At 41.6% G+C, this 72,089-nt stretch overlaps 2 protein-coding genes across 2 annotated transcripts; one reads left to right on the forward strand and one right to left on the reverse strand.

The window, feature by feature from the left end:
• Positions 1-457: 457 nt before the first annotated feature.
• Positions 458-15,270, reverse strand: MCMBP (minichromosome maintenance complex binding protein). The gene is made up of 14 exons (XM_075424129.1): positions 15,196-15,270; positions 14,858-14,899; positions 14,333-14,415; positions 12,780-12,898; positions 11,020-11,171; positions 10,172-10,272; positions 8,176-8,345; positions 7,167-7,290; positions 5,931-6,048; positions 4,932-5,097; positions 2,119-2,252; positions 1,305-1,469; positions 840-928; positions 458-584 (listed from the first exon to the last, which is right to left on the reverse strand). Exons 1-14 carry the CDS (start codon positions 15,268-15,270, stop codon positions 458-460), a joined length of 1,665 nt encoding a protein of 554 aa, XP_075280244.1.
• A 2,630-nt stretch (positions 15,271-17,900) lies between these two features.
• Positions 17,901-47,530, forward strand: SEC23IP (SEC23 interacting protein). Its single transcript, XM_075423841.1, is given in 22 exon segments — positions 17,901-17,962; positions 17,964-18,079; positions 18,082-18,179; positions 18,182-18,350; positions 22,169-22,698; positions 24,112-24,307; positions 24,803-24,996; positions 25,339-25,428; positions 26,726-26,846; positions 27,168-27,257; positions 27,888-28,029; positions 29,441-29,649; positions 30,337-30,455; positions 31,363-31,533; positions 31,911-32,006; positions 32,179-32,385; positions 33,019-33,174; positions 33,942-34,044; positions 34,132-34,317; positions 35,235-35,397; positions 38,430-38,530; positions 41,838-47,530. Coding segments are annotated over 21 exon segments (3,300 nt in total). The 3' UTR covers positions 38,512-38,530; positions 41,838-47,530.
• Positions 47,531-72,089: the final 24,559 nt, after the last annotated feature.

Raw genomic sequence — 72,089 nt, forward strand, 5'->3', positions numbered from 1 at the left:
GTCACTATCATGGTGCTGCTACGAGTGCAACGTGCTGTACAGTTCTAGATCCTAAGACAACGTTTCTTTCAGCTGAAACCTCTGATCCTCAGAATTCAGCCATTCCAGAATTGTATCACAAACTTCTTCCAGAACAGAGCCTGCCACTGCTGTGTGTGAAGGGCTCTGGGTTGAATTTTATTATTAAAGGAAATAAGTTTACACAATGTCAGTAGTAAAGTTTAATATCAAACAATTTGCTCATGTTACCAATTTTTCAATTACAAAACAGGCTTCAAAAAAATCTCATAAAATATGTTTAACTGGCTGAACAGATTTAAGTGTGTTCAGAGCGCAAGGGTAAATATCCATAACTTTTTGGTATAAATTATCTACAAAACCTGGTATAAACAATATTCCAATCTTAGTATGGGTGCCACCTAGGATTAGACAAATCTTCATAGCGCCATCCACAGTGTTAAAGTTCATTCCCATTAACGCATTTTTGCTGCTGAAGTCGGACTTTCCGTAATGCCTCCAGCTGCTTTGCCCGCAGCCACCTCTCTCTTGACAGCGTTGTCTGCCCCGCGCTGAGAGACAGGAACCTGGAGGGGCAGAAACAGCAATTTGGTAAGAGCTGGTTCACCTGTCAGGGTTGACAACCTAACCCAGTACAAACCCAGTTTTCCTCCAGTATCCTGTGAAGGAGCAAGCGGGGAGGAAAGACTTGGCCTGACTACGGATCTGTGAGGAGAGGCCCAAAGGAAGAGGCGATTCCTTCTTTCCGCAGTCAGCCTGCGGACTACGAGCGCTGCCTCCGGTTACCGCCTGCCAGGAAGCCTCGCGGGAGCGCTGCCCACCTTGCTACGAGCAGAGTTCTGTGCAGATCATCAGCTGTTATGCTCTCGGGGTCGTTCTTCCGCATTTCAACAAAGTCTTCTTCTACTGCCTGTGAAGGGTACAGCACATCATTAAGCAGCAAAAAAGAATCCTCGCTACGCGAAAAACTTTTAAGGAGCTAAACACCATAACGACCCTTCGATTACAGGAGCAGCATTTCAACTCCTTACTGCCAGGAAGCGAGCCGGAGCGAAAATAGGTGAGGTCTCATCTTTGAGAAGTTTTCGAAAGCAGGGAACTGAAATACTCAAAGAGTAGAAGTCCTCGAAGGCACATTCAGGACAAGAAAATGCTTCTGTCTGGTTTTTAGAAAACTTCAAGGAGAATCGCTGGCAGAGAAAGCAACGGGAAAGCACAGTAACATGCTGTTCAGGTGCTTCCTATCTGACTGCACAGTTGAAACATACTAGTGAAGTCTTCCATACCTTGGTCACTTCATCAGATATGCTGTAGTCCAACAGCCTCAATAAACTTAGGTAAATTCGGAATTTGTTCAACACAGAAGGGAGCACTGCCGTTAGGAGGCTGTTCATGTACTCTTCCATGTTGGGTGGAATTATCTGTGGTTGTAAGTGGACTTGGCAATCTGACTGAAAAATAAAATTACATATTATCTCTTTCCATATCCTATTTTTTTCCAATCCAAGGCTAAAGCAACAGAAGTCACTATTTCCCAGAATTAAGGTAGGACAATTCACTCTTTAAACATATAATGGTTCCCTTTTTGAAAAGCAGCGTGAAGGCCTTACTCCAGTGGGAACCGGTTCCACTTAGGGGTGAGAGAGCAAACGCTCAGTTCCCAAAGCTGGAGTGCGAGAGATCAGGTATGGGTAAGCTTACGCTACTCCATTTTTCTAGGGTCAATGCCAGATCGGTTGCTCTTCGTTCACGTGCCCGTCACCTCAGCAACTACTGTAGTAGAACAAGGCTTGGCGAGTAGCAGCGTAGCTGCAGGCTTTGCCCATTACTGGGATCTCTGCTAATAACTCCAGTCACTGCCTGGCCATCGCTGGACTGCCCAGCCAAGGAGGAGGGAAGGTCGATCCCTTGGTTCTCCTCCGACCAGGTCTTTGGCCCGGCTGCAGCCGTGAGCGAGAAGGCAGGAACTAATGCTGGTGTCAGACCCAGCCCTGGTCACAAGGCAGTTCTCCTGTCTCCGCTTGTCCCTGGAACGGGATGCGCTAAGGAAGCAGCTACCAGCTGTAGTTATTCCCCAAATTCAGGAAGACCTTGGCATACCGGTAGGAGTGATCGGCCCTCTGAAGTGATAAGAACGTTAATATTGCATGGGAATTCCATCTGGTGGTAATTGAAGTCATAATCCACCTTCTGCCAAGTGATCAGATTTCCCAGTGCTGTCACATTATGTACACCTGGAAAAGCAAGAACAAATTCTCTCACCACTGGACTTAAACAGATGTCAGACCTGATTTTTTTTCTTTCCACTCTGTTTTTAATGAGCAGCTTCTAGAAAAATTCTCGCGAGCATCCTGTTTCTTCCTGTGTCTGTGGTGTCTCCCAGATAGAGACAACCATTTCTTAAGACCAAAATTAAGAATTCTTGAAGGCTGTCAAGCCTAAATTTTATCTGGCCTAGTATCTGTGTTCACAGCTAATGTTTTCAGGGGTGCTACAAAGCCAGCTAACTATTTACAGAGAAAAAAAAAAAAAATCTCAAAAGAGGACAAACCACTACCAATTATCTGACAGAAAGTGTAATTTAACAGGAGGGGGAAGGTCTTGCTGGATCCAGACCATGTCAGATAGACCAGCAAGACCAGAACAGCTGAAAACCATACCCATTATCTTTTTGCCAAATTTTTATAGAAGTCACTTGCCTTACCTGGAACTAAGTTATTTAAAATCTAGGAAGTTCAGATTGACAAATTAACTGGTTAACTCTTGGAATTCTCCCTTTGTAACACTGACACGTACCTGACAATGTGAATTTCTCTTCAGCAGCGTTACTGCATCATGACACATCTACTGTTATGGTTTGGCCTTTAATGAATTAGTATTAATTTACTGCACAGTAAATAAAGGCAAAGTTAGTAAAGAAAGGTAAACAGAATATTGATGTTTACTTCTGGGACATTTTCCCTTTTGAAATCTCTAAGCTGTAACTTCCAAGAGTTCCAAACCAACTGAAGATACTTATTCTTCTCTAGGATTAAATTTTGTTCCCAACATTGTTACAAGAAATTTGTAATTCTTACTTCTTTACTCTAAATTCAGTAGAGAACAACGTCACACTAGCAGAAATGAACTAAAATTAACAAGCTTTTTTTATCTGAAATTTTTAATACTTAAAATATTACTATTTATTAAATGCTGAGGGTTTTTTTAAGGACAAACATTTTAGAACACCTATAAACCAGCACAGCAAATGGGAGTTTTTTTCATGTTTTGACTTTTTTTTCTGAAACAGAATGCAAAAATTTCCACTAGCTTTACTATTTTCTTTAGTGAAATGTTGTAACTTCCCTAAAGCAGAGTAACAAAAAAACCCCTGAAGACTCAAAACCAAGTGAATGATTTAAATGAAAAACTTTTAATAGCAGTAAAAAAACCAAAAGTTTCTAAACAGAATCAACCTGAAGCCTGAACGTCACGAGTTCTACCAGACTAAGTGCGTGCATGGGACAGAGGTCTGACACTCCTTGGGAAGGCCCAGCAGGCTCACAGCATCACACAGCATAACAGGCTTGTCAAGACAGCATTTTGACTTTAAAATAAAGTCACTTCCAGTGATATCCTGTTCCTCTTTCCTTGAAATCACCACAGATACCCATACTGTGCATTCTCCAGTTATGGAATTTGTAATTTGCAACTCACCTCTTATGTAGGTTATAATTAAATTAATTGTCTAAAGCTCTGTAGAAAGCACACTACACAGCGCTACATCAGCTTACAAGACAGAATCATCATTCTGCTGCACATAGTAACAGCTACTTTTTTCATCTCTAGTTTTCAGTTGGGTTTTCAGGTATGGTTTCCATATATACAGTAAAAATACAAAGCATAAGGGAGCAGCATATGCCTCCCCCCACTTCTTCACTCATTGTCACGGGAAACTGAAAGGCCAGTCTAATGAATCGGAGGAGTTTTGGTCTTAAAACCTTTTCCACCAAGTGTCAGACATTCTCCAGAGTTCTCCACAATGCCAACAAAGCCATACTAAACAAGGAACGACCTTGTTTCGTTATTGGTCATTTGTGGTCTGGGTTAGAGATTATAGAATCATAGAATGCTTTGGGTTGGAAGGGACCTTAAACATCATCTGGTTCCAACTCCCCTACCATGGGCAGGGACATCTTCCACCAGACCAGGGTGCTCAGAGCCCCATCCAGCCTGGCCTTGAACACTGCCAGGGAGGGAGCAGCCACAGCTTCTCTGGGCAACCTGTGCCAGTGTTTCACCACCCTCATGGTGAAGAATTTCTTCCTAATATCTAATCTAAATCTGCCCTCTTTTAGTTTAGAGCCATTCCCCCCTGTCCTATCACTACACACCCTTGTGAAAAGCCCCTCTCCATCCTTCCTGTCGGCCCCTTCAGGCACTGGAAGGCTGCTCTAAGGTCACCCCGGAGCCTTCTCTTCTCCAGCCTGAACAGCCCCAACTCCCTCAGCCTGTCCTCATAGCAGAGGCGCCCCAGCCCTCTGATCATCTTCGTGGCCCTCCTGTGGACCCGCTCCAACACATCCATGTCCTTCTCATGTTGGGGGCTCCAGAGCTGGACGCAGGACTCCAGGTCAATATAAGCATTTCTGAGTAAAATACCAGCAACTTCCAGAAAGTAAAATAGGGAACCCCCCCCAAGAGCTCAAGCTGTAAGCTGTCTGAGAAGGCTGCAGACTAGGAGGAAGCTAGCTCAAGCAATGGAATAGGATATGGAAACCACAGTTTTGTAATAGGAAGTTACCACCGGGACACAATTAGCATCACTGTCTTAAAATACATCAACTTTAAACCTTCCAGATGAGATTTTCTTTTTTTTTTTTGTTTGTTTGTCTTTTGTTGTTGTTGTTTATTTTTAAACAAAGAATGTCTACCTGTTGTGTCAAGCTGTCCTTGCTCAAGCTGAGTCTCATCTACTACAAGGGAAGTGTTGCTGGCAAGCTGCAGTACGCCACTGACCAAGCGATTAGCTGCGTAGTCTTTGTGTGGGATAAATCGGGAATGGTTCATGTTTTCGATGGTCATTTGTAGGCGATAGGACTGCAACAAGAAAAGAAACTAATCAGCACATGTCCTCTCCTCCAGCTTCCCTGGTAAACACTGCTTCCTTCAGCAAGAGCTGTAACTGGTGAACCTCCACAGTAAGTCAAACAGAACTTGTTGCTACAACATAGAACACACTTTATCCCAAATGTCCAAATGCTAAATACTTAAAATTTCCCAAAGGAAAAGAATGCTGTTAAGAACTCATATGAGTTTTGTAATAGGATCATCACCCAGGATGAGCAAAACAACAAATGATTTATTGCAGCAATACAGAATCACACAGAATCACAGAATCACAGAATGGTAGGGGTTGGAAGGGACCTCTGTGGGTCATCTAGTCCAACCCCCTGCCGAAGCAGGGTCACCTACAGTAGGCTGTAGAGGACCTTGTCCAGGCGGGTCTTGAATATCTCCAGAGAAGGAGACTCCACAGCCTCCCTGGGCAGGATTATTACCCCAGATTGAATTCCTGCGAATTTTCTGCAGAACAGTATCCACAAATTTGGGGATAAACAGTGATGACAAGATAATTAAATGACCTAAATGCCTAAACATATCAACCCAGAAAGACAAAGTGTGCAGCATCTGTCTGTCAGTTTAATACCCATGAGGATATGCTTTTATTCCATATTAATCCTACATGACTAGGTAAATAGGGACTTCAACTAACAGGCAAGCCATACCTCCATTTTTATCTGCCCTCTACATGGATAGCAGGAGCCTTCGCTTAAGAAGCCTGCCTTTAACTAAAATGTTATTTGGTTGGAACAATTAGTCCAACATCTACCATCAGAAATATTAAAGCTCTATAAGGTCGTTATTCTTACTGCTGGAACAAGCTGCTGGATAATGCGGTATATGTGCTCTGTGAAGATGCTATTTCTTGGACATCCACTCAAGTTGACTGTGAATTTTCCCAGAGGAAGCACATCTCGTCTTGCGTAACTAAACCAAAAATAAGACAGGTTAGGCACGCGTCTGATTAATGTGGCGAAGACAGGTATCAATCAGTCTGAATGTTGTGCAGTAGCTCTGATAGCTAGCAGGATTTCAGTGCTAACATATGTAAATAACAGCCACCTTTTCTTCCTTCTCCAGTGCCCAAGGAGCTAAGTTAGGCTGAAGGCTGCAGAGGAAGGCTGTGGTACATTTATAGTGCTGGAGATCCTGCAATGTGCCTTCCAGACATTCTGTTCTTCTTGTGCTTTATTGTTACTCAGTAAACTTACTCCTTCATTCTTTTCCTTTCTCGTTGCCCAATCTCAATTTTTTCCCTGCTTATCATGTTCATTCATTTCCTTTACCTGCCCTCAGCTCTCCTCTCCCTCTTCTTACTGTACATCTTCTCCCCATTCTTGACAAATTTCAACTTTTTTGTGATAACAGCTAAGAAAGAAAACACATTCTAGTCTAAGCGTTGAGTGTTCATGGTCCCACTAGAAAGAATGAAGAGTGTGCAGAATAACAAAAACCTCCACATACTGATACTGAAGTGCTTCTATTCACACAGGGACAAGGGTTCCGGGCAGACTGTAAACCCAAACCCACCATAAATCTTGTCAGCTCATGATCATGCAGCCATGGCATGACAGCTGGATCTCTGCCCACACCACCCGCCTCGCTGAGGCAGAGAGGTATCTTACTGCTTTTGACACATCAGCTGTAGGTATGAGAAAGGTAAGATGTCTGCAGTTAGTAAACGCCGCCTTTGAGAAGTCAGTTGCATGTCCTATTCAGTAAAAGAAGCTAGAGATAAAAAGATGCTTCCATGCCTCAGTTTAAAAGTGTATCTTAGAGATTTTGTCCAACTCTCAAAGGAACACTGAAAGGATATACTGCCACAAGACTGGCCTTTTAACAAAACTTACTGTTGTTTCAGGCAATGAAATCTGTTTACAATGTCAACTATGACAGGGCAACTCCAGCTAGATGAAGCACTACTGGGATAAGTACTATTTAAGCTGTTTCTGCCATTTCTTTGCAGAGTGGTGAAGAACCCCGTAAAAGGAGATTTCTTTTAAAATATGAATATATAAATTCTTAGCAAACATTTAAATACTTACACTGTAGAGATGAGATGCAATATAAGGTATTCAGCAGCCAAGCTGTCTCCCAAAAGGGCGTGGGTGAGGAACCCAAGCAACTCGGCTCTCACCGGTGACAGCTCAGACATGAAATTAGAAACAACTGATAAAAGAGCAAAAGACAATGAATGTCAGAAAACATGCTGTTCCTCACCCTCTTCCCTCTGTATAAACCTTACTTTCCATTACAGTTTGATGAAGAAAAATGGTTACTCCAAAGCAGTTTAGGAAAGATAAACAAACATTCACTCATTTTCCAGCTGAGTATTTACTGGCTTTGGATAACCTGAGTCACTTGACATCGCCTTGGAATTTCTTTTTTTTTCATTAGATATTGTGTAATGCATTTGCAGAAGGCTGTAAAGTTTGCAGCCAAATTTCTAAAATAGATAGCCTATCCATACTATATTGAAGGCAGGAAAAAAAACCCTCATTACACATAGCACAGATCAGGACAACCAATGCAAGGCATGCAAGGAAGAAAATGATAAATATCATTTAGAGGTTTGCATGCAACAATTCAATAACAAAAAAATAAGTCAAATAGCCCATGAGGAGTAGCACAGTTGCTTAAAAACAGAATTTCCTTATCTTCTTCACAGTATTATGATTCTTTATGTTGTCAGTATGTTTCTTATTTTCACTGTTCTAGTAAATTGGAAATCCAATTTTCCAGCAATTCACTACTCCATTTGAGAACAAATCAAAACTTATGGTTGAACAACTTGGTAAAATCCTTGGGCATGTAGAATGCAAAAACAAGTTTTATATGAAATACATTTATGTCAAAAAAATAACCACATAAGCAACACAAACGCTTGCATCTTGTCCAGTTCTGTGGCGTTGAATGGTTCCTCCACTGACCAAAATTTAAATTCAAACCCTGCTATTGACGCATTTGTCTCGGAGCCTACAAGTATTTGTCCACATGCAGTAGGAAACCGCACATTTACACGTACACAGGGAGAGGTCAAGTTCAGATACTCACAGGTTTTACTCTCCTCTTCATTAAGGCAGGCAGGAAGTAACGGGTTAATATGTTGTAATTTCTGTGCCAAAATCACATGGATTCTGGGGACTAAGGAGGCTGGAGGACTGTGTACTCTCTGTTCTTCTGCAGTGTCCATACACTCCATAGGATCGAGGGCTGAGTTGTCCCTAGGGAAGAGCACAGCGCAACTGGGCTTGGAAGTATTCCACACAAATTTCTCTCCGGCTGACGAAGAGCTGCTGGAACCAGGCCAGGAACAGAGCACATCGGAACAAACAACATCCACTCCCAGCTCCTGGTATCTCCACCCATATTCAAACTACCTCCTGTATGATTTTTATAAACACCACAAATAGTAAATCACAATTATATAACGTTATAGAAATGTCAAAGCACGCTTGACCACAAAAATTTGGATTCTATTATTTTCAGAAAATAGTCAAAACCTTACTTTTCTGAAGAAAGCCCACAACCCATCCCAAAACCCAACACCCCAAACAAAAACACATTTATTATTTGCTGCATCATGTAATAAGATGTAGCTCCAAAAAAAATGTTCCACACTGTTCTGTCCAGCATGTACTGAATGAAGTCTAAACAGTAACTGATAAGAAAACAAGGCAATGATTTATTGCATTTGTCTATGTATACACATGTGGAATTTTCATATTCCACCTGTTTCTGGAGCCTGACAACACGATCTTCTAGACAGTCACATAGCAGCCATATCACTGGCTGAGTAAAAAAACAACAAAAAAAAGAGTAAATAAAGCCTAACATACCTCAGCTCAAACTTGAAGGTATTACCTCTTAATTTAAGAGTTCAGATATGTAAGTTTGGCTTTCCCTGACAATGCCTTACAAAATTCCTTCCAGGTGGTTTTCATTTGTTACATAGAAATTAAAGTCCCTAAAGTGACTATATCCAATGACAGTAAAGTACAAATTTAATCATCTTGTACCACTTTTAAAAGCTGAGAGGCTTCGTAACTTGAAGGCCTCTTCAGCAGTCCACCAACTATCAGCTCTTTCCGCTACAAGAAACATACTTTGTTTGCATTCAAAATGCTGCTAAATGGTACTGTTTTGTCTGTTTGTGATAGAATGACAAGCAGGAAAACAACAACTCATGACAGACCAACTGAGCTGTCAGTCTGGGATTAGTTGTCAGACAGATGATAACCAAAAGCAGCTGACCAGGCTGAGTTAGCTTTTAAGAAGCTGGCGCTATCAGGGATTCACGCTGCACTCTCCGTATTGTGCTTATCAGAAAGATAAAAATCACCAACAGAAATAAAGTGCAACGGTTCAAGACATCAGTAGAACATATGTTAGACTGGTCAACAGTTTTATTTTAAAAACAGACTTCTTTCTTCCTTCTGGATTAGTTTGCGTTTTGTCAAGCCAGTAATTGCAGAACAGCAGGTGAAGTGGGAAGTTTCTATCAGCAGTATAACGTGATGATATACCTTAATTAATGAAAAAATTCATCCCAATTTTTACTCATTTTGGTCACTTTCCTTCTCCATGCACACATGCAAACTTTTTTTGGTTTTTTTTTATATTCTTCAGAACCGTTTATGTTAAGAACTTTTATGGACTTGGAAAGTATTTCAAAAGGACGTTTTATAATTTGAAAGCTTATTTAAAAGCTTCATTCACTATTCACTCATTCGTTGAAAGTTTAATAGGCATGAAAGAGTACAAAACATTTAGCCATAGAAACACTTTCTGCTTTGCAGACTGTACAACAGCCTAAAAAAAAGACACATCGTGTATCCAAGGGTATGGGTGTACGAGAGGACAATGGACTTCAGTTTAGAGGACGGTGCGTCTAGCACTTTTCACATCAAGCTTTTTTTGAGCAGTAAAATTCACCTCTTAAGCATAGCTGTTATGTATTTACACAATTCCCTGTCTGCATCAAGGGGACAGCCAAAATATTGTACTCCTTTTTCCTTCATTTCAGGATCGCGCATCAGGGGAGCCTTACCTCTCTTCAGTGTTCACTATGCTCAGCACCGGATCCACAGACAAAATACCATATACCTCCAGAACATCGTTGACTTTGAAGCTATCCCAGCTCTCATAGACCTGCCGCAAGGAGAAAATAACAAAATAGAGGCAGATGGGCCAGATGCAGGACTGAACACAAACACAGACAAAAGCAAATATCACAGCTGCAGACTGAGAACAGTCTGTGTGAGGAGGTCTCTCCTAGTCCTCAGTATCAGCAAGCCTACATCAGAAAAATAAGTTTCTGCAATCGCGTGCTTTTCCCCATTGGCATTCTTTTGCTACAGATGTAAACAACTGTATTCTAATCTGATTTATGAAGATTTGCTAAATAAGAAAGCATTCAACACACAGTAACAGCAAAGAAATTTTGTGGTGTTAGTTTCACAGTCAATATAGAATACTACGGAATCAACAACTATTTCAAAGACAATACAAAAATGGGTAGTGTAGCATTTTGCTTGTTCCACCACAACTTTTTTCTTTAAGAGGACCAAACCTAAAAGCAAAATACCAGGAGTCAGTATCAGCTACACCCTTGAGCATTCAGTAACATTTTTGTTGTTTTGCTAAGTGTAGTGAGAATGCGCAAGCTGTAACAAATACTGCTTAAGGAGGTCAGCAATTCACATACATTGTTTCTCTTCACTAGGGCTGTAATAATAAAGAGAAACAATGTAAATATATGTAGGAACAAAACTGTGGACTTCAAATACAATTTCTGTGCCTACAGACTAATGCAAGACTTTACTTACTCCCCAATTTCAGATTCTGCCTGCCTCACTGAGGCCGCAGCCACGCTCGTCATCTCTCCACTTTTGTTACCTTGACAAGACATGCTGGTCCCTTCTCTCCTGGCAATGGAAAATTTAAGTCAAGTGGAGGGGAGCAGTTGGGAGAAATGAGATGATGACCTGCAGAAGCCTCCGTTTCTAATCTCTTCGGCTCCACACATCCATGGATATCACCTCCACTGCCTGAAAAATACAGGATTCATAGGCTTTTAAAACAGAAACGCAAAAGTGAACAGCTTTCTTCAATGAGAAACACAGAATTAAACTAGTTTAACAAATGTCCAAGACAAAAATATTTAATAAAGCAATATATTTGACAGAGGATACGTTTACATAGAATAGAAAAGCCTCATAAATGCATATTTTATATCATCAAGATAAGGGTGAGCACTGGTGAAGATCTATACGTCTTGGGAACTCAAACACAGCCAACAATCTGAATTCCAAAATGTAATGCTTAAACTATGTGAAAGGAATTTTTCTAAATTTGGTAGGGCTCTAAAGGTAGTATTTTCCTGCAGCTCATGGTCAAAAACACAGATAGTTCTTAAAGGTAAGAGTATGCATCAACATAACAGTCCACATTAAAAAAATCTCTGTAGATTTTCAGCAATCAAAGCTATAAAAGTCTATTCCACAACTGATCAGTCTGAGTCTGAAGATAAAACCTAATAAAACATTTGCAAACTGGCAAGAACACAAAAAGAAAAACCTGAATTCAGCTAATGAGCCTGACAGAAATATAACACTGAACAAAAGAAAGCATTAGCTTCCATGATTATTTTTTTTCTTTAACAGGACTGACAATTTTAAACTAACCACTTTCTCATGTCTGAAAGAAAACATGCCAAAATCTCCAGAAAACACCCATGTCAGTTTTAAGTGGCATCTCCACAGAAGAGCATCGAGACAAATCATTCACAAACTGATTACAGCACAAGTAGGAATTGCACACTCTCTGAACACCGCTACACTTCACCATGAGGGTGGTGAAACACTGGCCCAGGTTGCCCAGAGAAGCTGTGGCTGCCCCCTCCCTGGCAGTGTTCAAGGCCAAGTTGGATGGAGCTCTGAGCAACCTGGTCTGGTGGAAGATGTCCCTGCCCATGGCAGGGGGGTTGGAACCAGATGATCTCTAAGGTCCCTTCCAACCCAAACCATTCTATGATTCTACTCTTGGAAATACCATGCTCTTAAAAGGTGTAACAGCTTTCTTCAGGATGCTTTGAGTGTGTGGTATTAACCTTTATAAAGCTGGACTAATCAGTCTCCTGTCAGAAAACAGGGGAAGGCTGGAAGACATTTTTCAGACATATACTACTGTTTGTAGCAAAGCAGCACCTAACTGAGATGTAGTTCAGCTTCAATTTACACAATAACCTCCACACACAGAGCGCGAGAGAGACAAGATTACGTGATTTTCCCCAGATTACCATAAAATCTGCAATACAATGCGAAATTAAACAAGAACTCCTAAATTTCAGCCTGCTACTATAAACAGTGCGTGTGCTGTTACATACAAAAGGCAACACACAACTGTTGCTGTACAAAACATTAATTTTAGGAATTAACTCTAGAAAGTAGTACCAACAAGTCATACAAAACACATACAACATGAAACACTGTAGGCACTCCCACACTAATGACTTCAACAAAGCCACCAAACTAGTTATGACGGCTGCATTAACATTGCTGATGCAAAAAATTGCAAATATTTCAATTTTTGATAATGAAATTTCTGCACATTCTGGAAAGATATCACAATAACTGTTCATCAGTAATGCCTATTACCCATGTGCTGCTCTTTCTGCTTAGATGGATGTAGATCCATATCCTCATCTTCCTCATAGCTCCTCTTGTGGCGACTTGGTGTGTAGGATGTTGAAGGACTAACTCGGGCTTGGCTTGCACTAATATATGCGTAAAATAGAGGATTAAGGACAACTACAGATTCAGTTGAGAACATTCAGGCAAAGTAAGGTGGTTTTTTTGTTTTAAAAAACCCCACCAAAATGCCATTATTCTATTTTGAGCAAGACATTAAAATAGTGATTCAAATTCTCACCTAGACATCGTCTCTTCAGATACATAAATAACCTGCTTAACAAGTATACAGCTATCATTGGATTTTTTGAAAATAGAAACTAAAGAACACTGAGTGCTATTCCGCTATCAGTCTCTACAAAACGGGGGTTTTCACACCCAGAGAACATCCTTGTGGTCAGGTACAATTCAAAATCTCAAGACTTTCTCCCCTGCATCTCAACCCTGAAGAACAGACATTATAATAATATTTAAAGACTTGCTATCTGATACAATTGTTACTCTAAAAAGAAGCACACAGATAATGGTTACATACTTGTAAGATAAATGAATTTTGAAAAAGCTAACACACTTTTCCTTTTCTTAGTCTGATGGGCAACTACTGAAATCATGTTTAGTATTTCTATAACAGCTTGGTTCACTTTAAATTTCCAGTGCTGCAGTATTTTTCTGTAAGCTTTGTTCAAAAACTAACTCTTCTCAATCATTTTATTACAAAAATTGCATTAGCTTAATTTTAAAACTGCACTGGCATTCTGTGCTAGTGACAAGCAGTAGTTTTCTCAAATTCTGAAGTCAAAGTATGAAAAACCAAATCATATTAGATTTACCACCAAATTCACATCTTTGTAAAAAGTGCAATATTTTTTTTCCAGATGTCTCCCCCACTCCTTTGGCGGAGAAGAGAATACAAAACTCCTAAAGGGTGTTAAAAGAAGCATCCTGTATTGATTCCACTCAGACAGATCAACTTCCATTTCCTAGAAGAAAATAAAGATGATTTGTTTCTCCCCCAGACCTTTCCTGTACTCGCTGAGAAAGTGACATACTGTGGTTCAACTATTATAAACACAATACTTCAATTTTCCAAGAATTATTGTCTTAACACGCTCAGCTACAGATGTTTTTACAGGTTCCTGTAGGAGACTCTCACTATGTAACAGTGTCCTAATTTAATCAGAAAATGCAACAGAATTCCCATGGCTCAATTGAAGTTTCTCATTTTCTAAACATTTGCAAAAGTTAACAGAAATTTTCAAGAGCCTCCCAAGCAGACATGAAAATCTAGCCTAAATCCCTACTAAATCAAAATCAGTGCTCCTAGACTCCTTTGTATCCTCTCTGCACATATAGCACAACATCAGATTTTCCTTATTACTTTTTTTACCACCTCTCCTCACCTATCCCAACTCACACAAAAAATCCTATCTCCTTAAATGTAACAAACTAGTCGGCGATCACTGTTTGTATAACAGAGCACTAGCTCGGACAAAAAAGATATTTCTTTCACCCATGCTGACTCGCCAGGCACTGGAACGCAGTAGAAAGTCTGTCTCTCCAAGGTGACTGTTTGCGAGGAGTTCAAATCGATTTCCTGCTGAGGCTAGAATACCAACAGATATTTTGTTAAAAATCTGATTAGAGTTTGTTTTCTTTTTTTCAACTAATCCCACAGATTCAGTTACTTCGCCAGAAGTTACAACAAGCATGCAAGTGAATCCACCCAGTCTGTATTTGTAATCCTTTGATTCTAGTATCACTGCACTACCAAAAGTAAAGTGTTTTCCATAGCAGAAAGTTTCAACATCAAGAGCACGCCCCTCCTCAAGCAAAACATTTTAAATACAACAGAAATGGCTTGAAGCCTGCTGAGCTTTAAATGCCCACAAGCAGTTAAGAATACCCTGCTTTCCAAACCTGAGATTAGTTTTGCATTTTAAGAGCAGTATCTCAGGAATCCACGGGTGAGTGCCAAATAAGATGTACTGTACTTACAAACTGCATCTTTCTGTCTAATACGTTATCTCAAAATTTGTATAACTTACCCCACATTCTGCCACATCTCTGTATTTACCAAAATGCAAAACCTGTCAAGAAGGAAAAGGCATTATGTTTCTAACAGCATCCTGAATACGAAACACATCAACATCATCGTGGTCAAAAGTCCTTCAAATACATACTTTCATTATTTTAGTAATTTTTATTCCTCAACACAAGTGTAAGAAGCGATGTATTACTGATGCCATTTGAGTCATATAAACAGAGTTCTGTTAGACAGTGCCCAGATTCCATAGGTTTAATTCAGAAACTACAGGAAATACAAAGACTAGAATAGACACAACGCTAAACACTTACTAAAATAATAAATTAGTATTTCACTTACACGTGCATTTGTGTTTGGGTCAACTGTTTCATATACTCCCATGTAAAACTCAGGATCAAACATATCTTGAACCATGCAGCGAAATTTCACTAAACTGTTGGGCTTTAGGTAATGTACAGGAACATCATTCAGTGATGGAACCTATAAAAAAGAGCTTATTCTAAACATCTGAATATATATTAAGAAATGCTCTGAAGTAAGCCAAAACCAGCACAAAAGCTGTCACCAAATTACTCTCTGATCAGCCGGTATATCCTAGTGTTCAGTCACTTGCCTCAAATCCCATATTGTTGTTGATATGATTAATTGCCTCTGACAATTCAGTGCCTTATCAGGTAACATACTTAATATTTTTTGAGTACACCTCCTGGCCTAATCCAAGCAGTAACAAAGTGCGTATATCTCAACACCAGAAGTTTCTGCAGTAGCTGTTACAGATAATAATTACGATTATCAGACGCTTAACAGTTCCCAAATTCTTCCAGTTCCAAAGCCATCATTCCCATTCATTTCTCAGTCCTCAGATTGGACTAGAAAAGAAATGCACTTCAGTAACTGAAACCATAGGAAAACTGCACAACATTTGAAACTGACTCTTAAACTGGGAATTATCGCAGCTGCAGTATTAAATAGAATGTATTACTCATTCCCACTTAACAGCACTTTCATCATGTTATGTACCAGTGGTACCACAGCAATTGCATTCACAATTTCTTATAACAAAAGGCCATTGATAACCTGTATGTTAATTTCCAAGTCCACATTGGGGGAGTCTTTTTCACATGTTTGCATGACAATGGAAAAACAGAACAAAAAAAAAAAAAAAATCAATGCCTAAGCATGTGGTATAACTTGAAATAATAAGACTTGCAATAAGAATAGAGTTTTCAGATTTTGAAGATAAACTCTTTGTTGGAAAAACCCCCCATATCCACCATTAAAACGCAACAAAACCCAGAGCTGGCCCTATAGGAAATGGCATTTTAACAAATATATATTCCCTTATGTTTATCTTGACTAAGAATTAAATTCCTTGCTTTCAATTCCTTCTAATGCTGTAAATTTAACACAGTTTTGCCACCTACATTTTGATTTAAACTGTCATGGAAATATTAATTACAGAATACTCTCACTGACAGAGGAAGAAAAAAGAAACCCCCATCATTTTCACTTGTTTTTTAAGACATGAGTAGCACAGGTTTGATATGAAAGTTTCTAACCCACTTATCAGTGTTCCACAATGCCATTTTCACCACAGTCCTTTAGAAAAATACCAGCTTTTGAACTCAAGAGACCATGGTTTATTTTTAAACCTAAAGCACAACTTCCTTGGTAAACTGCAAAAACCAGGCCCGATCCAGCCCAGTAAGGCACAGTTTTAACAGAAAGTTGTTTTTTTTTTTTCCTAAAACCTGAAAGCCCAAGCACCTATTTCTTCGACCCACACAAAGTCTGCAGCGTCGTGACAAAAGGTGATGAGAGCAGGAGTTTCTCGACAGCAGCTCAGACACTTGGGGTGTACAAGCACTCACTGCAGGCTGACGGGAGACAGGGCAGGCATTAATGGACACCTTGACACATGTCAGTATGTCAGCTCCTGCCATCCGCCAGCTTGCACCACAGACAGGCAGCACCCAGCAGCCACAGCCCAGGGCAAAACAGGACCCCGGAGTCAAGAGGATCTGCTTCTCCGGTTTCAGTCGGGATTTTACACCTTTGCTTCACACACCGGTTAAAGCACCTGAGATGTCAGCAACGCATCGCAGAGACCAGGCTGAAAATTTGGAAGCGTACTTGTCACGCGAAGCAAAGCATGTCACCGCAATAACCCAGAGGTGAAAAGAATGAAACTTCAGAATGGCACAGCTCTGAAAGGATGAAACAACCTTACCCAGTTAGTAGCATTGTTTTCTTTTAGTTTCTCCTTGAAGTATTCGGTTACCTTCTTTTCCCAGTCAGAGTTTGGAACATTTTGGGCTACAAACAAAACACATTTACGTGCCTGTTAGCATCAGATAGCAGACTTGTACTGAGCATTCCCCTAACACGGTAAACAATTTAAACATTTACTCCTATTCTGGGCAAATGACTGCATTTTAGACTATTCTATGCCTCTCCCGATGGCACTGACTTCCCGCCTCAGGCGAACAGGCCGCCCTCAGCAGCGAGGGAGAGCTCCGAAGCACCGCAACGCACCCAGCCAGAAAGCTGGGGGGGGGGGGGTGAGGCACACAGATGCCCGCTGCGGATTTTTTTTTTTTTTATTTCAACGTGCTTTTAGTTAAGATCCAGCCTAGCAGAGAATCAGCTTCAGCTGATGGCACTGGTAACATAGCTACGGACCGACAACCCGCGTAGGCAGCACGTACTGTTCACAGAACCCAAAAAACGCTTTTTTTTTTTTTATTATTTTTATTTTCCTTTTCCGCATAGCCGGCCCGCCGAGCCGCAGCAGACCCTGCCGCCCGGCCGTGAGGCGCCCGCCCGGCTCGGAGGCCTCCGGAACGTGGCTCCCCGCCGGGGAAGGAGGCAGCGGCCGCCCGCCCGCCCTCCCTGCCAGCCCCGCTCTCCCCGCCAGCCCCGCTCTCCCCGCCAGCCCCGCTCTCCCCGGCCTCGCCCGCTCTCCCGCCGCCGCCTCGTGAGGGGAAGCCCCGGCCGGGCGCCCTCAGCAACGCCGGGAGGAGCCCGGCCCGCGCTCACCGAAGATGCCCTGCACGATGCTGAAGGGGTTGTTGAGCCAGTCGGCCACGCACGGCATGGCGGGGGCTGCCGGAGCCCTGCAGCCGCCGACTCCCGCTCGCAAGCCTAGCACGGGGGCTCCTGGCTTCCGCCCTCCTCTTCCTGCGGCAATGGCGGCTGCTGCCAAGGCCGGGCCCGCCTTATCCTCCTCACCCGTACGAGGAGAGGCCGTCAGGGCGCGTCGCCGCCGCCGCCATCTTAGAAGCGGGCAAAGCATTGAGGGCGGAAAGGGCCGGGTCGCCGCCGGGGAAGGGGACGTGGCCGGATTGCAGCCATGGCGGCGACGAAGCCTGGGGCTACTGGGGGCACTAACTTGCTCTTCTCTTCCTCCGCTACCGAGTTCAACTTCACCGTGCCCTTCATTCCGGTCAGCCAGGCTCCGGCTGTGCCGCCGGGCCCCGCTCTGCTGGCAGCCGGTAGGGAGGGCAGCCGGGGGGTGCTGAGGGGCCGCTGTGAGGGGAGCGGGAGGGCCCGGAGGGCTTGCGGGGCTGTGCCCCACTGGGCTGCCCCGCAACCCCTCCGCGCCGCAGGGTGAGGGGCTGCGGGGTCGGTGGGAGCCCTGAGGAGCCGAGTCGGGGCCTGTCAAGGGGTGCTGCGGGCCCGCTCAGCGTCTGGGCCCGCTACCTGTGGGTTAGCCCCGGATCTCTCCTCAGGGCTCCCTGAGCTGGGTGACGCTGCCAGCTCTCGGGCGTTAATGCTTCGGGAAAGATAATCTGCCAGAGATCCGCTTTCTTGTTTGTGCTGAATAGCTGGTGCTTAGTTTTGTGCCTGGGGAGAGGGGGTGAGGATCGTGTTTTCGGTTCATTGGTTAGCATGCTTGTTTCGGCAATTAAGAGAGCTGCCAGTACTTCCATTCAGGGTGTGCTTGGTGTTCTCGCTTTTAAGCTCCTCTCCCGTGCTGTTGTTCTCCCTCTGTGAAAATAGCTTGTTAAGCAGGCACCTTAAATTTCCTGCTTAGTTTAGCCTTGGTTTTAATATCCTTTCCTTCTAAAACCTTAATGGTGTTCCAGGCACACGCTTGTGCAACTTAAAATCTGATGCTTGGACAGTTTCAAATAAAGGAATAGATTTTTTCAGAACTGCATTAAGTCTGAAATTAAAGCCCTAAACAGTAGAAATTAATCTAGAAATCAGATAATTTAAATTTTACTGCAATGGTATAGACTGAGTCCAAAATCCAAGACTTGATTTCAACACTGTTGTGTTTTAGCTATGATAATATATCTGGAAATAATTGGAGTACATGTCTAGATTTAAAAAAAAGGTTTGTCAAGTCTGCCTTGGAAACTTGTATTTAGATGAGCTATGTCTTTTTGGATGGGAGCAATAAAAGCATGAGGACATTATTCTTACTTCTGTGAGGTACATAGGTACCATTACTACTTCCATTTTTGCAATCCTCATAGTTTTTCTTGCTTGCAAATATAGTCTGGTTTTCACTTTTTAAAAAAAGGTAATTTTTAAGTGCTAGCCTGACCAGTAGCTTTGCACAGATGACTGCCGTATGGCAATTTCCTGAAGATTTCAAGCTAGCCATGGAGAAAAGCTGATGGGATTTCATTCATGCGGTGAATCATATATTCTGCATCTCACTTAAGATTTGATTGGGTGAAGGCTCATAGTTTTGCAGCTGGACTGAGTTTCAGTGCCAGAGGTTGTGCCACATTCCGTGTCTGCTCCAGTAAGGCCCCTGTCCGGTTAAATGTTCTGTTTCTGTGGTCCATTGCACTCACCGTTTGTCCAGCCAGGTGTCGTAGGGATCTGGCTGTGCAGAGCAGTTTGTATCTTGAATCGTAGTTTGAAGCAGGAAACTCTTCCTGCTTCAAGCTCTTGAGTTTGAATTTTACATTGTATAACATGTAATAAGAATTGATCTCAGGAACTGTTTGACATCTGACAGCGAACATTAGGAAGCTCTGTGCACTCATAAATTTGTTTGTTGTATCTCTAAGTGAGTAAGAAGTGTTTCGTGCTTTGTGGTTTGACGATAGGAGATAAATTCTCTGGGTCAGGTGTGGGTGAAGTAACCAATATGCTTACTGTAACCACTGTACTTACTGTCGCTAGAGAGGAGCATTCCCCATGAGGAAGTGGATGAAAGTCACTTGTGGTTGTCGGGTGATGATCTGTGAATGAAGGTTCCACCTTGTATAGGGAGGGATGGCAGGAGGTTGTCACACAGTTGCTGTTAAAGAAGGACTGTTTTGTACATGGGAAGAATACTGCCCTTGTGTGTCAAACCTGTACACTCACAGGAAATTTTTAAATTTGTATGAAGTGCTGCTTTTTTTGCCAGTCTGGGCTTATGTTCCTATGTAGTTTTTGCAAAGTTAGAAAAAGGTAGAGTAGAAAGTAACGTATTGTGTTGGAAAACTGCGTGTGTGTGTGTGTGTGTGCGCGTATATATATAAAAGTATAACTTTGGTTTTGGCAGAACTTATGTCAATGCCATTTTTCAAGGAAATGTGCAGTTAGACTAGATCTCTGAAACCTAGTTGAAATTGGAGAATAGTAGGTGTTTTATGAATGAGCATTTGGTAAAGGCCTTGAAAACTCTTCAGCACGTTGCTGTGTGTGTATCATGATATGACATGGTGAGGTGGATTGCCTGCTCCGCTACCAGTTATCTTGGAAAGCGGAGAATTGGCGGTGTGCTGTGCGGTATGCTTCTCACTATTGCACAATGTTTATGAAATGCAAAAGGAAGAAGAATTTAATTGTTTAGAAGATGAGACCTTTTATTTAGTATAAATGACTGTTTTGCTTGTAGCTGGGAGAAAATCCATGGGCTTGACTTCATAGCAGTGGTTGCTTATAAATGGTTTTAGTATTCTTCACACAATGGTTCGCAGACATCAATTTTGGGTTTTGTTCATCAAAGTAGAAGAAAATGCTATAGGTGAAAGTAAGAGAAACTGATAAATGTGGTTGATGCTTGCCTTAAATTGACACCATCTGAAAAGACTACTAAGTAAAAAGTGGTTAAAATAGTCCTTTTTAATCACGGCAGCTGCTGCTTTCATGATTAATTAATTAGAACAGCAGCTTCCTAGGGAGACTTCTCTGTGGATTCCCCTGTGCTCCCTTGATACTCTGTGTTACAGTTACGTTGGCTGCAGATAAAGACATTCGTTACTGGCTGCGTGTAGCTGCAGAGATGCTGGTTTCTCTGTTTGGCTGGGGACTGAGTAGCAGCGAAGCAATGATAGCTTTGTGGCTTCTTTCTCGCAGCCTGGGGTTTATTTGATTGCCAGAGCAGATGACAGCGCTCATGACTTCTGCAGATACGTTGACTGCTTGCAAGGTGCTCTTCCCTCAGCAGGCAGGCAGTGATGGTGAGACCATCCCAGGTTTAACTGAGCTTACTGCGAGACCTGTGATAATGTCAAACCGCTTTTCCCCCCACTTGTTACTAGATCACTGCAAAGCAGAAAGCTGTGATTGACCAGGACCTGGTTTATGTATTTCCTCAGTGTGAAAGAGCATGAGTGGCTTTGCACCTTTTTAAGGTCTCTCCTGAAATTATGCAGAATGGGGACTTATTTTTCTGCACCGGAGATTTAGTTCTTGCACCAGTTTAGAGTAGAATTTTTAGAGAACTGGAGTAAGTCTTGCTCATCAGGTGACTTGGAGCGATGAGTTGTGGTCACCTTGGAAGTCACAAGGGAAACTGTGTGATGGTGCTGCTGAAGGAGCAGGCGTGAATGGATTGCTTAACCAGTAGGTTTGGTCCCTTTGGGAATGTCCTTAAGCTCTGCTTTTGAATTTGATCTTAGAACTCCAAAACCTAGCATGTCAGGTCCTATGCTCGGTAACTGTTTTCACGGTGAAAGGAAATGAACCAAGGCTGCTGTTGCATATGGTAGGCATAAGGGAAATTAGAAGGGATTTTAGTGCCCTGGAAGCAGGGATCTTTGCCAAGATGACTTGGAAAGGCCCTGACTTCAGTTGTGTTTTGGTCTCTTATTTCAGATTTTTAATTTTTGTTGCTTTATCTGTGTGCACTAAGTGACTTCTGTGGTCCATTTTAAATGTTCTTGAAGACTTGTTATCTTTTGTTTCATTTTATGGTGTGTTTATTCATCAAGGATGTGTAAGGTTTGTAGTGCTTTTAGTTTTACGGGGGCCAACAGAGTTATAGAAATAGCTGATAATGTTACAGAACATTTTGGCTACATGCACTAACTGGTTTGAACCTCTTGCAATATCTCTAGTGATCTTTTTGTTTTTGCAGATGATTCTGCAGACGTTGGTGAAGAGGACAGCTTCTTGGGTCAGACTTCTGCCAGCCCCAATCCACCGCAGACTTTCAACTATTTCTCTCAAGTCCCTAGTAGCAGTGATCCGTTTGGAAGTATTGGGCAGCCACCCTTAACAACTGTTGCACCACCTGTTGGAGCACCAGCCTTCTCCAGGCCTCCAACTTCACTTCCACTTGTGTCTGGGTCACCGGACGGGCAAAATGCCTTTTCACCACATATTCCCAAGTCGCAGTCCTCTTACAGTGCACCACCTACTTCGCAGGTGGGAATCACGGCTTATCAGACTCCTCAGCAGAGCTGTCCCCCGCCTGCAAATGTGTCTGCTCTTCCCCAAGGAACAGCTCAGCAGGGGTACAACCCTTATCGGCACACCACCCTGAGCAGCAGAGCTAACCCATACCTTACTCCGCCGCAGCTGCAGCAGAGTCACGCGCCTGCTCACCCACCATCCTCCGTACCGCCTGTCCAGATGTACCAGACACCTCCGGGGTCATTGGCACAGGTAGATAAATCATTGCTGATGTCCTGGTACCAGAACGAAACAATTTAAGTCACTTTCCTCTTTGAATTGCATATTTTATCTTCTGAGGACTTTTCCCCCCAAACCCCAGAAAACGTCTTGAACCATTTCTGATAAAATCTTTTCACTAGAACTAGTCTGGAACTGTTGCTTTAGGAAAACTTCCTGATCTTTGAAGTGAGTGTACCCTGGGGCTGTATCTAGGTGAGCCTCTGGCATCAGAGACAAAGCCAGGTTGTGAAGTTCGGTTGCTCTTTTCTGTCCGTTACTGAGTTCACCGCCATTTCAGCTGTGCTGCTGCATTGTTTGTGCCTCTGCTGTAAATCAGGTCATTCAGCTGTCTGTGAGAAATGGGCTAAAATTCTCTTTTCAAGCTGGTTTTGCTGGTGAAGCCAGCACTTTTTGAAATTATGATCTAAGTCACGTAGATTGTGACTAAATCTTTTGAAACACATTGGTTGAGGATTTTGTGTGATGTAAATCATTCATCTCCATTCTTTTTTACCTTCACAAAGACATTATCAAAATAGTGTAAATAGATTAGTAATAACCTGACAAGTTTTCCTTGAAAACAACAACAAAAAATTTTAATTTTGCCTGAGCTATTGCTGTGTTGCTGCTATTGTGAATAAAGAATAGAAAGATGACAAAAAGATGACAAAAAGATGACAAAAATCATAGCAAAGGCAATAGAACCTGAACCATATGGAGTTTTAGATTAAAGAATTCCAGAATTTCTGCTTGCTTGATTGTGTACATTGTACAACATATTAGTTGTTTTTTTTTAAATGTATTCACTAAATCAGTTGTTACTGCTGACATCATTTCTAGTTGTGCTAACTGGGATCTTTGTACAATTTGTGTGAAATCAGCTTTATGTGGGCTACAGTCCCTTTCAAAATCAGTTACTTTTTTTGCATCACTGAGGCTACATTTGAATTTGAAATCTGCCTGTCTTGATCACTTTTCAGGAAGAGCCCTATTACTAGAGGTGGGTGCTTGTTAAAATTGACAATCTTTATGCAAAAATGTAACTATGTACAAATGAATAATAAGAAGAATATGTTTTTGTTTTCACGTCAAATTTGATTGGCATAAGAAATAAGCTCAGCCTGAGTTTTGAAAATTTAAGGGAATTTTTTAAATCTTACTGGTTTTAGGTAATCCAGGTGCTAGACCATAACAGGTTTTAACAGTGTTTGTGGGAATGAAATTCACAGTGTAACTCTTCAAAAACATAATAAAGTGGACAACTTACCTATAACGTATTTAGAAAGAAAGATAATGTTCTTGGATGGGGGAAATGTTAGAAATAAAGGCTCAGAGTGTTCTCTATAGCAAAGTATAGATCAAAACTATATGAGATTGAAATGATGAATCTGTATGTATTTTCAGTTTCCACAGTCTCAGTCACAGCTCCGAGCTCCCAGGCCTGCAGGTCCACTGGTCCAGGCACCTCCTGTTTTGCTGCAGAACCAATACGAGCCAGTTCAGCCACACTGGTTCTACTGTAAGGAGGTGGAGGACAAGCAAATATGGATGCCATTCAGCATCCTCGATTCTGCAAAACTAGAGGAAGTCTATAATTCTGGTAAGTTAAGAAAATCTTAATTGTATCTTATTCAGAAGTCAACAGCAGAACTAGAAGGAAGGTATTATAGTAAGGCCACTTGGATATAAAAGAGTGACATGGCAGTAATAAGCAATGTCAATACATATCTCATTGGCATTGCCTGTTGGTTGATGCTGTCAGTGGTAGGACGTACATCCCTAGTGGATATCGCGTTTTCACGTAGAACTAGTTGTCTGTGTCTTGTTTTGCCTTTTGGCTAAACTCTGTCAGCTCCGGAGTAAGTATTCATATTTGGGAGTTGTTCAAAGCTTTTTTTTTTGTCGCATACGGAGCACATAGAAGCATTTTAGGAGTAACAATGGTTACCTGATATTATGAAGCGTCTCTTCCATAGTATAAATATTTGTCTTAATGGCTTAGTGTTCATCACAGAAGTGATTGGGGCTGGGGTGAGAGAGAAGAAGGATTGCAATTGTCAGTATTGTAACTGAGTGTGACTTTTTTGTGTCATAGTCCAGCCTGATCCTGAGAGTGTGGTCCTGAGCACTGATGGGGGACGCTATGATGTATACCTGTATGACAGGATGAGGAAAGCTGTTTACTGGGAAGAAGAGCCTTCTGAAGTGAGACGATGCATGTGGTTTTATAAGGGAGACAAGGATAGCCGGTTTATTCCTTATACTGAGGATTTTAGCGATAAGCTGGAGGTTAGTATTGCCTTTACATAAACTTCGTGAAGAGCTCGATAGTTCTTTGTGTTTATGGCCTTGCAAATACTGCTTTGTGTTTCATTAAGATGATTTCCAGAATGCACTGGAACGTAAGTAAGCAAACACTGGAAAGAGGAGTGGCTAGAAAGCCACGTTGCTCATGTGTAGGTCCTGCACCTCTGTGACCTAAAATCAACTTGTCTAGTGCTTCATGTGACACTTCTGTATAAATAAAGTTATGTAAATTATAACCTTAACATTACAGATGATGCACAAGTCCAAAAACATCATTGGTCTGAGAAGGCATAATGATTTCATGTAACTTGTTTACTGTTTCAGGCAGAATATAAAAGGGCTGTAACTACAAATCAATGGCATCGGCGACTTGAATTCCCGAATGGGGAGACGATTGTCATGCATAATCCCAAGGTAATAGATTTTGGCCATTGGTTCTCACAGAATTCATTCGGGGTGAATGGGCAGATGGATGGAAGCATAAACGGAATGCAGTCTTAGTCTGCTTAAACTGTACTTGGTGATTGTTTTGGATATGTGTGCATTAAAGATGATAAAGTTTATCTAACACTGAACTCCTGCTTGCTTCAGCATGCTGTCACATGATTAAAAGACAATGTGTTCTGAAACTGAAGAAGAATAAGGGTTTACATGGTAAATATTTTGACTAAACATAATTGGCAGCAAAGAGGAGGCAACTTGAATTAGTTTCGCCTCAGACAGCCTGTATCAAGTGGAAGGTGATTTAAACTAAGAGCTTTCACGTGGAGAAGGGCATTAAACTGTAAGGTATTGAGTTTGTGTATCTAAGCCATGAGAAGTCTTCCACTGCAACTATTTTTAGGCCATGAGAAAGTATAACAAAAAAGCTTTAAAGGTTTTTCTAAATACTCTCCTAACAGTCTCTTGTGATTAAAACATGGACTTCAGCCTTATTGAGCAACTGTTCACTTATCACAGATGCAATAACTAGTAAATGAATAAAATAATCCAAGGGCCAGAAAGGATCACAATTGCTCCTACTCTAAGCACTTATTAATGTTGGTTAAGGAGTTCTATCCAGTGAAAACCTAGAGAAGGAGTGCTTAAACCACTTTGTGTCACAAATGGGAGTTCAGACTATACTGAGTCAGTGTAAGTCTTATAAACAGCCATACTACTGAATTCCTCACTTTCTGGGATTTCTGGGCTACTTTGAGTGTTGTCGTCCTTCTCTGAAAAGTGCTGTTCTTTTCTATTTTTTTGTTTGGATTCTTTTTCCTTGTGGTATAGTATTTGTAGGTGAAGGTAGTGTTCAGTTTCCTCACATAAACAGTAATCTGTTAAGGAAGAGTGGATACTGGGGTCTAGGAAATGGGAGCTGGAATAATGCTTGTCTGAAGAGTTAAAATTGTTAAGAATCTCTGAGCAGGCCAGCTTCTTCAATTAGTGGTTACTTCTGTTTAAGTCGTGTGGCTGCTTTTCACGCTGATGAGAATTATCTGTGTTATTTTGGAGTCTAGTTTTAGTGAAGCTGCTGCTGCCCAGGGGAGTAGCCCTAGAGTTTTCTAAGGCATTTTTTTGCATATGTGCTGACTGAAGAAAACAGTTGAATCTCAGAAGAAAGGTCAGGCAATCAAACAAGATGTGTCTTAAACCATGTACTTTCAGACTAACAATGTGAATCATAAGGGGTTTTTGTGTTTATAATTGGACAATGTATTTTTTTCAGGTCATAGTTCAGTTCCAACCTGCTGCTGCACCAGATGAATGGGGCACCACTCAAGATGGTCAGGCGAGGCCAAGGGTAGTAAGACGTGGAATTGATGATGACCATGATGAAATTCCTGATGGTATGTGATTACTGTACGTGGGTCTGCAGCTTGAGCAGTCATTTCGGGCCGGCGCAAAAGTTGGACGTAGTGGGTGGAGCGGCAATGCGCTCTTAGTGCTTAGAGTCTAAAGATTACAGTTACTCCTGAATCTGAGCTGCTTGAAAGAGGTTATCTGTTTGGGTTTTTTAATCAAGGGATTGTGTGGGCTATGCTATATCCTGAACCGTGTTATGTAATAGGCTTTATAAAACAAGTGTATCTTAAGGTTGCTTGACTCTAAACTTCACTGCAGTACATATTGGTACTCTGATTTTTTTATTTTCTTTTTTTTTTTTACAGGAGAAATGTCCCAGATTGACCATCTAGTATTTATGGTTCATGGCATAGGTCCTGTATGCGACTTGAGATTTAGAAGCATTGTTGAATGCGGTAAGTTTTTGCTTGTTTAATGAGCAGTCGTATTCTTAACTGTTTAAATGTGGATTTTTGTATCTTGTATTCAGATAAGCATGTCTTAACGTTAAAGACTTTTTTTTCTTTTAAGAAGTTCACTTTCTGGTAGGATTTTTTTCCTGATCATTTTCCAAAAGCAGAATCAGCATTTTGTCAGGCTTACAGCTTTAACTGTTATTATTAGTCCTCAATATTAGGCTTGGAGAGTGGTTTGGCTTTTGGGCTGTGGGATTTTTTGGTGGTGTGGGTGTATGTGTTTGCTTTTTACGGTTTGTTTGTTTGGGTGGTTTGTTGTTTGTTTTTTTTTTTTTTTAAATACACTCCAGCACAACAGAATAAATTGAGAAGGCCATGTCTGGTCATGGAGTGAAAATGCACTCATTGTGAGATAAATAGAAGCTTGCTAGAAAATCCGCTTTAGAAAAAAAATAAATTCTTATAGTTACGCAAGTAGTACTTGCAATGATTTTTCCACTTCGCAGTTTCCTTCATTTGTATTTTGACTGTGTCTCAAATTGGAGGGGGGGTGAGGAGGGAGAATGTTTGTAATTGTGTGTTGCTTGAGTACTGCTGCTATCACATTCTCATCACTCTTCTTCTCTACAGTTGATGATTTTAGGACTGTTTCTCTGAAGTTGTTGCAGACTCACTTTAAGAAATCTTCAGAAGAACGTAAAGTGAGCAGGGTGGAATTCCTCCCCGTTCACTGGCATAGCTCTCTGCATGGAGATGCTACAGGTGTAGACAGGTGAGTATATTGTTCAATGTTGTGAACTTCATATAAGCTGCACCTGAACAGTTTTCGTGAAGTGGATAAATGAGAAGTTATTGTGCTTTTTAGGCTGGATGAATAAATGTGTGACTGGGTGACAAAAGAGAACTGCTAATTGACAAAAGAGAACTGCTAATTTTTTTCTAATTAGCATTTTGATGAGGAGTAGAGAGAAAGCTGGAAAGGCATGTGGAGTACTTTGTCTTGTTTATTTTCATGACACTGAGTGACAGGATACGTACACACACATGCGCGTGCTTTTTCAATACTGCATTTCATGAAAAAGCACTAGTGCATTGATTCCTGATGATGAGTGAGTGTATAGAGGTAGTGTTCCTAAGTATGAGGCAGTGAGCATGGAGTTGTATTGTCCAGCAACAGATATGTACAATTTAGAGCAAAGAGTTATCTCTCCTGTACTTTCCTGCAGTCTGACTGAGTCTTGACCCTGGGAGATGTCAATGTCCTCTTTCTGAGGAAGGCGTTGAACCCTCTATCGAGTCCCAGAGTAGTAGCTGAATTATGGTTAGGCAGTTGAGCTAAGGTTGTTTTGGGTTTTTTTTGGATTGGGTTTTTTGGTGTCCTTTTTTTTTTTTGAGGTAAAATATCTATATTTGGGTAGGAGTGTTACAACATTTAAAAATCTATTTTAAAATCACTTCTTGGTGCCTGTCCCTTTGCTGTCGCTTGACATTTTGAGCTGTTTTCTCTTGCTCAAAGATGGGGAAGTAGAAATTGTGAGGGCAGCAACCTTACCACATGCTGGTGTTCTCCAGACTGTTGTAGCTCAGTCAAGTATTATTGCTTTCTTAGAGTCTTAGTCTTTTATTCTCATTTGAACACTGCATTATCGTGAGGAAGGATCCTCATTCTCTTAACCACACCAGGCAGTGCTAACTAACTAAGGCAGTCTTAGTTCTTACTGCATCTGTCTTGACTCCAGGCAGGCAGGCAGGTGGTGATGCCAAACTTTTTCTTCAAAAAGAGAGTATTGTGTTGCCTGTTACTTCAATTTCACCTTCAATTCTTATATGCGAGTTCTTTTTTCTTTTCCACTTCTACCAGCCTGCTCACAAAACTTCCCTGTTACTATATGAGAGCAGTGTTGGAACGGAGAAAAAGATTATTTCGGGCATCCCTGCAGCATGGAGAGAAAAAAGGGACCTGTGTCTTTCTCAGATATGTACAATCAGCATATAGCACGAATGTACTAATATGCGATGAGACCAGAAGGCTGTATGGTGGTGTTTTTTTTTTTAGTGTCTGTAGAGACCGTATCTGTAGTATTTACATGGCAGTTCTACTGCCTGTCATTTCAAAAGTTAATAAAGTTCTTACCTGCATTTCTTTAAAGGCGTTCTTGCTTTTAATGGTTTTGTGTTACTAGGAACATAAAAAAAATCACTTTGCCGAGCATTGGACGCCTGCGCCACTTCACCAATGAAACGCTCCTTGACATACTGTTCTACAACAGCCCCACCTACTGTCAGACGATCGTGGATAAAGTGGGGTTGGAAATGAATCGTCTGTACGCACTTTTCATGAGTCGTAACCCAGATTTCAAAGGAGGAGTCTCTGTGGCTGGGCACAGTCTAGGTAATTATCTGAGGAGTTGATATGGGATAAACCCAGCGTTCCCACACTAAGGGAAATGGAACCTTTGTTAAGCATAAGGCTAAAGTTAGCTGATAGGCCATGGCTGCCTTTCAGAATGCTGCTGACTGAAAGTTAAACACCTCTCAATAGCTAAGCTTGTAAAGCTTTGAGAGAAGGTTAGTACTTCATGGATGCTGCAGTTTCCCCTCCCCCTGTTAGTTTCCTTCATGAAGACTTGGTGTCTGATTTGTGTTGAAAGGTTGACAGGTTATCTGATGTCCTGTTAGGTGGGTAACTTCTGTGTCTCAGAACCTCAATTAGTAAAAGTAAGATAATTTATTGGAACATAGAAGAAGTGTTATAAAGGCGTATGATGTACTGTTTTGGGCTAGTGCTTTTCCTCCAGTTTGGCAAGCAGTCCAAGATGGTTAAGGAAAGATAATTTAATCATGGCAACTACAATAAGGCTATTTCACATAAACAGAGGCGGGGGGGTGCTGTGGAAGGGAAAGGTTTGCTTTTTGCTGAGGATGATAGTGTTCAAGTTAGTATGTGGGTATTTTAGTTTTAATTCAGCCATCTTTTTTGATCAATTTATATGTTGCTATTGCATGTGAATCTTCCTTAGGATTTAGAGACAGGAAAATCTGACATTTTCCCCAAGGCAATTTAAATTCCTGTTTCCAGGTTCCTTAATTCTGTTTGACATATTGTCTAACCAGAAGGACTTGGCTTCATCAGTAAACACCGGACCGTTCTCTGGTGTTAATGGGAATGTGAAGGATGTGGCTGTTCATGATAAACAGGTAATTTGCATGCTGGTCTTTCCAGGTAAATAGATCTGATAATTTCAGCAACTTTGAAGATTTCAGAATTTATTAGCTGAAACACTGTTCTGGGTTCTGATAGTACCTTTTAACATGTTAATGGAAATAGGCACTTTCACAGAATCACAGAATGGTCGGGGTTGGAAGGGACCTCTGTGGGTCACCCAGTCCAACCCCCTGCCGAAGCAGGGTCACCCAGAGCAGGCTGCACAGGACCTTGTCCAGATGGGTCTTGAATATCTCCAGAGAAGGAGACTCCATAGCCTCCCTGGGCAGCCTGTGCCAGGGCTCCGTCACCCTCAGAGGGAAGAAGTTCTTCCTCCTGTTCAGACGGAACTTCTATGCTTCAGTTTGTGCCCGCTGCCCCTTGTCCTGTCACTGGGCACCACTGAAAAGAGTCTGACCCCATCCTCCTTTACCCACTTTTGTCAATATTGTAAATTCTCGGGACCAACTGTTTGCATCTCTCTCAAGTTCCAAGTAGGTTAGTAATGGGATTTGATCATGAACATTAGCTTTGACCCCTGTGGACGCATAACTTGGTCTTGACTGTATCTGAGTGGTGGGGAAGGTGGGTAAGAGGGGAAGAATCTGTCTGTGCTCAGGCTGGAAACAGTAACCAGTTGTTTGGTGATGAAAAAGAAACATTTTTGAGTGTCCGAAAGCTCAAGAAACCTTCAGCCTCTCTTAGTAATTTTTAAATATATATTTTGCTGATCTGTTATTAGTGGAAAAATCTGTATCCTGCTTTAGTAAAAATGGGCATAAATTTACAAAGCTTACATAATGTTTTTAAGAGAAAGTAATTAAACTTATATTTAATTGCTTCATATCGGTCTTTTGCTGTTAGATGATGTGATTCTGTTTCTGTGCTGTTTTTTTTGAGATGGCTGAAGACACCAGTTCCTTGGGCTCCTCAATTACTACTTCTGGTGATGACCTTTGTGAGCCTGAAGTAGATGATGATGTTCCTACCTTGCAGAAGACTCTGGAAATGCTTAGTTTGTCGGAGTATGCAAGCACATTTGAGAAGGAGCGAATTGACATGGAGTCTCTGGTACGATAATGTTCACTTGACTTGCTGGGATTGCCAGGGTATGGAGGTTTATATTTGTTTTTTTGTTGTGGGCTTTTTTTGGTTTTGTTTTGTTGTCTTTTTGAGTTTAGTATACATGAGGCATGAAAGCATTGCAAAGGGAGTGGATAATTAATGTCTGACATGAAGACTGAATGTTATGTGACTTTTCTTTTCCTTGTTTCTCCCCCGTCCCCCCCCCCCCCGGTTATTTTAGGAACTTTGTATCATGTCTTTTTTTTATTTCTGTAGCTTTATAAAATATCTTCTCTAATGCATAAGTCATTGCAAATAAGAAATGATATGTGTTACTGGAAAAGTTGTAAAGTACGCTTTGATGTGTGTGTGGTTTTTTTTAGTTGATGTGTACAGTTGATGACCTGAAGGAAATGGGGATACCTCTTGGACCAAGAAAGAAAATTGCTAATTTCGTAAAAGACAGAGCAGCCAAGCAGGTAAACACATTTTTCAGGAATGAGATAAAAAGTTTTTAAGCAAATGTAACTGATTCCTTGCTGTGGAGTAATTTCTGTTCTTTAACACACTTGTTAACAACATGGATATATTAAAGGAATTTTGGCAATTGTGAAACATTTTTTTTCCTGATTTTGAAACTTGTCTCAAAAGGAACAAAAGAAAGCAGTAGCAGAGAAGAAAGCAGTGCTGGCTGCCACACTCCAAACTCAAGAAGATGCACAGAAGGCAAAAGAGACTATTACTTCTGTCTCCCCTTCAGAGTCTGGTCAGCTGCACTCAAAGAGGAAGCTTCCTGTTGGTGCATCTGTTTCTTCTGTGAACATTGACTATGAGTATTTTGAAGCTGGAACTGGCCAGGTGAGACTACATAGATTTAAATGGTTCGTATGGAACAATGCTGTCCTGTTGATTGGTTTTATTTTGTATAAATGTTGATGACTTTATGCTAATTCCTTTGATTTTTTTACAAAAGTTATGTTTATGTAGAACTTTACCCTGTGGTGTGAGGGAGGGCTGGGAGAGGGGGTTAGGTTATTGAAAAGTAAAACTTGTTAGAACAAGGATGCCTCCACAATTCATTTTTCTTTTTTCAGCAGTGAGCTGTAAACACAGTGTGAGTGACATAATATTGAATGGTTCTGTGGCTTTACAGTTAACATAACAGCCTAAATTGATCCATTTATGCTGTTATATTTATGTTTTACCTCAAACAACTGAAAAACCAAACCTGGAAGAGTTCCTGTTTTAAAAATGGGTGGGGGTTTTTTGTACATTAGAATTTTTTCTTTAAAAAACATTTTAAAATTATAGTATTAATATGTACTGGTACTGAGGTCTTAGTATGGAAGAGGGCAATGCAGCTGAAGGTTCCTGGGCGTGGTGTGAGCATGTGGTTGATTTAATACACAGCTTGGTTTTTCCTTCTAGCTAAGCTTTATACTATCTAGCTGGCAGTTCTGAGAGGTTGTGTATCTGATTTCTGTCTGGTAGGTTTCTGTGGTTTACAGTGCTTTGGACTTTGAACCAGATATTTTCTTTGCTCTTGGTTCTCCTATTGGTGTGTTCCTTACTGTGAGAGGTGTGGGGAAGATTGATGAAAACTACAGGCTTCCTACCTGCAAGGGATTCTTCAATATCTATCATCCAGTGAGTAAGCAGTGCTTTTGAGATGTGATTTCAGTTGATGCAAATGACAATGCAGAATATTAAGTTTTAACCTCTGAGCATTATACCTGCTGTTCACCTACGTACATTTCCTAAAACACCTTTTTAAAAGAAATGACCCAACTGAAATATACATTCCAAATATTTGTGGTCTTTTACTGCAGAATTGAAGAAGAGCTGGCTATAGGTTCCATACCTAGCATTCTAGGTGTGGTTTGGTTTGATAATATTTGTCCAGTGAATTTTCAGAGCTTAAAGAACTTTTGTATTGTTTTTCCCATCAATTTCAAGCCACTCTTGTAGATTTTTATAAAGTGTTTGTATTTGAGCTGTTTACAGGACTCTGCTGAGTTTCCAGTTTAGATTCTGGGAAATTTAGAAATTCTTAGAGGTTTTCCAGTACATGCAGCACATTTGTCCTCTTCTGTCCCATCTTGCTTAACAATTGAACGATGACATGTTGGTAGAGATTATAAAAATGCAAAGAAAATTTTGCTGCTCTTGCACTGTTGTGTTTAATCTCTTAGAATTTGTGTCTGTAGGAGAACGAGATCTAATTAGTTAATGAACCTGGTTAATCTTATGATTAAACCAAATGGTCATGAACTGAGTTTCTGTAAACTGAAATAGAACAGAATTAAAAAATGGTTCTCTATTAATCATAAATAGGGATTTTTTTTTTCCACTGGAATGTGATAATTAGAATAATTTATAAGATAACTAAATGTCAATGTGTTGTTTCTTAACAGCTTGATCCAGTAGCTTACAGGTTAGAACCAATGATCATCGAAGACATGGATTTAAAACCAGTTCTTATTCCACATCACAAAGGCAGAAAAAGACTTCATCTGGGTAAAAAGAAAACTTATTGCATATATTTCATGTTTTCAGTTCTTCTACTATGGTGGGTGATTGATTGATTTATTCATTTTTTTTTAGAGTTGAAAGACTCTCTCTCTCGTATGGGATCTGATCTGAAACAGGGGTTTATTAGCTCTTTGAAGAGTGCATGGCAGACCCTTAATGAATTTGCACGTGCTCATACATCTTCAACTCAGCTACAAGCGGAACTGGAGAAAGTAGCTAACCAAATTAAAGAGGAGGAAGAAAAGCAAGTGGTAGAAGGTATGTGGACACATTGTTGGTTTTCTTGTAAGTTATCGGTCTCAAATTAGTAGAAACTTGAGCACTCTAGTGACTGTTCGCTATTGATTTTCCTGGCCATGTTAAGGAGGGCTGTGCGCTTTTGGAGTGTCAATGTTAAATGCAAGGTCTATTGCTGCATTTTTTTTGTCTTTTAGGAAAGGAAAAGTTAGCTTGTATTGAAGGATGTCTTAGGCTTGAGTTTGTATAACCTTTCAACTTTCTGTTAGTAGGACAGGTTTCTAAATCAGTTATGTCTTCTTTCCTCTCAGGGCATACTGGTACAAATAAATATTTATTTGTGAGATTTATTCTCTTTAGTAGTATTCTGCTGAGTTTTTGGGATGAGCTAAAAAGCATTTGAGTATGTGCTCTAACAGAAAAAAATGCTGCTGAAAAAAATGATCTTGTCAGATATAAATACTGCTCGTAATGATACCAAGAGCAGGCTTCCCAGCTGTGAATCATCTGTCGGTGTTTAGTAATGCTGGTTTTGTCTATACTTACAAAGACAAAACATTCCTCCAAGTTTAAATTGAGGAAGGTGATTGACTCTATGCAAGGGGGATGTAAAAATATATTATTTCAGGTTATTGACTTGTGGAATGAGGGGATCTGTCTATGTTTAAACAGGGAGTTTTGTTTTTAAAATTTCTCAGCTACTACTGTATGTGAGCTATTCTTCAAACAAACTCTGTTTAAACTATTATGAAAGAAATAAGCCTATAGTTCCAGTAACCTTTCTGAATTATGCAGTGGTGTGCTAGTCAGTTGAGGCTGTTACTGTCTTATTGCAAGCCCTTGGAAATTATGGCAGAGAAAATGGGTGATATTTCTTGACTATAGCCAAGCAGGCTGTGCTTGAAAATAGTTTAAATCTTAAACTCTTTTAAATTTAGCTGAAAAGATCACTGAAAGTCCGGAGCTTCCTAAAGATGAAGACGTTTTAGTGAAGGTTGGAATGCTAAATGGAGGACGTCGTATTGATTATGTTCTACAAGAAAAACCAATAGAAAGCTTCAATGAATACCTTTTTGCTTTACAGAGTCATTTGTGCTACTGGTAAGAGGAAATATTTGTGATTCTATAAATACTGCTTTTCTGATATGACTGTATGTCTAAATGTTGGTAATGACAATCATGCCATTTGTCTTACTCCAGTTGTCTGTTATTTACCTGTGACCGATAGAATAGCTAGAATCATGTTTCCTGTCTTGAGCATTTTATAATGAAAACTCAGGTGATATCTGTCAAAAATCATACCCTAGTGTTTCACTTCAGGTACGTTTTGACAAAAACAGCTGGGTTTGTATACACAGATCTATTTTTCAGGCTACTGCTGATTTGAGAAATTACATGTTGCAGAAGGACCAACCAGTTATAAAGCTACCAGAACAGGAGTTGTTCCAGTGGTCGATGTATGTGGCTATGACTAGGGAGACCTGAGTTTTATCTGTGTCTTTTGTAATCTTTGAATCAGTTGGAAAAGCCGACTGTCGAGTTGGATACGAGATCCTCGTCACCTAGTTCTGAAATGGCCTCTCGTTTGGAGAGATGTTGCCTTCCCACACAGGCATACTGTAAAGATAAATTTGTTATACTCTGGATGCTCAAGTGTTGTGTAATTGAGACGATTCGAGTATTAGGGTATATATGACTGTCCAGGAATGACAATCTCAAGGTGTCACACCTAGATGTCACTGTTAGCTAATCTCATTTCAAAATAAAATTCTGTACGAGCACAAAGTAAGCAAATAAGTCGTCCTGTTTGCAGTAAAGACATTGCATACTGGTCTCTTGAACTTTGACGCTCAAAACACATGCCTTTAGCTACAGTCATTTTCAGAACAAGTAGAGCTCTATGAGCATGTTGACAACTGTAGTTTTTCAAATAAAACTATTCACAAAGGAATTGTGTTAGAGAACAACATGTAGTAAAACTTTATTATCTCTTCATGTTGGAATAAAATTGCTGGATATTGATGCTCTGCTATCAAATATTAACAAAAGGCACAGTGGATCTTGCTGTATATTTGGATGGTTATGATTTACCGCTTGTGTATAGTGGTTATTCATATACAGAACAATTTATAGAACATGATGGTGCCATCATGTAGTCAGAGCTGCAGCACACCATTGCCTTACCTGGATTTGGATTTACTTTTTTTTTTTTTTTTTTAAGTGCTTACATGTTTAAAATGGAGAAAGTTGTAATTCTGTTTATAGGAATAGCAGTAACTGTTGACCTGTTGTTGCTCTCTTTTTTTTTTTCTTTTTTTGGTATGTCATTGTATGCATTTTATTACTGTCATAAAATTAAGCACACTTGAAAATAACGAGAGATATGGAATGGTAGAGCAAAAGGTGTGTAAACTGTATTTGGCAACACGATAGTATGCCAAATGCATGTCATGGGCGAGCTGGGGTGTCAGTTGTGGAGCTGTGCAAAGTGCTGTTGGTGGGGGGCAGTCACTCTGTTACTCAGTAAGCAAAATACTTGTCTCTTGTTCTGAGCTTAGCAGGGGCCAGACGAGTGGTGCTCTGCAGTGTTTTTGAAGGTTTTGATAGCTAATTTCTAGAAGCAGGCATTTTTCCAGAGGTTAAAACACAGAATTGAAAGCATTACCTGAAGGATCTTATTAAAGTCAGCATCACTTACATTGTCAAAGATCAGTAGCTGCCGAGAAGGGATTGTCGGGGCTGCAGCGCTGATGTGTGCCAGCTCAGCTCCCCGAGCAGCGGGTGACCCAGCGGTGGCAGTGCCGTTCCGCGCGTAGAGTTGAAGGGGAGTTCTTTTCCACATGGCGGCAGCCGATCATTGCCAGGTTTTTGAAAACTTGCTACCCATGGCTTTTTTTATTTGTCATTCAAGTAAGGAAGAAAAGCATGATGATTAATGATTCAAGTATGAGGGTATGTTGTGGTTTGGGTTGGTTTTTTTTTTTTGGCGGGGGGTGGCAGGGAAAGCCTTAAATGAAATGAACTGTCCGTTAGAGAGAACGGAGCTTCTGTGTTGATCCTTCTGCTTGCTTGTTTGCTTATTTGTGTAATAGCAGAGAGCATCAAGAAATGTGTTTACTATCCCTATGCTCAATTGTGGAAAATATCTGTAGTCCCTTAGCTTGCACGTGTAACTCTGTCCTGGTGCTCTAAATTACGTTCCTCACATTTGGAGGATCACAGTTCTGAACGTGTAAATCTCATTTACTGTCTCGCTGGGTCATTTCTTTTAAAAACCACAGGAAGTTACCATTATCTAACAGCTCCTGCAGCTTGGAAACTTTGTTAAAATTGGTGTGTAATAACTTTGTTATTTTTTTACAGTGATTGTTACTCTTTTATATTGGTATTGTTTACGTGTGTTTAAATAACACTTTATAGACAAGTAAGAAAGTGATATCTGTCCATGTTTAATTCAGATTGCCTGAGGCTTTGATTTTGAAATAAGGAGGAAAGCCACCAACTTTGAAATATGGCACTTGAATGATATTAATCTTTAAATTGTTTGAGAACTTCTTCACATTTTAGTGGTAAGGAAGAGGAGAAGACTATGGTTATTTAATATAGTCTATTTACAAGGAAGTGCCAGCCAGTTAGGAGAGAAGAATTAGAATATTGCTGATAGAACTGGCAGGGCTGAGTTCTGACGTTGGTCTAATAGATGCAGGGGGGCAAGTAAAGGAAGAAAGCATGTAGAATGTATTCTTGGTAGAATATATTCAAGAGTCCATCGCAGACAAAAAGTGATGGACTGTCTGAGGAGATTTAAGCTAAAGGAGTAACGTCGAAGATGTGCATAGAGAAGAGGATTTCAAGTTGCAGCATAGTAAATTAGGGAGTGCATAGTAGGGGGAAAAATGCAGCAGAAAAAGGTAAATGTATAGGCCAGGGCTGATAGCAGAAATAGTGCAAAACTGATGAAAAATTGTAGCTCAAAGGAAGTTGGTAGAGGTAAGGCCATGTTCCCGAAAGGTACATACTAGGGCAATAGGTTGTGCAAACTTTTTAGAGAGATGGAATGGGATGAAGTGTGGCTTACAAGAATTAGAACATGGACCAGACCAAAATAACTTTGTTATTTTAATTCTTCATAGGGGTTCTGAAGACACTGCCTTGATGTTTCTCAAAGAAATATACAGAACTATGAATATCAATGCTGAACAGCCACAACATTGATGTATGGATACATGAATTTGTAAGTTTGCTCTAATACAGCTTGTGTACTCATATGAAATTCAGGTGCAACTTAGATGCCTTTACTTTCCCTTTTTCCTCTGAAGTTCAAGTTAGGAAGCAGGCAGCTGCAAAGTGTCATTTTGATGGGAAGAACAATTTTTAGACTTAGATGCAGGGGGAGTCTTCAAGTTCTTGCCCCCTTTATTTCCGTAAGATATCTGATGTTAGAGGTTTTGGTATGGGGTAATAATTACCAGTACAAGTATGTAAAAAAAAAATAAGATCTCTCTTTATCGTGTTTCTTCCCCTGTTCAATTGTTCAATGAATGTTCAAGTGTAGGAAAACTTGGTGATATTGGATAGAATGACATTTCCTTTACAGTGCAGTAGATTAATGAACACCAACAGTGTTCCAGTGTTGTAATGTGCAAATAGTATTATTGGTTGACCAATTGTGCACATGTATGCCAGAGAAAAAGTCACTTCCCTCCTAAGAAGATGTTAAACATTGGTATTGATAAATTACTAAATGAGACTTCTATATATGCCAGTATTATAGTGTCGTTGTATAGCTTAATTTTCAGTAGAACAAGTGAAACGATATAGCATGGAAATTGGTTCACTTTGAAAAGAAATTAAAATATACAATGTATTTGAATGTCTTAGATATGAAATGTACTTGCAGGTAGTTTTATTTTAAGATGTGTGTGTCCTAATTGAAGATCTGTATTGTACTGGTTTGCATCACTGGATGTTATAGAAGAAGGCTATATTATCTTTTGAGGGAAATACGCACCTTTGGAATCCTATGACAGGATAGTTTCTGATGTATTTCTCCATTTTTCAGAAGAACTGATAATGTCAAGGTACATAAATACCCAATATGAAGAGAAATACTTGACGTTTTAGAGGAATATTCTAGATATCTTTAACTGCTGTCACGCAGTTTCAGTAGCCTTTTGTAACAGAATGCTTCTAATGATCAGTTGATAGCATCTTTTTTTAAAAAGAGATTTCATAGCTGATCAAATGCTTTTTTTTTAAGCATACCTAAATAATAGGAAAAAAGGCAGTGTTTGGCAGCACAGCTCTGACAGTGGTGTGTCAGCACAATGGCTGATGCAGAGTCTCAAATGATACCAAATTTTTTCTCTGCTTTTATTTCTTTATGACCGTTTGGGGTGAAATCATATGAAGCTTATTGCTACAGAAATAACTTTCTGTCTCATTGCGGGGGATGGGATGCGTTAATTTATCACCACAAAGCTAGACGTGGGTTTGTTGCTTAGCTTCAGCAGACGCTGGGGTAATTGTGTTTTTCATTGAGAACTACACAATCAGAAGACGGTTTAGCGGGATGTCAGGCAACAAAGCACAGTCAGGGATGTCAGTGTGATTGTAGTACCGCTAGGAATTGCTCAGAACTCCTCTCAGCTCTTGCTTGACTGAACAGCATTTGAGGCTAGGCTTCGGATCCCAGAAGCTTAAATGGGAGGGCAGTTAGGGCCCCCTGGGGTGCACTTAATGACAAGTGGTATCTTCGGAAGGCTGCACACTACAAGACCAAGAACTTTTTTACATTAGAAGAAATGCCTCTACATAAAACTGTGTAAAAGATTATTGCAGAAGTCTCACAGTAGGGAAAAGGAAAATTCTCTGCCATTGTTAGACAGTAGTCAGGTGGGGTTTTTTCTTTTGCTTTTTTCCTTTTCTTTTAAGACCTTGAAATGTGAAGGGTCGCCGTGTGAAGGTAATGGGTTATCCAGCAGTGCCTGTGACAGTAACATCCATTTACCTATCTAGGAGTAAGTTCTCTGAAGAAGCAGCTTCACTCTATTTGTGGGCTGCTGGAGGGAAAGAGTAAATGCCAAAGGTAGCTCTGGGCTCCCTCTTCATAGTTTTCACATATTTGAATTTATGATTTGAATGCTGAGACCTGACCACTTCCCAGCTTTGATGTGCAGAGCTACCTCTTGCTGTCCAGTGTAATTTCATGGTGTCCGCTATCAGTGGAGGCAAAGTGATAGGATCTACTCCCCTGCTTGCCTCTTCTCAGGAAATGTGATCTGTAGGGTGCTGTTGGCCAGTGCAGATCGCTTTAACTTCTTGGAGACTGTGGTAATTTTGGAGCAGATAAAAGTTTAGCAGAGGCAAGCTAAGGGAGGAGCTGGATGTTCAGTTTTGTGTCTGGTCTGAATTAGCTGATTGTTTTCTTTTGGGAAGTTGGAGGGAGTTGGCCACACGGTGCTCTTAAAAGCAGAAGAGGGACTGAGGTGGCCATTGGGCTTCATCTTAGGGAGGATGAATTTTGTAAGGAAAAACGGGGCGCGGTGATGCGGAGCATCTGCTGCGTAGCATGTTTGTGTAGCATTCTGTCTTGGGAGGTTCTGCTTGACATCTACTGGTAACTTGGTCTTAACTAAGTCAAGTCAGTAGCATGAACTATCTTAGCTAAAACTGCATAGGAGAAGAATTTGTTGCACCTAAAATTGGTGAGTAGCTACCGATATCTGTTTGCTTCTAATCACTTATAAAATAGTACAAATGGTATTTAAAAACTCTTGAATTCTACTTTTATTTTGTATGAGTGACTTGGTTTAGCTCTTCTTAATCATCTTGAAGCTGTTTGTTTTGGAACAGTAGTACAGGGTTTCATGTAAACACTGTAAATAACAACTTTAACACATAAATTGGAAATTTCATATCCTGTGTCTATTTTGTTAACTTGATTGGAAGGAAACTGAAAATGCCAAGATGTTTTTAAATGACTCTTGCCAATGAGAATTTTGTCCTCCTTTAGTAAAAGCATGTTCACCACTAACATCTTATTCAGAGGAATATCTTTCACTGTGTTGGTTAGAAGATTTGTTTAAGTTGCTATACGCTCTCTCTTTATTATTCTTATTTTTACAGTTCTTTTTTGAGGGCCCCAGTAAGGAAATAGAGTGCACCAGCATATTAAAGATCAGATGTATAAACTGTCACATCTTTATTTCTATCTCTAAATAGACTAGGATATTTTATTACTATCAGTTGAAGAATCTAGTAGCTAATTAAAATGTAGAGTGAATGACATCCTATGAGCAGTTGTTGTGAGCTCTTTCTGTTTTCTAATTGTAATTTCCAATTTGTGTCCACAAGATGTGTATTTCTGGAGCATTTTATATTAAAAAATTGATGAAAAATGTATATGGATTTTTAGATCTTTCTGAGTCCTCTTGAAATTCAATGTTGGCATATTTAATTTTATTAGTACTATTGCAGGAATAGTAAACTTGATATATTTCATATTTCCCATATGTACACATTCTGTTTTCTCTGCACAGCCATACCTGTTGCTCCGACAGACCTGGTGAAGAACACTTTGAAGAGTATCTAGTATTTTCTTAGTTACGGGTGACAGGATAAGTGTCAGACTTTTTTCCTGCCAGTCCGGAACTTGCTCAGATTCTACCTTTTTATGTCACTTCAAGCAAAGTTAAATTTTGAGATGATCATCACCATCATTGAAGAGATGGATGGAATGACACAAATGTGATCTTAAATCGGTTTAATTGTACAGTTTCTAAGTATAAAATGATCGCCGAGGAAGGTTTTTTTTTGGCATGCAAATCATTACTTCTCTCCTTTAGCTATCCTTTCTCAGCTGGCTGTCAAACATGTACTTATTGAGGAGGACTTGTTGAGAAACAGCAAGACTCTGCTTTTCTTGACACATTTGTTGGTCCACCTTTTAAAAATAAAATGTGAACTGTATTTATAATAGTCTTTAATACAGATTACACAAAGCAGTTCATGACTAATAAAAACTAGCAACGAGAATAATTTTCTTACTATTGTAAGTGTGATGGAGATTATTTTATAAAGAACTTTTTAAGCCTCTGTTAAGAGTTTTATTGTGGGGTTTTCTTTCGAAGTAAAAATGAGCCTTTGACTTGAAAATGTTAGAAGTTTGCTACAGCTAGTTCAGTGTTTGCTTCTCCTGAAATGAAGAACAATTTAGAATAACATTTTGGTCTGGTAATTAACGCAATTTTACTGGGTAAATTTACTAGGTAATGAAACTAGGCTGCAGTTGTGAGAATTAAAATGCTTACCTTGACCTTGCAGTTTATTATCATAGAATCATAGAATGGTTTGGGTTGGAAGGGACCTTAAAGATCAAACAGTTTCAACCCCCCTGCCATGGGCAGGGACACCTTGCACTAGACCAGGCTGCTCAAAGCCCCGTCCAATCTGGCCTTGAACACTGCCAGGGATGCGGTAGCCACAACTTCCTTGGGCAGCCTGTGCCAGGGCCTCATTACTTGCAAAACAGTTAATGTAAACAGATAAATATGAAGCTTATGGGTGCTAGATAATAATCTAGGTACAGACCTGCAATCCAGACTCCATTTTCTTGTAATGAAATTGAAAACAGTTAGGTGCTGTGAAATCCTTTGAATTCGTGTCACTGAATACTGAGCTGCTGTAGCTTTCTTCTGGCTTCGACTGTCATGCAAATTGTGGCTTTTCTTAATATTAGTGACTTAACCTTACTACTGACTATTTGCCTCTGTTATTGCAGTACATGAATTTTGAAATGCAGTATGTTTTTCTTGGTATAAGCAAAATGCACATTATTGTGTATATATTTTGGTTATTATAATTAAAAATACCTTACTTCCAGTGGGTCTTTACAGCAAGGTTTTGTATTTCATCACAGAAAATAGGTTGGAAGGGACCTCTGGAGAGGCTGCTTAGTCCAACTCCCCCACTCAAGGCAGGAGTGGCTTAGGGCCTTGTTCAAGGACGGAGATCCTTCACCTCTCTGGACCCTATTCTAATGAATGACTACTATGATTGCAATTTTTTTTCTAATATACATTTGGAATTTCCCAGGTGGAACTTGTGTCTGTTACCTCTTGTCCTTTCTCTGTGCGTCTTCAAGAATAATGTCTCTGTCTTCTCTTGTACCCTCACGTTAGATAGTTGAGGACAACAATAAGATTTTCCTGTTAGGCTTCTCAAGACTGAACACTTCCCTTGACATCTTCTTGCATGCCGTGTGCTGCGGCCATGTAGTCATCCTGGGGCTTTCCACCAGACTTCCTTTAGTTTGTCAAAGTCCATCTTGTTCAGGGAAGCAAGTTTGCCAGAGCAGATTTTTTTTTATCCACTATAGATGTATTTGTAACTTTGTAAATTAACTTCTGAAGACTGAATTTTCTAAGCTTTGCAGTCTGCTTTGTTAGCTAGAATACAACTAAAATATATTATTAAAAATTGGCAAAACAACAAAAAAAGACAAACCACAACCACTGGCCTCATTTTCATCTTAAGGATCGTGGAGTGGAAGGTTATACACTTACATCTATCAGCTCTGTGCAACAGCCAGTAATCTGATGAATAAGATTAAAAAGCTCTGATGGTGCCTTGTTCAGTTTCTTCTTTTGCTGTAAAGCTGATGGGCTGTGATACAGCCCCCTGGGAGGGAACAGCAGGGCCAGGAACAGTAAAATTTTATGGGTGTGTGAGAAGTGTTGTTGCATGGGGGACCCTGGCTGGCAAGGAGCTGCTTTTGCGATGGAAGGATGCACAGGGGCAAACTGCAGGTGAATGAGGACCATCTGGAGCAGAGAAATGGGTTTGGGAATACAGCATTAAAATCAGTTCCTGTTACATAAATAAAAATTTGACTGCAACTACGTTAACTAGCAATTCTTACATCTTAAAAGCAAGTGGAAATTCAGACATTAAGGAAGAAAAAATGGCAGTGGAAGCAATGATGATATAAAACAAATGAAGCTTAAAGAATGAATTTATATCTGCTGCAGAGGTATATATTACTTCTTCAGCAGAAATCTTCTTAGCATGCTGCAACAACTTATTGGGCAGACCATATACCGCACAACCTCTTATCTATGTTAATCTAGGTTTGGGTTTTTTAAATTCATTTTGGCTTTTCTAAATAGGAGCAGTAGGTATTGTAATCCCTAATTAAATAGACAAGGCTAATTAAACTTTAGTTATGTAATCTATATACAAAAATTTGAAGTTTTCCTTGCCATATTTTCATCTGTGCTGAAGTGATCATAAACATAAAAAAAACCCCAACTTATCCAGAAGGTGACTTTTTTTCAATTAAGATGTCTGTGTGGCAAGGCATAGTAGTACAGGAAAAGGAGGGGGAATTAGTTCATCTGCCCCATAGTGCTGGGAATTATAACCAGGCCATTGCCACTCTGATTCTGCCCTGGCTTTTCTTGTGATGTGCTCCTGTCGATATGAAAATGTCCTCAAAAATAGGTGTACGGTTTCAGGCTTGCATTCTGGCCCTGGGGCCTCTACATGAGAAAAGAGGATTGAAAGTTTAAAGTGAAATGGTCTAAATTAACTTACTGAAAAATCGATGGAGGCTGAAGAGCAGGCAGAAGTGGGGAAGGGGCAGCTGGGGTGATGTGCTGGGAGGGAAGCTCTTGGTTCTGCTGGTGCTGGTACTTGCAGCATTCACATCCGTACTCCTAGGCTAGGGGCTCGGGGATCCCCTGGAAAATGCAGTTCATATCCGCTGGTAATTTTAAGCTCTTCAGTGTGAAAGTGAAAGCTGAGACAGTTTCCATGAGCTGGAGTAAATGAGCAAAACGATAACCCATTCTCTTCTTTGTCACCTACCCCTAGTGTCTTTTTAGCAGTTTGGCTGTGGGCTTCAACTTATTCGGGATTTTCACGTGAGAGATGGGTAAATATTGGGTAAATATTGGCTGTGTTCTGCAGCCCTGACCCTGTATCTCCAGCTGCGGCAGGTGATGAGCCTAGTGTGAAAACATGGACTGCAGCTGCGAGCAGCCCTGTGCTGAATGGTGCTGCGCTGGTGGGCTCCTGGAGGTGTTCGGGAATGTTGGAACACGCGTGGTGTGAGGTGCAAAGTCCTGCTGGCACCAGCTGGCTAACCCAAGAGCGAGCTCCCGTGGGGCCGTTGTGCTCTTGGTGCTTGGAACATCCTCGAGACAGATCACCACGTGCTGGTTCATGCAACGACAAAAGACTGCAAGTCACTCGTAGCAGAAGGGTGAAAACGTGTGACTAATTCTTGCTGACGGAAGCCACCCGATAACGTGCAGAGCGGAAGATTCATCTCGCCCTGTGCAGCTCTGTGACTTTCCTAAACACATTTTCTCCCCCTTGCTACTCCTGAAACTCTGCAGTGTTAGTTGGGGACTGAGAGTCAGCATCAAAGTCTTCAACTACAACAAGCTGCTCTAGGAAATGTTCCAGTCACAAAAAACAGGTCATGAATGAGGTGCTCTAACTAATGTCACTCGTGTCCTGTCCTGCTGCGCCAGCTGGGGCTGGCTGAGCTGCTTAGGTCAGTATTTCTATTTCTATTTAACGCATGCACACCAAGCGTTCTCCAGAGGATCTTCTGAACTCGATGCTTACTCCCTGCACTGCTCCGAGGCAGCCTGACTTTCACGTTTATAATGGGAGACTGTCTCTGTACCCTAATATCTGCGTCTGGAGAGATTTATGGAAGTCTGAAGCATTTTGACAAGATACAATGCTTTGTTTAGTGAAGTTGTTGAAAGCAAATGCCTTTACTCTCCTTCTGTGAGGAAACTGCTGTGTTGAATGGCACGCGGTGCTTCCAGAGAAGCACATATGGAACACTGTGTTGATCTTATGTCTACAAAATTTGTTAATTTGCACATTTTTTTGAAAATGAGTTTGTTGAAGGATGGAAGAGCTCTGACTGACTGTTCCACAAGAGCGTCGTCCTGGTAGCATTATGACAGAGAACATGTGCAGGAACCAAACGTTGGTGGTGGGTTCCCTAAAGCCACACAAGTGAAGGGCACAGACAGAAAAACTGCATAGCGTGAAGAACAAATTGGAAAAAAATAAAAAGCGACTGGAATAGTGAAAAACTGACTCTTACTGAAAGGTCGCACCTTTCTGGATACTCCTTTCCAGATTTTCATTGAGGCCTCATGTAGAAAATTAGTTATCACGTGGAGATTTTTTATGAATGAGTTCTAAGGGAAGAACTGGAGCCTCTGTAAGAAATCCAGCAGCTTTCGCTCAGATTCCCGTTGGAACAAAATTGAATCTTTCGTTGAAAACTGATGGCATTTGAAAAGCCTTCTGACCGCTGCTCCTCTCCTGCCAATTGAGGAGCCGTTGCCCGCGCTGGCGGTGAGCGTTTCTGTCCTCTGGGAACATCTCCTCACACATCTGTCTTACAAAAGAAGCACAGTCAAATTATTTCTCCTTGTGCTAGGAGGCATCTTGCATAACATGGAAGATTTTCAGTAACCGTGCTTCCAGGGTTGTCCTGGTCCTTTCCCAATGAATGTTGTATTAATATTTATGACATTGTGCCTGCAATATGACAAATATGTTATAAATTCTGTCTAAACTACTCTTTCCATAATAATGTTCTCCCCGATTCCTTCCTGTATGTGGTTTTGTTTTTTTTTTTCTTGTGATGGATAATAAAATCTAGCATTTCATTTTTCCTTAAACATGATCAGTGGTTGGTGCCAGTGCCAGGGTGTCAGCTGGTGGAGACCGAGTGTTCAAACACGGTGGGAGGGGGCATTTGCAGTGCTGCATTTCTCAGACTGAGCTAAGTATTCCTGGACATTTTTTAATCATCACTTTGAATTAGGATGTGTTCCCCAATGATGAAATAAAAAATCCCAAGATTTCTTGCTTCATAATTGGAAATATTATTTCAAATGCCTGTTCCCATTTCAGTGCGCTTGGCGTGTCTGTATTTAACTGAAACGGTGTAAGTCGTTGACAGCTTACTTTGATTTAATAGGAACAGCCTGGTGGTTGTTTTCAGACTCTTGTAACAGCAACTCTTAAAATAAAATATGAGCTTAGCTCTAGATTTCTATCTGATTTTCAGAATTGTAAATCAGGATTAGCTTCCCAGAGGCTAATGGAACCACTGCAGTGTAAATATGATTACAAACGGACCTGCTGGGACTTGGCATTTCCACAGAGTCAGCGAGGGGTTTTTTTATTTGCCTGAGCTGCAGATTACTAGCGGTCACTTCTAAAGAATTGCCATCTTCGCATGGGGGTGGGAAGGAGGTGAAGGTGAAAGAAGACGAGCTCTGGGTACCACACAGCTCCTGGGTGCCACCCAGCCAGTGAAGGGAAGCAGGCTCAGGAAAATACGAGCATTGCTCCAGTTAAGGTGGGGGTCATTTAGAGCGTCCTTGACCCTGCACGTGGGGTTCTGACCAGACAGTCAAGAAGTACGTGAACCTTACGTTCTCTTCCTGCACGATGCAAACAATGGTAAAAAGCAAGAATGTCAGTGTTATTCACCCCAGGACCTTTCCTGGGAAGCTGCTTTGTGGCTGGTCCACCCCCAGCCTGTGCAGGTACCTGGGGCTGTTCATCGCCAGGGCTCTGTGGTTGCCTTTGCTGAACGTCATGAGACTCCTGTTTGCCCATTCCTCCAACCTGTTGAGGTCCCTCTGACTGGCAGCGCAACCGTCATCTGTGCTTCCCTGTAGAGTTTATTCCTAACTACAAAAGCAACCTGTGTACAGAAAACCCTAAACTTCTATTTCCTTTGTTGAAAAGCCCAAAGACCTAAGTATTTGGCTTATTTCTGCAAATTTCCAGTGACTTGGACAGTGGTGATCATCAGTTCAGACGTTGCTCGCAGCAGCAGTGTGCAGCTGAGCTGCCTGGAGCTCTCATGGTGCACCTTCTTGAAGTTAAAAGGCAGCTCTCCAGTATGCATCAGGAATGGTGCTTTCAGCTCGGTGACTTGCCAAACCTAGGACTCGCCAGGCTTCCTTTACGTATGGAGGCTATGAAAGAAGAAACACTTTTATATGTCAATAAAATTGCTTCAGATCCATACAAATTCAGGCAATCAAAAGTGAAGTGTGTCTGTTTAAGAGATGGTAATAGAGAACAAAGGTCTGAGAGGAGAAGAAAGCAAGCGGTTGACCTTGCATCTCCCTTTCTGCCAAAAAAATATTCAAAGAACTTTTAATGTAATCTTGCTAAAATGACCTCATGAATGCAACTAAGGCAGTAATTATGCTTGAGAGCACTCTGAGTGCATGAGTAGGGAAAAAGGTTTATTCAGAAACTAGAAGGAGCATGGGCAGAAGTCAAGTTTTCCTAAGCCAAGGCTTGTTATGGGTATTGCAAAAGATTTAGTTATTCATCTGTTTGTAGCTCAGGGGATTCATGATGTTCTCTGCATTGCAGGCTGTTCAGTTCAGCTCTGCTTGTCCCTTCTCCAGTTTCTCCGTCTGCACAAAGGACTGAGAAAATACAGCTCTGAATTTCTAAATAATAAGCTCCAGCCTCCAGGGAGGCTCTCTTAAGCGGGGCGGGAGGGGAGCTGCAGAAGGGAACGGAGGAAGAAACAGATCTCGGCTTTCTGCCAATGTGAGGTGGCCAGCCGCAGGGAAAGGGGGCACGGCTATGTCGTGACGAATACTTTCTCTCTGTTTTTTTCCCCTTAGCTTCTCAGTGGAAGCTACGTGTGGAGAAAGGAATGACAGTATTGCCGAGTGAAAAACGGGAGTTGCAGCCGTAGAATAGAAACAAAGAACCTCAAAAGCTTTTCTGCAAAATACCTTGGTTAAATGATTTATTAAGAGAGCATTTGTTTCAGAACTTATCTCCATGAATAAGCAAGATTAGATTTGTTTTTCAGACCATCCTTTTTACAAATGTGTGTGGGTTTAGCCACTGGAAGATACTGCACAAGTAGGATCGTGGTACAAGTTTATTGATTGAAGTATAATGGCATCTCATATCGAATGATTAGTGAAATCCTCACAGGAGATGACCCACTTAGAAAACAGTGATGCCTGGCAATAGTATAAAAAGAGCTGTTAACAGAAACTGGTAACTGAACTGAGACAGTAACTATGTGGGACTAACGGTTAGGTATAAATCCATATACACATTGATGTACATGGCCATATGATGTGTCTATATATGTGCACACATACATGTATATGTGCGTGTGCATGTGTAAATGATGTATATATTCTGCGTATATTAATGTAGAAAATCGAAACAGTTCCAAATTGAACCCTAAAAAACCTCCTTAGCCTAGATCCATATGTGTGGTGTTGAGGATGAGAGATACTATAGCAGCTTAGCTCCTGCAGACATCAGGCAATCGTAGTATGTTTTTTCTTTAATGCTGTCTTCTTAATAAACCAAGATTTTGTGAAAGTTGAAATTACATATATTTACTGAGCTTTGGTGGACTGGAAGGTTATATGCACAAAAGGCCTAGTCCCCAGATACGGTGGAGCTTCCTGGTGCTTCGATGGTAAGCACAGAAGCACAGGTAAACCACCCATGGAAATATCAACCTAGAGTCGAGGCACATGCGGAGACAGCCTGTGGCCACCTGGGCTGCGAAGCGGGATCGAAGGTCCCAAGGAGAAGGAGGCTGTAGGAAGGTTGAAGTGTTATTAACTAGTGATAATAAAGGCTGAAATATTATTGCCTGCTGGCCGCAGGCCTGGACAAGGTCCTGTGCAGCCTGCTGTAGGTGACCCTGCTTCGGCAGGAGGGTTGGACTAGATGACCCACAGAGGTCCTTTCCAACCCCTACTATTCTGTGATTCTGTGATTCGGTGATTCTGTGAAAATGGGCACTGTCAGGTGAACTGACACTTCTCAGAGGTGAAAACTAAGACTTGGTCGTGGCAGCCTTAGCTGCGGACATAGACAACTGTGCGATTCCTCACCAAATGCTTAACCTTCTTTTGTAAATCTCAAGCAGCGTGAGGTTATGTTTTAGTGACTTCCTGAGCAGAGCTTTCTGGTTATAAAGCAGTGTCGCAAGCAGCTTCTGTGGAACTCGTGGCTGGCACAACACAAGACCAACCAGGTAATGCAAGGTCATTGCATTTCACCTCCATCCTAAGCTCAGCTGCCGCTGGAATCAGGAGGCATTTCCTCTGTTGGTTCTGACAGGAGTTAGGTGGATGGACACTGCCCCAGCAGTGCTGGCTTGCGTATACGCTGTGTATTCGCTGGCCAGTCTGAGACTGCGTAAAACCTTTCCTGCCCAGATTTCTCAGGTCTGGGTCTCGCAGTTTTAAGGTGGTGTCCTGATCAATGGTGTCTAAGCTAACAGCATGGGGAATGGAATCAAACTGAGGCACTGAAAAGTCCTGGGTTTAAAGGATAGAAGCATCTCTCCTGTAACATCAGTGCCTGATTTTTAACTGCAGATCGCTTCTCTTTGCGCTGGAGGCCACGTAACATTTGAAGCAGGAACACGTTGCAGCCTCGGTGCCTGGACACATGCAGTTGCCCAAGTACGAGCTGTAATAAACTGGTTTGGTTTGGCCTTCAAGTCTTGCTAAGCTCAGCCATCAGTGCAAAAACTGCTCTGTGCACCCAGGTGTTTTATTACTCAAAAACTGGAAGATGAAAAAATGAAGTGACAAGTGCATGTGCAGACTGTGTGTTGCTTCTTCAGCCTTTTATCCTTTGTTTTGGTAATAGATCCCAAGTCTAACATTTCCTCCAAGAGAAGTTATACCCTTTAGAAGTTATAAAACCTTTACAATAAATTGAACTGAAATATACTGAGTTATTTTACCATGTCTCCAGAATATTTTTAATATGACCTTGTCATGGTGCCTTTCTTTTAAATTGCATGAAGTTCAAAATGCCAGCTGCAGCAGAGCACTTACACAGTGCAATTCAAGGTAGGGGTGGAAACACAGTTGTGCTGTGTTCAAAGGGCTTGTGTCAGGGCTGGTTTTACTCTGGTGTGAATTTTACTTAACTCAGTGGATTAAATTTATTAATTCTGCAACCACTCAGATGGTGTTTTGACAGATTTTAAGTAGTCACATCACCCTTACGAGCCTCTTCCCCTATTTTGACCACTCAGCTGCCTACTTGGATGTGTCTGTGCAGCTGTTTTGTGAGGCTGCTTGGTGAACTGGACTTGGGTTAAACGTAGCCCAGAAGAAAAAAAAAAAAAAAGAAGTTTTTTCATCTGGTACAGCTCCTGGTCTTGCAAACCAAAGAACTTCTCAGCCACAGTGAAGGACACAGCATGGGGATGGGCTACTTAAGCCAGCAAAAGAAAATGCTTCCCAAGCTGTTCCTTGGGAGGTTTATCTGGCAACCACTGATAGTCCTGAATCTCTGGATAGATTTGTCCACACTTTGTGAAATATCCATTCTATCCTCCTATATTTATCAAGACATGCCATATCTGTTAGTGTACATGGAACACCCAAAAAATATAGGAGCCACATTGGCAGACTGGGGATAGCTTGTAGGGGTGCCAGTAACCATCACTGAAGGTTTTGCCTGCGACACGGCACGGTGCTCCCCTGACGCTGTCAACCAGCTGCTGCTTGCCAGCACCACGCACCCCAAACCCCAGCCTGATGATGAGGAGGGGGGGAACCGCCTCACACTCCTCCTCACCAGGGCACGAGAGGTTCTTCCAGACTCTCGTCCCACCTGAAGCTCTCCACGCCTCCCTCTGCAGCACCACGAGGCTGTTTGTCCTTAAGCAAGAGCAAATAATCACCCCTCGCACATTCCTAGCTCTTTTATCCCCAACAAGTACTTTAAATGCTTCAGGTGTATCCAGTCCCAGGCTGGACAGGCTGTATTCTTGCCCAAGATCCAGGGAGCGTTGTTGTGCGGCTGCAAGGTCTGTCTCGCTCTGCGGCAGGTGAGCTGTTTCCTAGGTATTCATTCCCGTTGCTCACTGCTGTGCTCGGCAGACTTGCTTGCAGAGTAACTGGCAGGGGGACGTGTGTCTGGATGGGTCAGATAACACGTGGCTTGTGGCTGCTCCCTCCTTGCAAAGAGAAGTGCTGGGTGTGCACACATCAGTGCTGGGAAGGAGGGGGAGGCAGTGCTGGAAATGGTGAATTCTCTCATTCAAACTTAGTAAACAGCGACGTATTTTTCCTGCTTGAGAAAGAGGACAACCTAACTGGGACCCAGTTTACAGACCTGTCCTCTCTCCGTTCGGGTGCTCCTGTGTCTCCTCTCCTGAGAGCCCAGCGAAGGGACACGGTGCCTTTCAGAGCCCCGTGCAAATCACTGGCGTTATTTTGGCTTTGAAGCAGAGAGTGGGGTGGCTTTTTGGGAGTGCGTGTTGGAAAATGTGTGCCTATTCAGTTCAAATCTCCTTAACAGCGATTGTGAAGAAGAGTTGAAGTCAGTGAGTAGCTATGAATGAAAACAGAGGACACTGTGTCAAAAGCAAACTCGGAAGATGTGGCCAGTGAGTGGGAGATGTTCTGAGGTGGTATCATCTGCACGGCGAAAAGCCGAAACAGGGAGTTACCATACCTCTGTTTACGCTCATAGTGTCTGAAAACAAGAAAAGAGGGTTGGGGGAGCAAAGTGTTACGTCAAGCTGTAGAAAATAGGTATGGAGGTATCTGTGATGGTGACAAAATGGAAAAAATGAACGAAACTTACTGAAAATATTTACAAACTGCAACGTTATATTGTTAAACATCCTTAAAGGAAAGAGACAACATGGCACATCTGACACAAGATTAAAAAGAACCCCAAACACTTCTGAAAATGGTCAATGAAAAAGATTGCATGCATGTATCTGTCACTACAGGGAAACATGTTGCAATGAGAAGTGTCCTTCAGGTGTTTAGATACAAATGCCACAACATTTTAGAACAAAAAGACATGTCCAGAAGTCTTTCTTTTTTACTGCCTATGCTAAGAAACATTCAAGAGACAAATAGAATGTATGATAATACTTGTGTGATAACTGTGAACATGCTGAGTGGACTATTATTTTTGTTATTCTAGATAAAAACATGTAACAGAATTATTATGTGTAACAACAGCTAGTCAGGTATCATTTGATCAGTATCTGTGCTGACTGAACTACTTACCCAAATATCTTTTGCATTCTTTAATCCGATTTACTTGTTATAGTGTATAAAGGCTTTTTGTACACTAAAGTCCATGGGAGCTTTGAGCCAGAGAGTGTCCTGTTGACTACAAGCATGTATCCTCGGGAAAATACCAGGTATTATTAGCACACTGGTAAAAACCCTTTTAGATCGTGTGTGTGTGCTGAACTCACATTGTGCCTCATTTGCTGATAAATGTGTCCTGTTAGGTACCATTTTCTCTAGACGTGAATTGACCTTTCCTTGGTTTTCAGCAGGAGGTTCGTAGTTAAAGTACAAGATAATTAATGGCATGGCTAATCATATCAGATGTTGTACTGGAAGCACTGGGGGTAGAGCAATTAGGACTCGGCTAAGTACAAGTTAAAATAATCTGTAGGCTAACAGTATTGTAGGGATTGTGCTCGGCCACCAGTGAAACTTTGAAAGTTGGTAGGAAGGACAGAAGCGTTTCCAAACAGGCATTAATTCGATGAGCTCAGCAATGGTGATCTGTCAGCCACAGCCCCGAGGAGAAGCTTCGTACAACTTCAACCTCTGAAAATTGTAAAGAAAAACAATATGAAGAATGGATTTGGTGGCAGAATTTCAAGACCCTTTAGAAAAACCTAGTCTCTGCAGGCAACAGGACCCTCTTCAGCACCCTCCCGCGGCCGAGCAGCTCCTGGTCTCTACCTGGCACTGATGGGACCGTCTTCAGGCCTCCCTTTGAGGACCTCTGGTGGGAAAGCTGGGGTGCCCATGGCCAGCACCACGTTGTCCCTCTGCCTGCTACACCCTGAGAGGTGACACCGGCTCCCAAAGGGTCCTCCTGCGAGGAGCCCACCTCCGCAGCTGCTCCTGCCATTGCTGAATGCACTGTCCGGAGGCTTACAGGAGTGAGGACCTGAGATCACAGAATCACAGAATCACAGAATGGTAGGGGTTGGAAGGGAGCTCTGTGGGTCATCTAGTCCAACCCTCCTCTTGCTCTCTCCGCTCCTTGCTGCCAAGAGTGCCCAGCACTTCCTGTACGCTCTGGACTTCTTACCCCCTTGTCCTGCCAATGCGAAATGCTGTATTTCAAAGACCCTTCCTTGCCTGGTGCAGAGCTACAGCATCTTGTCTAAACTCGCTTCGTCTTGGTCGCAGAGTCAGGCATCTTGTCTGCAGGATGGCCTCAGCTCTCTGCCCACGCGCGATGCATCTGAAGAGAGATGAAATAATATTTTCCTTTTGCTGCGGTTCATTGCTGGTGTCCACAGGTGTACAGACTCTCCAGTGCATTCTTGCAGCACTTTGCTAATCGAAGCAATATTTTGCAACATTCTGTTTACACTGTCCACATTTATTGTAACAGAAATTTCACTGGGAGAGAGCAGCCAGGGCAGCAGGATGGTTACTGTAAGTGATCACGGGTGTGGGTGAAACAAGCAGGAGTCCAGAATGTGGACTTGGTGATGATAGAATGCACCATACTAGATTCAAATACTGGGGCAGTAACATTCAAGCCATTAGTGCTGTGAAGAAGGAATTCCTGTCAGCAAATGGCGATGGAAATATCTTCACTGTCTGGCTTGAAATAGATTTGATCATTACAAATCTGCAATTTACAGACCAAATTAGGCTTTTGAGTTGAAACCATTAAGTCTACCTTAACATATGGACGTGGAAGCAGAGAAAACACCAGAAGTAGAGACAGATGGCTTGTCATTTTTGTGAGCAGTTCCCTTAGGAATATACCAAGTTTCAAATGCAAGGAGTATATGCCGCTTGCCAAGATTTGTTGAAGAGCTCCACAGCTCCCTGCCTCCACAGCTGTGCAGACAAGGCCTGTGTGAGGCACAGCTCCCTGGATTAATGTGTTTTGGGGCACCTGAGAGAGTGACTGAAAATTCCCATTGGAATGGGGGGATGGGGGAGGGAAGTCTGTTCTAGATGCCTGATAAACCACAGAAGCGATGCACAGCACTTCCGAGGACAAACAAGGATAGACTAGTTTCCTCTGTGCCCCCCACAACTTTTGATGGGATGTCTGGCTCAAAAATAAGCTGCCAGTGTTTAAGGAGGGCTTTCTACTGATGGAAGAGCGTCCCCATCCAACCTTCCCTGTTACCCAGTGGTACGTTTGCTGTACCAGTGGCCACCTGCAACGCCAGGGTAATAAATTGCTGCTTTCTTACTCTCTGTGCGCTCTAAAGGAACGACGAACTCTACAGTCTTTTACCTTTCCATGCTGAGCCTCAAGAAAGAGCTTCTTCAGAAAGGAAAGGGCATAGGAATTTCTTAAAATTCTCTTTAGTAAAGGGAGTTTCAGTGCAGATTATGTAGGACTTCACCTCCAGCACAGAAACGAGTTAAAGACTTCAGGCTAAGCTTTCTGCTGCTGTGTGTTGCTGAACTCCAGCTCAAACAGAGGAGCTCTAGCAATGCCTGCCAGCAATGAAAGCAAACCTTGTGTTTATCTTGGCAAGACCCTCGCTTGCGTTCTATCCAAAGCTGTAAAATGCTAATATTAGCCCTGAATCCATTGCTTCTGAGCAATGAGTTTCCAGATTGAATTAGCGTGTCATGATTAATATACACAAGAGACTGATGCTAAGTATCATTTTTAGTAAAAGATAATGACAATGCTTTTCACTCAAGCAAGGATTGTATTCATGAGATACCCTGCCCTCCAAAAAAGAGACCTTGACACTATGAATGTGTCCATAGAGCAGACTGCAGAAATACCAATTAGCTCAAACGTAGTGTAGCTGTGCAGTCAGCTGGGTGCTCAAACCTGGGCGAGGTGCTGCCTTTCACCGTATCTCTTGGCAGAAAAGCAGTGCTCGCCGCCTGCTTACTAGCAAAGCAAATCGGTGTGCGGTGGGCACCAAAAGGACCTGCTGCTGGTTTGGGTGGGTCTGTGCAGAAATGCCACCCATGTGTGCAGAAATCCACTCTCAAGGGAGCACTGGCATGACACTTGCCAGCCAAGCTAGCGGTGGCTTGGTGGATTTCATGCTGAACTGGAAAAACATCGTGTTTTCTTTGAATGCGCTCTTCGATAAGCAGCAGCCGCACAGCTGGGCTGGAGTCAGACGTGTGAGCTGGAGTAGGGGACGGAGTGTGATGACGATCAGCGAGTTCCTCTGACGTTTGCATGGCAGTGACTTGGATAACTAACGTGAGGGGGGGGTCCTTGCTGCTCTGCGTGAGCTCCGGTATTGGCTTCTGATGGTTTCACAGGGCACATCACTCGCAAAACTCCAGTTTAGCAGCGACCTTTTTTCATTCATGGTGCGAAGCGTCCAGCAGGTGCTTGAGCTGGTAATAGCCTGCGTTCGCTCGGAGGCACGCGCAAGCACCGGGCTCCTGCCCAGGGGTGCTCAGCCCCCCACGCTCTCCCTGCTGTGGGCTGAGCTGCTTGGAAACACAGCACAGGGAGAAATAAAACAGTTTTAAAGCACTCCACGACCTTAAGCTGTTCCTTAGCATAACTCAAGCAGCCCTTTGGAGTGCAGTTAAGGTGCAGGTGCCTCCTACGGCTCACGGTACGGACCACTCATCCCCTTCCTTCAGCTGAGCTGCACCAGATATCCACGCCTGGGAGAAGGGCTGGGAGGAGTTTTACAACTCTGGTATTTCCCTCTGCAGTGGAATAACGGCTTTTAGGAGCTCTATTGACCGTTGAATGTAACATATTTGCCATTAAATGCATACTGCAGAGCTTGTTTTAATTCTGTCTTTTGGAGTGTGCTTGAGCAGAAATTAATTAGCTATTTTTCACACCCAGTACTGAATGTGGGACATACTACATAAAATGATGATTAATTGTATCGGAAATGAAAAGACAGTTGAAAGAGAATGATTTTTGCTGATAGACAAAGTGGCTGAGGAGTTCATTAGTGCTTCCGTAGGACTTCAGATCTGACTTGACATGCTTTTGGAGAGCCAGTCCTACCAACAACCTCCTGCCCCTCTCTCCATGGCCAGTTCAGTCCATCACTTCTTGGAACAGGTGCTTTACAAAAACATAAAGAGAACTGGATGTCCAAAAGTCCTGTATGAATGTGAAAATAACTAAGTGACAGGAACAGTCTGCCCAGGGAGGTTGTGGAGTCTCCTTCTCTGGAAATATTCAAGACCCGCCTGGACAAGGTCCTCTGCACCCTACTGTAGGTGCCCCTGCTTCGGCAGGAGGGTTGGACTAGATGACCCACAGAGGTCCCTTCCAACCCCTACCATTCTGTGATTCTGTGATTCTATGATCCTGTGATTCTGTGATTCTGTGTCCTTCCTTGCAGGATCCAAGAAGCAAAGGTGAACCAATGGTGTTTGTTGGCATTAAATAATAAGATCTAGGAATAAAGGAGGTCAAATAAAATAATAAAACCTGTATCTTGCTTTGATACAATCATTTGTTTTGCAGCATAAATCTGGTATGCTCACGCAGATTTTTCCTGAGAAGACGTGTCACAGAGAGGGTATTTTTATTCAGGAAATTCTAAGCAAATAGAGTTTTTAGTACCACTGTGGCAATTAATTAAAATTTCTTCTTTGACACAGGGAAGGAAAGACCAAATGCAAGAAGTTTTTCCAGAGGCAAAAATAAAGGGGTGTGAAAGACACGTGGTTCGTGCCAGTCCCCCAGCAGGCAGCAGCACCCTCCTGGTCAGAGAGGGATTCTTCCACAGGGAAATTTCACCTATTAGCATCTGCCCAAAGTTGTTTTTTGGAGAGTAAAATTTCCCAGTGGGTCTGTCCTGCTTTCCTCATGCACGTTTGCACTGGTAGCAGATCGTTTTTTGTGTTCCTGTCAAGAAGCAGAGAAACAAGAGAAGCAAAGGAAAGAACCATGTCGAAATTCAATTCAATTCAATTCATCCTTCTTGTCATCTCTGTGTAATCAAGCTTTGTCATATTTCTTGAGGAGAGACGAGGGCCATCTAATCCCTTGGAAGGAAGAGGTGATGAGCCAGAAAATGAATGAATTATCAGCAACTGCAGACAATCCACGGGAGAACAACGCATGCAATGTTGACCTTGTAGTAAGATTATTTGTGTGTGAGACATGAAACCAGAAGTTGACTTTTTTTCCTTTCTTTAGCTTTAACTCTGAGGAGTAAGGAAAGAACAACAAGCTGAAAGTCTACTGAAAAAGGATAAAAAAAAGTTAGCTTACTTAAAAATAGGTTGATAGAGGCCTTCCTCTGAGCACAGAGTAACATCCCTCAGAGTTTAAAGGAGATTTACTTTTACTGCCATTGCAGTGTTCGTGGGGTTGGGTACCTCTCCTGCTTCTGCACATACCTTACCTAGTCAGGCTGCAGCCTCCAGTGGGCGAGCGACCACTGCCCTGCCTTTCTGCTGGGCCAGCAGCATCGCCCAGGGCTTTGTCCAGCCCAGGCCTAAGCCACAGCTGAGACGAAGCTTCTGCTACACTACAAAGAGCACACCACTGGCTACCTCTGAAATTCTTTGGCATCTCTTGCCCGTAAATCCCTGTTTGCATTTCTGAACGGCAGCGATCCGTACATTTCAGCTTGCATGTGCTTTCTCCTAAATACTGCTGGTGTACATGCTCACTTCCTACAACGTCTCTGGCCGTTTTGCTGACTATAGCCCCAGTCCATCTTTAGCTTTTCCTCGGGTGGATCCTGCAGCTCATGTTGGATGCTTGTTCTGTAACTAGGCTCTTCGGCTTGGTACCTGTGTGCACATGGGTTACCAAGTACGCACGAGTGTCTGCAGACGTACAGATTTGCATGTACGCTGATAGCTTGGGCTGGTCTTCCACTGGAGGGAAGTGGCGGACTGGAAGGAAGAACTGAGTAAGGAGGTCACAGCACCTTTGCAGGCATCCCATAGACATCTTGCTTCAGAGGGTTACTGGGAGTTTACACGGCCTTGTACTTAAACAAGCTGAATTTCCATTTCCATTTACAGCCTTGTGCTGGCTACTAGAATTTTATACCTGGGCAGCCTGTGTTAATTGTTCTGTCATGACGGCCTCTAAAACCGAGTTTCAAAAGTTTTCTCCCTCGAATGCTTCAATTGTCTCTATTAAAGTTGTCAAATAATTAATGTTTTTTGAGAAAGCAAAACATATTTTACAGGATCCAATATTGATTTAAATGTTTTACTGTATTTTCGTTTTGTTGAAATGAAATGAATGAATCATTTGCCTACAAACCCCTCTCAGCACCTCAAATGTTACAAAACCCTGTTAAAACACGACATCCCAGAAAACAAAGTAACTACAGATATTTTTATTGTCCAAGACATCTAATGTGTGAGTGGTACATTACTGAAGAGTAAATGAGATTTGAAAAAATTCTTTCAGAATTAATAACATGGAATATTATCAGCGGCGCAGGTAGGGTTTTGTTTTAATGGGATTTTTCACTTCTCAATTAAAAAAAAAATAAATCAGCAATTTATAGGCAGCACAGCTGCCACAAAATCAGTTGCCAAGAAAAACAAAACACTGTTTAAAATCAGAACGGTTATCCTCTTTCTTCATTTCCATGCTCAGCAGCATTTAATTCCTAGAACCATTCTGGTCCTGATTACAATTTACATCTAATCATAAAATCATTCTCTTTGGAAACTCTGTCTTTTGGCATGTTGTATAACTAACATTATTCGTGGAAATCCTAGCTCAGTTACGTGCCCATCAATCACTGCTTCTTTTGCTTGGGTTTTTTTGGAGGTTTTTTCCTTCTTTCTTCTCTTGGTTTATTGGTTTCTTGTCAGAAATGGAATACTGCTTGACAGCTCCTTTTATATCTGATGTAGAACATGAAATTGTGACATTTGTATTATCTCGTAAGACCTAAGATATAGTAGTTGCAATGTGTGCTTGCAGAAAGTATGAAATTACATCCAAAACGTTTATATGAAATGAATGGAAGTGGTCTAATTAACATAGCAAACTGAACACATTAAAACTGAACTTCGTTCAAAATACCTCATTAAAATATAACTAAAGAATTAGAACAAAATCCTCAATCTGTTTGAAAAAAATAATGTTACCCAAATACATTTACACTGAGGAGTGAAGTACAGCTTCTACTATTACCAGTCAGCACATCATATTTTCTCTCTAGTACAGCTTAATCATAAAACTGCAAACTCATCGATACAAAGTGGCTGGGACAGAACTGACAATCTAAACTGTTTAAATCCAATCCTTGTATTTAAGAAAGAATAAGGTAATTTTACACTGCCATCAAATTCTTTTATAAATGAAGCTCAGCCCAAATTTAGGTTTCAGTCATGCTGGTTATACAGGAGCAACAACTCCACTTTCAAACAACATCTTGGCGCTTCCAGACAAGGACGGTAGAGAGGGCAATTCCAGTTACACTTCGCGATCTGATCCGCTAAGGAAGTTTCCTGTAAAAGCAGATCTGTTTGTACAGAAGTTGATAGGCTTGTGCCAACAACCAGCACCCTCCTTCTGGACATTATTCTGCTAAAATTGGAGCTACACTAGTGTGTAGAGTAGGGTCAGTTCTTTCCTGCAAACCAAGTAGCCAAGCAAGACAGCAAGTAAATTTGCAGAAGGTAGTCTTTGCAAAATTATTCACTATCACTTTACTACCAGCTGCAATTTTTTTCCCTCATTTTCTTTCCCATTAGCACCATGCAAATCATGGAGAACTGTAGTATATTTCATTATGCTATGAAATCTTTGGAGCTAACAGAAGATCCGTCAGCCATCTTAAGAAATATAGGAAGGGATTTCTATCTTCCCAGCACTGTTTTAGCAGTCTTTTTCTGTAACGCAAACCAGTAGTAAAGCTGGAGCTTCAGGGGCAATTGCATCTTAGATGGCTACCCTTATAAGCTGCAGCTGGGACTCATTGACTTCAAAGCAGGAAGATCAAAAAATATAACCCAAACCAGCCTCACGTCTCTCTTTTGGCTGTTCTTGTCCTTTAGTGAGTGCGTTTGTAGTTTCCACCAGTGCTCTCTGACACGTACAGAGCCTCTGGCACATGAAGTAAAGCACCTGAGAACACGCAGAGGCTGTCTCAGCCCCTGCTCCCTTCCCTCTGCCTTTCACCTCCTGCAAAGAGCAGATTGATGCAGCGGAAAAGGATGGAAATGCTGAAGCCCGCGTCACTGCTGAAACAATGCTGGAGCCACGCTAATTTACGCCGCCCGAGGACCTGACACAGCTTGTCCGCAGAACGCGATACCTCCTGCAGCACGCTCCCTGGCCCTGTACATCAAAGGGGCCAGCAACACACAGGTCAACGTAACACGGCTGCTCTGCTCCTGCTCGTCAACAGCAGACCAGGTGGCTGTGCTTGCACATGGGCCCTCTGCTCCACGCAAATGAAATCCACAGCTTGGTGGAGAGTACTGTCAGGGTCAGGAGGGCACTAATAAGCCTTAATGGCACCAAGCAGCCTCACCTGGGGCCTCCAGCCCTGGGCTCGGGGACTTTGTTCAAGCTCAACCAGGTGCTGTTACTCGCTGTCTCATCAGTGTTGTAGCTGGGTGATACTGTAGGTTTTTAGCTCAGCCATAGGAGTTTGGCCACAGAGCTCCTTGATCTTGGCCTCAGCTCACAGGCTTACTCTCTGCCTTGGCTTATTATCATGGACCTGTCAACAATTGCTTGACCTGATCCTGACCTATGGATTGACTTCCTAGCTGGACCTGCCTCATCACTGTAATACTGCGTTGTGATAGGGGATCTTGGCTGGACCTGGCCACCATCTCTGGCCCTAGCTGGTGAGGCCTCTGCTCTGCTGACCTGGGGAAGCCCTGCAGCTCCTTGACCTTTAGGGAGCAGCCAGCCCCATGTGCTGGCATTATGTTCCTAGGCTTGCTTCTGGTCTGATGTGCAGAAGGCTTTGGACAGGTGATTTTCTTTCTCCTCACCTTGTTTTCTTCATCCTCAGAAGGTGAGACATCTACTGACTTCCTTTAAAGCTTAGGAAAATCTGTAAATGGAAAGACTTATATGAGAGCTAGGAATTTACTGTAATTAGGCAGAGCTTAAATGTGAGACACAAGCTGGGTATGGTGGTTGTTTGGAAGATACCTCCTGGGGACTTTTTGGTTACTGAAGAGTTGTGGAAGTATTGGAAGCATGTGACCACTAAGAACTTGCTTTTAGGAGCAGCAATACAGATCAGTAATTCTTGGAATTCACCAGAGTGTTTCCCTATTGACAAAGAAAGGCAAGAAATTGCATTACTGTCCCTTGTAAGACTTTTGTCTGCTAGTGAGTGGAGTTTAGGAGTTTGCTGGTTATGTAGGAAGGACCTTGCCCAGCCACTTGAAGCTCACCTGACACCACTGCTCCTAAGGAGAATGAAGTGTCTGAGTTGCAAAAATCCATGTAACAAGTAGCTTGTTTCTACATGCTTCCTGTAAAATGAATCTAATACTACATCTCAAAATTTAATGGTGAGTGATTAGAATGCTGTCACCTGCTAAAGAGTATTTGGCCTGTTGGAGTCAAAGCCAGGCTGAAATAAGGGATATACAGTTAGCAGCTTATTTTTGAAGACTGGAATGATATGCTAAGTGGTGGTGGAGATTTTCCCCCAAGGGCAGCCTAAAAGTCAAGATCATATGTCATCCTTAAAGGCAATGTGTAGTTAAAACTAGAGGAGACCTGCGGCCTGCACCACAGTGATGATAATCCTTACAGTCCATGGATATATAAATCACAAGGATAACCAGAGCTCACGTAAGTATCATGCACCTTCATCAATCACCATATGCCAAGCTGCTTTTGCTGGTCATAAGAAACTCATTTATCCAATGAGCAGCCACCCTAATTTCAGTGGTCTGCTGATAGTAAGGTGGGTCCATCCGTACCAGGAGTACTTTGCTTTGCCTGGCAGCTGCCCAGATGAAGACCATAATCTGTCCCAGAGATGTTTGTTTAGTTCTCCGTAGTGTTTCATCCTCTTAATTGCAAGAAAATACAAAGAAATCCTTGCAAGAAAACACATAAAACCCCCCATTGCAATGCATAATGCTTGTTTGGTTTGGACATTGTTTTCTGCTTCTCATGGATTTTGACGTGTTAGTGCTCAAGATCTGAAGTCTGTTACAGAAGGTACGGATATTTTGAGGTTCGTATTCTGCAGAGCAAATATTTTGGTGGTCTTTTTGGCTGATGTGTCTGTTGCATGGTTGACGCCAAGGTTGTACACTGGCTTCATAACTGTGTGCCAGTTGTTTCTTTAGGCTACACCAGCCTATACCTATTCCTGGTGAAGTCCGTGGCAAGACTGTCGATGAGGTTTGTGTGAGGGAGATGCAAGAATTGCTCGTTCAGGAATAATTTTGGGCAGCTCAGTTATCCCACTGAGGTGCTATGACTTTCGGTCGAATTTTCAGTACTAAAGAAAGCATTCTATAGCCCCAAAACATCAGAAAGTGGGAAGCTGCTCCAAAGCCCAGACAATATGATATAAGAAGAGATTAAAATCAAGCAGTTGCAGCAGAATATCCAGAATAATTATGCTGATTTAACCCTGTGTCATTAAAGCTCGGGGAGAGATATTTAGGGAAGTAGCGAATTGCTGTAATGAATGTTTGTGACACTCAGGGCAATGCACATGCCATTCCTGATGGCTCATTTTAGTTCGCTCTCTGAATTTCTCCCTAAATTCATCGTATACTACATGTTCTGCTGCTGACATTTAAACCAGAGCAGCATACTAATGTATGCAGGAGTGGGGAGAAGTTTTCCGTGATGGATTTGCAGCTGCAGTGGACTTAGCAAGAGAAACAGCACTGAATTAATAGCCCGCTGCTTCTCCAACCTGGATTCATAGGTGACTTTGGCAATTTGCATAGTGGCATCGAGGGTTTGGGATTCAGCTGGAGAATTACAGAGTAATGGCTCGTTTCTGAAATAATTTTGAGTTCCTTTCTTCTACTGCTTGCTTTACAGGAATTGCATGGGTTATTATAGAAAAAACGCTCAATTAAAATAGACAGGGCTGGTGTCTCATCAGGAATCTGTCTTTAGCTTATCCCTCTGAAGTCAGTACAGCAAGATGACTGCTCAGCAGCTTCTTTATCTTCAATTAGTTCCATCTTCAGGTTACGGTGATTTATTTACAGGCAATTCCGTGTATGTGAATCGATAAGCTCTCCCCCAGGTATGTGCCAATCTGGGTTCTGTATTCTCTTCTCACAGTATCACAAAGACTCTGTACGTTATTTAAAATACGTAGCTAAATAAAAGAAGACCTGGTGTTCCTTAGTGGCCACAGACTGCATGCAGTTTACCTCTTGCTCCGCTCTTCGAAGTGCAGCATGTGAATGACTTGGTTACAGCCAAGTGAGGGCTGTGGACGGGGCTGCTTTCTGCTGAGCCATCCCACAATCTCTGGGCAGCCTCCTCAGGGATGCAGCTCAGTCCCCCGCGCTGAGGCTGGAGGGACGTCAAGCCTTGCTCCGTGGTGGAGGGGAAAAACCTCTGCTCTTCCCCGAAGGACCTGAGGGAACACAGCACGCTCGAGAATGGAAAACACCGACAATTTCAAAGAATGCCACTCCTACCTGCCTGTATACTTGGCATGCATTCATCCTGCACTTTGGAAAGACTTCTGAGGTCATTCCAGTGTCGTTATTGCTACTGGGAGTTCAGTGTGGGTAAAGATGAGCTTCATATCGTCTTTATCGAATGTGAAGTATTTGCTTATTTACAAATACTAGGTTTAAAGAAAGAGGGAAAATAAATGCAAAATTCTATCTAATAATTCTTATCATGATTCAGACAAAAGTCTGTCCTAGAAGACTGGTTAAATCTGCTTTTTTTGGGTCTAGGGCTCAACCTGTGATATAATATTTCCCATGGTCCAGTGTCATTTATTAACATCACTAAAATTCCTACCAGGCTGGTTTTATCACCAGTGTGCTAAATACTGATGTGTTTATTGTATGTCTTTAGTCTCAGTCTGATGTAACTCGGTGGGAATCACTGCATTCCTCTTGATTTACACTGGAATGAAGGAAAAGAATCACTCCTTTTTTGTTCTAAATAGGTACCAAATCAGTATAATTTTTGCAGACTTTGAGCTACATACTCTATCCTCTGAACGTATACAGAGAAAAATTTCTTCAGGCAAAGAATTTGATGAATAGTTACTGTGAGGCTTTGTTTAAATTAAGAATCATGCCAAATACAGAGAGCAGAGCCCCATCAGTTTCTATGTTTTTAAATTTTTTTTTTATTTGAACACTGTTTTCCTTCTACTAGCTAATGATAATAAATCGGCTGCCAGTAGTAATCCTACCACCTGTTGAGCTTCATTTCTTACACCCTCCCACCAGCAGCACAGATCTAAACAGCTATAGCAAGCAATGGAAGAAAGAAAAAACGGAAACAAGGAAGCCTGTGTCCAGCCCTGCTGCGACTAAAACAAGAACAGAGGACTGCTCAGGAGCACCAGGGAGATCTGCACCCCGTTTAACCACGGACCCAGCACACGCAGGCAAGAAGTGACCTTGGAAGACAGCAGCGAAGCTAAACATTTCTAGGCAGAATAGCAAGTATATGGTACAACATTCAGCTGTTTGATGACAGCTTTTCATGTCAAACATCAGTGTTTCCATATTAGTCATTAGAAGAGCAGAAAGTACCCTTCATTAAAGCATCAGTGTTTACCAGGTGGCTGAGTTTGGCTTAGCACGTTACCTGTAATAGTCTCTGTTCTCAGAAGGAAAAATGCCCATCTGGCATATGTAGCTGTTAAAAAGAGTAATTACTGATACCTGAATACAGCTAATACAATTTGGTTTATTTTTAAATGCAAGATACGTGTTTGTTCACAGAAATTCCTGGTTGTTGCTTTACTAGGACAGACGATTAAGGGCCAAAGATAAAAAAATATATAAATCTCTTTCCTGTATCCATATATAAAACACAGTCTCTAAGATGGTGCAGTCTACACAGCTTGCAGAAAAAGGACAAAATCAGTAAGTGGAGCAAACTGAAACACTGATATATATCACTGTGGCATCACTATAGCAAAAAAGGTTAGCTGTCCAAGTTCTAAATATTGATTTTAGTGAGTTTATCTTGAAAAAGAGTATTTTCTGTTCTGTTTCCCCTTTCAAGCTCAAAAATCCTGGTTTTGTGTCATTATACAAATGCATAGGTTCAAAGCTGAATATTGATATATTTCCAAGCAATCAGGATTTTTTTCAGGGAAATCAATCAGAAGTCCAACTTCTATTGTTGTTTTCAAATCGCACGTAGAGAACTGCCTAGAACAGCTTTATTATTTCATGCTGTCACTGCTCTGATATGATACTGTTTTAAGGCCAGGGCGTGAACATATGAAAATATGCAGGTTACTGTAGGCGTTGGGAGGCACTGCCTAATTGTAAGGGTATAGATCTGATCACAGTGTAGTCATTTATCATTTTGAAGTCAAAGCCTTCATCCAAAACTAGCTCCCATTTTCCCTATCAAGAAAATGAATCAAACCTAAAAAACAATATACTTTTCTCATTAAAATCAAAATTAGGTACATTTAACAATAATAAAATAAATAAAACCCAATTAAAATCCTACTGCTGAAGCTGAAAACAGTTTCAAAAATAGAGGCCAACAGGAAATACTGGCATTTACAACTCCGAATTTGACTAGCAAATCCCTCAGTGAGAGCTCATGATCGTATTCCCAGCAGACTTTTGGTCTTTCATCTTCGTGTTAGTTCGTCTGTTTTCTGTCATGCTGCTCATAATACCAATAATGTGCAAAAACTCCTCTTTCGGTACCTGCATTAATATTGACTTGGGACATCATGACCACAACTGCGCTGGACACGTCTACACTGTGCACCCCCCTGTTCAAAAGGTAAGCATGCAGAAACTACACAGTTTGCAGGGACGTAAATCAGTCACAGGCTAAAAATCTAGCATTGTAGAGGAGAAATGTTGTCTTCAGCATTTGCTGTGAGATTTTTGATTCTTTGACTTTGACTGTTTTCAGTGTCAGGCCACATCCAGTTCTCGTTAGTGTTGGGAAAAGTTATTTGGTACTGAGGAGAGCTTCATTAAAGTCTGTAGGATTTTGAAGAGAAGAGAGAGGTTGTTGTTATGTACCACTTATTTTAGAGCCCAATAAAAAATCCAGGAGCAAAATATTTGACCTAAGGGAACAGAAACAGTGATTAAACTTAAGCAGAACTTTTCTACTAAGTTATTAGATAATACAGGGATTAAACCCACTGCATCATTAGTACAGCTCAGCAGTGCAGTGTGTACTTAATAAGGAAAAGCAGAATCAAAGCGCAAATCCTTGTTCTAAGTAAAGGTATTGAACCTGGCTGTTTCTCCTGAGGTTTCTTCAGACACATGGATAAGATGCAGAGCCCATTAAAAGATCCTGGAATTTAGGATTTGTACTTCAGGTACAGTTTTCTCCAAAGTCCTACATCTGATACTGTCTTTCAAAAACAGAGTGAATTCTGTTCATCTGATTGATACTGGCCTCTATTAACGATTTATCAATCACATTTGGAGGGGAGAATACACATGCCCTCGGTATGGAGAAAGCTGAAAGATCCAATTACATAAAACCAGTACTTGGACTCTTCTCTGGATATTTCTCTGTCCCTAGTTGTCATTCTTGCAGATTGGAAACAAATACACAGAGATATGTCCATTTGGGAAAAGTGGTCTAGTCTTAAGCAATGTCCTCTTGAGGTTCCTGAGAAGACCAGATTAGAAATAGATGGCTAATAGTTAATGGCTCCATGCTGTCTATTAAGGTTAAAAACCATCTGTTCTTTGATATACCTTAACCACAGACCCAATTAAAAGTTCTGAAGCAGAGCAATGCTCACAGAAGCTTTGATTCCATTAAAAAGCCCTTTAATAGCTTGGGCTTTTGCAATTACTGTTTTTTTATTTCCCTCATATTTGCTTACATCCTTTAAGACACTGATTCAAGCAGCCTGAAAGTTAGTTGTATTTTAAAAACTGTAGGATAATCTTTCACACTTTTGAGTGAAGGAATCACTGAGGGAAGAGGAGGAAGAGAATCAAGTTCCTTCCAACCAAGACATTGGCTGTTTTCTGGGGTACACACAAATGTTAATGCTGTACTTTTTTGTACAGGCAGCTTGCGTTGTTACAGATGGATCTAACTCATCAAAGCTCAGGTCTTGATCAAACTCTGAGGGGTCTTAGGTTTAGAGGATGGATTTGGGACCTCCATAATCTTTGGATGATGTTGTATTGGAAAGGGAATTTTCTTCAATCACAGAATAGATAGCTTCTTCCATAAACAACTGAGTAAGCTGCCTAAATTCTGTAAATTGCCCTGAAGTGAAACAGTGGATGGACTAAACGGTCTCTTGAGTCCTCTCATAGAAGCAAGATCAGCACTGGGATCATACAAAATTACCTGAAAAGAATGAAACTTCTTGAAGAGGCACATCATAACCCTCCATGGAGGGGTTAAACTCAGTGGAGTTTAGTGCCTCCGTTTCAGTATACGGTAATTTATATTTATTTATACCAAATACATCACTAATAATAGAGACAGTGATGAATAAATAGTAAGCAGTAACATCTTACTGTTCCTTCAGATTCTTTTTGTAACAGAAGATACCACTCTTTCTTGCATGCGCTGTTTTTTGCGGCATTCTTCTTTCATGGGATACACTACTACATTCTAACTTTGCCCAGCTACTGGACTAAGAGGAACAAAAAAGGAAGAAGTTGCATATTGGCGACAGAAAAATAATTATGAGAGCCTGCAGGTAGGTGAAGGCAACTGCTGGCGGTGACAGAGCCCAGGAGTGGTCAGCTGGAGCAAGATTATGAAAGAGGAACAAACTCCACTACTTTCAGCCTTCTTCAGTCATTGGCCTTTCATGACTGAGGATGACCCAGAATTAGGTGCAGCCCGTGTACAAGCGGTATGTCTTCTAGATTCCAGCTTTTTCTGTTGCTATGGTAATATGTCACTTCTTTTTTTCCCCCTTAATGGGAGACTGTGAATACTGCTTTAGGATTTTAGGAAGTGATGCTACCTTTCCAGCAACAGCAGCTCGAAACTACCTGGTTGGGTAAGACAGAGAAATGGTAGCACCAGTTCTCAGTTTTGTGTGACAGCAATTTCTTTGAATTCAAACAGCTTCTAAAAGCTGATGTTATCTTTTTGAGTGTCCTTAGAGCTTTAGAGATCACTACTATTATCAAAAACATTTTCTTCAAGGAGTTTTATCTTCTGCTGAGCTGGTGTTGGCTGCCTCACCTGAGCTAGAAATTCCAGGCTAGAACTTGCCTGGTATTTATTGCGTAGAAGAGCTTAAAATATTAGATCTTATTTCACTGTCTAACTTTGAAAAGGCACTTACATATTGTTACGATACTTTTCTTCATAAATAATCAGAGTGAGTGTTTTGAGCTCTGCAGATATTATTTGACACTCCCTGTCAAACTCTACTAACTCTGTCAGGTTCTTAGCCAGAAGCCATTTGGTTCTATCATGCCAGCTTCAAATTCACTTTAGTGACCTTCTGAACATGAAAGGAAGTCAGACTTTTCTCTCAGCTACTCAAGACTTCAAGGTTTTAATTGCTTCTTCAGTACCTGTCACTAAACTCAGGTAGCAGTGGCTCCAGTATGATTGTTCTCAAGACTTTTGGGTCTACGAAAGCATGCAAGTAAGGAATTGTCTTGATATGAAAGCAATTAAAAAGCACACCTTATAATTTTTAAAACACATGCCTCTCAAGGGATCATTTTTAGCCCGTTAAAGTCAATGGCAATCCATCCAAGATCTTTGAATGTCAGGCCAGGCTATTGTCTCCTGGGCATTTTCTAAGCTAGCTGGACATAGTAAACAAAAAACTGATGAGCTGTAATTAAAATCACGTTGTTTAATATGTATTCTTTGGCAGAGATATTTTTTGCTTTCAAGTTAAAGTATGGTTCTGTTCTGGAAAGTCACTCTAGAAGTGGCACTGGGAAATGACATATTTGTTTGTCACTTTTCTCTTCCCAGATAAGTCTGCTCAGTTCATAACCAAAAAAGAATTTATTCTGCCTTACTACTTGCCCTGTAAATGGCATACCTGAAATGAAATTTAAGCCATGTCCTTCACTGCTTGTGATTCATCAGCACCGAACATGATAAAGCCCAGAGAGATCATAGCTGAGGTCAAAAATTCAGATGAAAGGTACCTGAATTAAAGCTGTATCAGTGATTTGGAATGCAGCTTTTCTACATTGACTTCAATTATATTTCCATCTGGTGTTTGGGAGCTAATTCTGAAAGCGTTTATACATGTACTTCATCCTCATGCTGAAAATATCACTATCAATAAGTGGAAGCCCCATTAGTCTGATTATGCCAACTCTTTCATTTTCCACTGAAAAAAAAAAAGTCCTTCTAATTCTGATGTTGTACGTGTCTCACCTTCACCTGGTTACCCAGCTGACATTCGCTAATCACACGTGCTGGCTGGGGAACGTAAATGGGGCCGAAGCAGCCGTATGGCATGGCTGACTTGACCTCGACAGCTGAAAGTTTTGTCCGCTGGTCCCGGCACTGCTGCGTGCGTGAGCATCCTCACGGACTGTCTGAGCTCCCACCTTAGAGCGTGTGTGAAGATCTGACTGACAAGCAGGTCACAAAATGTAACCAGAAGCAAGGAAATGTCACCAAGTGGCTGTGTTTGTAGTATGTACTGCAGGGCTTAGTTCTTAGGTCTTGAATCAATAAAAGTGAAAACAAAGTCAGCAGTGACTGCTCCATGGGTTGAACAGGAGTAGGTATTTACACAGTACCTCTGCTGTTGTGTTGTGGTTAGGATAGTTACTGAAGGGATAGCAATGACGAAAATCAAAATTATCAATGGGTAATTTCAACCAGAGACTGTGGCCGGAATCCACAGGGAGTTTATGGGCGCGCAGGATGTGCTGGGTGCCCGTGCTGTAACCGGCACCGCTGTTGCTCTCACCTGCTCTGGCGATCAGCTGGCTTTTACTCCAAAGTGCAGATGCACACCAAGATTGGGAAGGCAGAGAAGAATGACAAAGGGATTAATTACTGTGAAATAAATTGCACTTAAGACACGGTTGCATTTCTTTAGATTAAAGAGAGTTCTTTAAAGCAAAAATCTAAGTTTTAGGCCAAATTTAAGGTTGTTAATCCTCCATTTATATGAGCTCAACGGCAGGAAAAGAGTTGCAATGTAGAGAAAGACATAACATCTGAGTCCTCTAGAGCACAATTTTTTGCTGACAGCTGCCTTTGCTATTCTCTGAAGTGAGACTATTCCCATGTCATCACAACAGTTTTCAGAATTGCTTCGGGGCTGCTGGAATTGCATAGTAAAAATGTTCATTTAGAAAATTTAGGGACCCTCTCGTTCAGCACCCCCACACAGTGACACAGTAACTTGGAGTTTAAAACTGACTATATCTGAATGAAAAAATATAAATACAAGGAGGAGAAAGAACCTGTGGGCATTTTGGCAGCTCTTGCCTGCCAAGAAAATACTAAATTACCGAATGGCAGTGCAGGAGCAGGAAGGCAGACTGGGGGTGACAGGGATTAATCACTGCTTTTAATCTGGACTCTTCCTGCGGCCGGAGAGGGACTGCCCCTCACAGAGCTGGCAAAGGAAAGTTCAGCATCCCTGGCCAGACCAAGAAGTTTGGGTAGGAAAGAAAGGATTGATTAGT

The sequence above is a fragment of the Opisthocomus hoazin genome, chromosome 6, assembly GCF_030867145.1.
Source record: "Opisthocomus hoazin isolate bOpiHoa1 chromosome 6, bOpiHoa1.hap1, whole genome shotgun sequence".
NCBI lineage: Eukaryota > Metazoa > Chordata > Aves > Opisthocomiformes > Opisthocomidae > Opisthocomus > Opisthocomus hoazin.

Coding starts and splice junctions, on each gene's coding strand:
- MCMBP (XM_075424129.1), bottom strand. CDS start 15,270: ATGGTTCAAGATATGTTTGATCCTGAGTTTTACATGGGAGTATATGAA. Junction 6,049..7,166: donor TTGCATCTCATCTCTACAGT/GTAAGTATTTAA, acceptor TTTTTGGTTTAG/TTACGCAAGACGAGATGTGC. Junction 2,253..4,931: donor AGGACAGCTTGACACAACAG/GTAGACATTCTT, acceptor TTGCTTTTCCAG/GTGTACATAATGTGACAGCA.